Source organism: Arachis stenosperma, chromosome 3, assembly GCF_014773155.1.
Source record: "Arachis stenosperma cultivar V10309 chromosome 3, arast.V10309.gnm1.PFL2, whole genome shotgun sequence".
Taxonomy (NCBI): Eukaryota; Viridiplantae; Streptophyta; class Magnoliopsida; order Fabales; family Fabaceae; genus Arachis; species Arachis stenosperma.
The window spans coordinates 9523905-9594582 of NC_080379.1; the positions used below are offsets into that span (position 1 = coordinate 9523905).

Sequence of the window (70678 nt, forward strand, 5' to 3'; positions counted from 1 at the left end):
TTTGATTATTGGATTCAAAACAATAATTAATTTCGTTATGTTTTAATTGACAATCTAAACTTAAATTATTCATTATCTAATTTTCAACAATGAGATAACTGATGATGGAGAAGAAAGAAGAAAAGGAAGGAGGAGAAGAAATTCTAATAAAAAAAAGGAAAAAGAGGAGAAGGAAAAGGAGGTGGTGTTGGTGACGATGATAACGAAAGAGAAAAATAATAAAAAAAACGTATAGTAACGATACGAAAAAAACGTACGCATATGAATACAAATGACTTGTAAAGGCGGATATAAAAAAATAACTTCTACGTAGAGAATGATTGATTTATTTAATGAATGGCTGCTAATTCTCGTACTAATAATAAGTTGAACCACCTTCAGTTTATAATTTGACAAACCATGATCGATAGTCCCTTCTATACTGATCGAATTGACAAACTATTACAATTTCTCTAACGAAATATTATTTTAATTTAGTTAATCCAACAAGTGGCAAACATGTACAAGATAGGAAAGCGATAAAAATATTAATATATTTAACCAATTTAACGAATTCAATTTCAAGAAGTAACATGGTAGATCTTGTTATTGTTGCTGCACACATTTTTATTTTCCCATACACGAAATCTTGCTTTAAGATTTTTATTTAATTATTTCTAAATTAATATACAAATTCAGTTTTAAACTGATGCATTAAACGAATCTTAGGTTTTTTTTATTATATTTTATATCGATAGTAGTTCAGATTTAAGAAGTAGCATAAAAGTTTAAAATTTAGAATTTATTAAGATATTTTATTTTTTGTTTTTTATTTTATTTTATTTTTAATAATAAGATAAATTTCAAAAAATACTACATTTTTTACTTATTTTAAAGAGAAAAACTCATACGTAGTTGTATTCACATAAAGTTGATAATTAAAAATAGTTAAATAATTTAATATGTTTGACTAAATTATCACCTAATAATTTTTAACTATCAACTTCATATTAATACAACTATATATTAATTAATGTTTACCTTATTCAAAATACATTAGCATTCGTTTAATATACACAATTAAATATTATAATAAATATGCATAAACAAAACCTAGGTGGCTTGCAAATATGAACAATGACGTAGTGGTGGGAGAAAAACCCTTGACAAGATCTAACTTCCTTTTAACCCCCTAATTTGACTATTGCATTCAATGATGTCACTTACACTTAAAAACATTTTCTAATAATGCCATTAAAAGAAAACCTAGCACCAAAGATTTCTCAATATTTATTTTTAAGTGTTCCCACATTTATTATAACATAAATATTTTTTAGGGCGTGCTACACATCCATATAACTATGTAACTAAGTTGACTCAAGTTCAAATAGAGTCACGAGTGCAAACACGCGCCTAAAAACCCTTCGTTATTTTGCGCTCATTATGAAAAAACATTACTTCTTCCTCAACACGAAACCGCTATATGAAACCGCTCATTCTCTTCGAATCTCTCTCAAAATCACTCAAACTTCAGTCACGTTCTCTACGAAAACCACTACTGGAGAAGAATCGCGAGAAGATTTGGCAAGGAACAACCAGAAACGAACAAAAACAGCAATAGAGATTCACCTTTCTCCTCCTCCTCGTTCTCCTCCTTCTTTTTCACGTTCCTTCTTCTTCATGTATTTTCTTCTTATCTTCATTCTTTTGTTGTTATTGCTGCTGTATTTTTTTTTTTTGTCTTTTTCTCTTTCTCTCCTTGGTGAAGAAGCAGTAGAAGGTGAGGATGAAGAGTTTTGAATTGTGTAGAATAGAAATGAACCGAAATGGCCAACTCCACTAAACTGAACATCATTCATTTGCTGAATAAAAATGTCATAAACATTTAATAATTAAGAAAAATATTTCTACATGCACAATGACTCAATTGAACACACTAACAATCAAGTAAATCAAAATGAGCAACTCCGCTGAAGCGAGAAACATTCATGTGCTGAATAAAATGTCGTAAACATTCGATCATCAATAATAGCATTATTTCATGCAAAAGAAGTTAACTGAACACCTAACAATCAGGTAAATCAAAATGGTCAACATCACTAAACCGAACATCAATGATGTGCTGAATAAAACGTGATAAGCATTCAATCAGTATGAAAAATATTTCTGCATGCACAAAGACTCAACTGAATACATTAACAATCAAGTGAATCAAAATGAGCAACCCCACTTAACCGAGCAAAATGTTGGTGTTGTTGGTAATGATTATAACGAAAGAAGAAAAAGAAGAATAATCTGCGTGCACGAAGAAGAAGAAACAGAACCTACATGCACGAATTTGAAAGAAGAAGGAGGAGGAGAAAGAGGAGGAGAAATACTATTCTTGTTGATTGAAAGTTGATCACCATTTATTCATCATATGAACATTGTTCGGTTTGGTGACCTTTGTGATTTTGATTCACCAGGTGAATGTTGTTCGGTTCGGTAGCCTCCTTTTACTTTGTTCAATGTTTAAGATTATTGTGATAGCATGCAGAAATAATTTTCTAGCCGTCTCAACATAATAACCTCATTCAACTGATTTGAAGTTGAATCATTTATTGTTTCCATTCAGAAGTGTAAATCGAAGAAGAAAACGAAAAAGAAGAAGAACGACAGAGCTTATTATGTTGAATTCAATGCAGATCAATAATAAAGAATGCGACCAGAGAAGAAAAATGCGAATAGAGGAGAACAACGAATTTTATTAGGTTGAAGAAGAAGAAGAAAATGTGAGAAGAGAATAAGGTTTACGTTGAGAAAGGTTTATCACGCAGCAGAAAATTTATGTTATATATGTTATATGAGGTCGTGTATAACAAATGCGTAAGAGAGTTAGAAAGACGCGTCTGATTGAAATTACTTAAATAGTTTAGATGAAAAAATTACATGAATATAGAGTTTTTTCCATTTTTTTATTGGTCAATAGCTAGAGTTGGTCTTGCTCCCCTTCACTATGAGTATCTCATTGTATAATGCATGCTGCAAATTATTTTATAGGAAACATATTAATTAAAATGCTAAATATAATGAAGAAGATCTATAAATAATAATTTCCCTCACTGTCAATTCATTCTTGCACACTTAGTTCATGCTGCCGGATTATAACTTTATTTTAATCACTTATCATAAATGGATTTCGTGAAACTTCATGAACGAGTTATTTTTAGTTAAAATATCAAAATATATACATAATGAATTAGCAAAGGCAAAAGGGAACAAATTACAATAAATTAAATTGGTTCCACTACTCCTCAAAATAGGATATTCTTTACAGGGAAGTTAAATTTGATGATTAATTATAATAGCTAGAAGTTATTAATATACAAACTAAAATTATGTTAAAGTCACCAAAAAAAAATTTATGTTAAGATAGATTACAGGATTATCTTATTTAAGAATATTATTTATACACTAAAATCAGCTGTTAAAATGCATTTGTATTTTAATATGTATTTTATATTGATGGCTCAAAGTTAGATCATACAAACATGAAATAATTTTTGGTTGTCCACAGTTTTTCCGACAAACTAAGGACTAATCTGTTATGGATCGGAGCTCTATTTAAGGATTTGGCGCTGATTAATGGATTACTGCATATACAAAGTGAGATTTAAACCTCCAATACTTGCTTAAATAGACTAATAAGAGTTAACCACTAAACCAACCTAAATTAGTTAACATAAAACAATTTTACTATGAAAAATGCTAATATAGAACAATATTATATATAGCTTGATTTAGTAAATTTTTTTAAGAAAATGTTTGTAATTTTTAAAAGTTTAAACACATCATTTTATATTTAATAAATAAAAAAATATTATATACTTATGTGCGTACGTGCAGTTGTTAAAAATTAAAAGTGCATTTTTAAAACACTTAAAAAATACTTTTCCAAAATTAATTTGTCCTTATAAATAAAAAAGTTTAATAATATATTAATAAATATTTAAAGTTATATTTATATTTATTTGTATATATTAGAATATTTTTAAATTTAAAAATTATTTTACCAAATAATTGTCTTGTATTTATTATATTAAAAGTTATTTTTAGTTTAATTTACTAAATATAGATATAATAGACTTTTGAAACTTATCTTTTAAAAAGTAAATTTCAATAAATTATTATTGAAAAAAAAAAGTTTTACTAAGCTAGCTTTATATCTATATCCAACCTATTTCTTTTTAGGATTAAGTAAGATTAACCCAAGATTTGTCCGTTAAATTAAAGAAGCTATTTTATTTATAATAATATAGAAAATTCGAAGAAGACAGTGGCATACATATATATTTTAATATATAAATAATAATAGTAAATATAAAACTGGATTATAATAAAAAACTGGATTCATAAAAAACTGGATTCATATATATTATATAATAATAGTAAAACCGTTGTTTGGTAGAAGGAAGATGAACTGTTTCACTAATCACTAAAACATTAGTTGGAGATTTGCTTTGAATGAGAACTATGATTTTGATTACTGCCATGAAAGAATCAATTTTTTAATATGGAAAAGGAAATAATGCCAAAGTTTCTGATTGATGAGAAAATAATATCCAGATGATATACCATGATATGAATTATTAAGACGACAATGACTTTTACACCAATTATTGACAGAATGTATATATGCAGAACAAAAATACACGAATGGCCGGTAGAAACTAGTATATTTAATTTGTATATATTTTATTTAATATAATAATTAATTATCAAAATATTTTTTTAAAATATTATTTGTAACTAAAATTAACTACTAATATAAAATATATATTAAAATATAAAATATACATTAAAATAAATTAAATAATATATATATTTATACATAATATATTGTGGCTAATTTTAGTGTATATTTAATATGGTTGATTTTTTTTAAAGTAGAATAATCAAATTTTATGTAGTAGTTGATAATGATTTCACAACAAAGTAATAATTAAACTTTTTTCGAATACAAAAAATTAACTACTACTTATATCTATTATTATATTTTTTGTACTTTTATTTGTATTTATATTATAAATATATGTGAATAAATTTAAATTATATTATTTATAAAGTTTAATTATAACTGTGAATAATATTTGATGATTATGTAATTTCATACAAGTGATATGGCTCATTGAGATTAGACTTTTTTGGTATAAAAATAATGTTAGTTATTCTACAAGAAAGTATAATTAAGTAATTAATTTTTAATTAGTTAAGTTTAAATTTAATTTTATAATATAAGATTTGACATAAAGAGTTTATGATTTATAACTTAGGATCTTTCTATAATTTAAGATAAATAAAATAATTTAAAAAAGTTAACTAATATTAATTAAAAAAAATTGATTCTTTACCATTACTCTTATTTTATATTTCTATATATACAAGTGTTTATAAATTATGAAAGTACAATGAGTCAATGAGAAAACACTTTTGTTATTATGTATTTTGTTCATTGGTCGGCTCCTGAACAGGTCGGGTGGACAAAAGATGCAAAGGTGGATAGATGAGGGTGTCAGTCCTGGGTGCGCTGATCGAGGGTCTGCCGAGCTGGCGAGCACTTGAGTTGGTGAACGGACGAGGAGGGGGGGGCCACCTGCAAAGACACTCCGACGCTCAAGTCAGAAATCGTACAAGCAGGGGGAGTGGTGTAGAAAGTGACGTACCCCGGGGGAAGAGCCAATCTTCCCCTTATATACATGTCAGTAGTGGGCCCCAGGACGAGGACAGGCCCATATTTCCGAGGACGTTGTCCTGCAGCCGCGTGTGAGCCGTACAGGACGCGTGTCCGGGTCGGTTGGGGGGCACGTGACCGGGTCGGGTAGAGATCGGGTCGGGCCGACCCGTGCGATTTTTGGGCCAGGCCGTAACAGTGCCCCCACGCGCCAATGGTAGTCGTAGGAGCTACCAATGGCGTGTCATCTCGCATTTCGTCTGGTCGGCTGCTCGCGGGAGGGATGTGCCTCTAACGCGCGTCTCTTGGTTGCTCAAAGCAACCGTTTTCATCGCCTCGTTTCCTGCGTCGAGCATTAAGTGCTCATAATGGGGTAAAAAACCCCGTTTGGAAAGACCATTTTGCCCCCAGGCGTTTCGCGCTCTGGAGGCAGTTTTTAAACGAGCGGTTCTTGGTATTTCTGCACTTTTTTCGTACTCTCTATTCTCCCTTCTTTCTCCTTGCTACAAGGCTTTGCTGTGGTGCCTCCGTTCGTGTTTCTTGCATTTTCCCAGATTCAACTTCATCTTCCTTTCATCAATCTAGGTAACTTTCGAATCATCCCCTTTTTATGCATTATTTCTGTATGCTTGTTGTTTGGTTCTTCGATGTCACTGTGTAGCTTCTTAGTTGCGAGTAGACGTGTTAGGGGAAAAAGTACCATTCCAGGGTAGTAGGTTTTTCTCGCTCTTTTAGCCGTTTAGTCATGTTTGGCCTTAGTCGGGGAGTCGTGAGGGTAGTGTGTGTGTGTTCGGTTTGAGCAACCGGTCTCTTAGACTAACTGGATGGTACCCCCATGTAGGTATGGCTCGCACGGTCTCCCGGGCATCCGTCAACCCCGCGGCGTACGACCAATACGCTTGGGTCGTGTCTGACGTAAGGGATTCCCCTAACCAAATGGGTGAGGAGGAGCTCACCGAGTTCCGACAAGCCGGATATCTGTGCGGCGGGACTGACGAGGAGGCCAACTATGACGTCTTCGTCCCGGCTCCTCACGAGCGTCTGTATGAAATCAACTTCCAACCCCGCCAGGTCGCCGACTGGATTTGGTTCTATAAAGCCATGTTCACCCAAGTCGGGGTCCGCATTCCGTTCTCCGCCTTTCAGATGGCGCTCTTAAACCGAATCTCCGTGTCGCCGTCGCAGTTGCATCCGAACAGTTGGGCTTCTATCCGCTGTTTCGAGATGGTCTGTGAATATCTCGAACTGCCGGTGTCCGTGGATGTTTTTCTCTTTTTCTTCAACCTCACAAACCCTTCCAAGGAGGGAAAACATAGAAAGGGGTTCATGTCCTTCCGGGCTGCTCAGGGTCGGAAGATTTTCGGCTTGTTCGAAGATTCTTACCATGGGTTTAAGGACAAGTATTTTAAGGTCCGCCCGGCCAAAGGTCGTCATCCCTTTTGGTTGTCTCTGGAGGGGGTACGGCTCATCCCGACTTATTGGAGCTTCGGGGCGGGAGCCAATAGTTTTATTAAGGTAATTTATAAGAACATGTCGGCAGTAGATCAGCAGATTGCCGAGGTGTTAAACGCAGTTTTTGGGAAGAACCCGGTAAACCCCCATCTCCTTATGGGTGACCGGGAGTCCGGCCGTAATTATATTTGTGAGATGCTCTTCACTTTCCCCTTTATCTTTTTTCTTTTGCTGGTGTTATGTGACGACTAAACGACCTCTTTTGTTTTCCTGTAGTGGATATGTCTGCGTCGGTGACTGGTCTTCCCGACCTGTTTCAGACTTTCCTTGCCGGTGGTGATGACGAGGAGGGTGACGAGCAGCCTACCCCCGAGGGACCTGATGCTCCTCCGGAGGGCCAGGGTGCTCCCGAGCTGAGGGCCGCAACCGACGGGATCGGAACCTCGGCTCAGGGCGCCACGGCAGAAGGTGGCAAGGCGGTCCACGTTTCCCCTATCCGTGAGGTGACCGGGATTGGGGGTTCGGTGCCCACTCCGGATGATGAGGAGGAGGTGGTAGAAGTCTCCGGCCTGAAGAGAAAGAGGAAGAAAGTCTCTACGGCGTCGTCAAGCCCTGAAGGGGTCCTCACCGTCATGGAGAGGAACTTTGATGCGAGCAACTTCATAGATACCCAATTGATCCCTGGCACTGAGGAGTACTTCCACGAGTCATCCCTTGCCGGGCAGGCGAGGTGGATGTACCGAACACTCCTGCGGGGCGCCGTGATAGCCCGGAAGGCCGAGTTTGAGCTGTCCGGGATGGAGTCCCTCCGCAGGAGGTTGGAGGCCAGTGGGAAGGCCAATAATGAGTTGAAGAGTGAAGTTGAAACTCTTCGGGAGCAGCTGACTCAGTCTTCAGAGAAATTAGATGCCGCCGAGAAGAAGGTCACTGCTGCCGAGCAGAAAGCCACTGCCGCCGAACAGAAGGCTACAACCGCTGAGAAAAAGCAGAAAGAATCGGAAGCGACGGTTGAACGGTTGGTTGAGCGTGAGATGGCATTGGAGAAACAGGTTGGCGAGGCGCAGAAGCGTACGGCCGAAGTCGAGAAGGAGAAGCAGGCCGTGGAGGCCGAACTGGCAACATGGAAGGCCAAGTACAAAGATGTCGTCAAACAGGGCAAAGGCGCGATTTTGGGTACCGAGGAAGCCCTGAAGGCTCAAATAAAGATTGTTGCCCCTGAGTTCGACACGTCGGCAATTGGCGTTTTTAAGATTATCAAGGATGGCCAGGTCGTTGACGTTCCGAAGAAATGAACTCTTTGTTTCATTGTTTTTGCTTAGCCGTTTTGTTTTGGCTTGTATACAGTTGTTTTTAGCCGTTTTGGCTTGCGAATAGTTTAATCTTAGCCGTTTTGAGTTTGGCTTGTGAACAATGACTTGCTCGTGTTGTCGCGATGAAGTTTTTCCTATTTGTCCGATTATGTTATCGTTTTTGGTAACCGTTTTTGGTTTATAGTTGTTTATATCGGCGGCCCGTGGGCTTTCGTGTAGTCGTTCGTTACAACGGTAGTTGACGACCTCCCGGGGTGATCAGTCCCGGGTCAGGTGTCGTTGCTAGTCACGACAAGATGATTTATCTGAAAAAATGGAGGTGAAATAGAATGGAGAATTTGTACAAGTGTATCATATTCGGCATCCACATAAAAGACTTGAAAGTTACTATGAAGTTCAAATGACAAATTAACTACTTAGCTAGATTAGTCGGCAGGTCGCTCCGTCCTCTAGGAGTAGAATCTTCTAAGGTTGTCCGCATTCCAAGTTCTCGGGACTTCCTTGCCGTCGAGCCTTTCTAACTTAAAGGCCCCCTTTCCCATCACTTTCTTGATTCTATATGGGCCTTCCCAGTTGGCCGCTAGCTTGCCTTCTCCTGGGGTCGGCAGGCCGATATCATTTCGCCTCAGGACGAGGTCGTTTGCCCCGAATTCCCTCTTGAGCACTTTAGTGTTGTAGCGGAGTGCCACTCTTTGTTTTAGCGCCGTTTCTGTCAAGTGGGCCATTTCTCGGGCTTCCTCTATCAGGTCCTTTTCTACAGTTTTCTCTACTCCCTTCAAAAGCAATCGCGGGCTTGGTTCACCGATCTCCACGGGTATTACTGCATCCACCCCGTACGTTAGTCGGAAAGGGGTTTCCTTGGTGGAGGATTGCTCGGTTGTTCGATAAGACCAGAGGACCGATGCTAGCTCGTCGGCCCAAGCACCCTTTTTGTTGTCCAACCTCTTCTTTAGCCCTGAGAGGATAACCTTGTTGGCGGACTCCACTTGTCCGTTCGTCCGAGGGTGTTCTACCGAAGAGAACCTTTGCCTTATACCCAGGCCGTTGAGAAATTCTGTGAACTTTTTGTCAGTAAATTGTGTGCCGTTGTCCGAGATGACGACTTCTGGAATCCCGAACCGTGTTATCACCTGCCTCCACATGAATTTTCTGCAATTGGCTGAGGATATGCTAGCCAATGGTTCGGCTTCTATCCATTTGGTATAGTAATCAATTGCCACTATGAGATATTTGACCTGCCCAGGGCCGACAGGGAAGGGCCCTAAGAGGTCGATTCCCCATTGAGCGAATGGCCGGGAGGTCGTCAGCAAGCTCAACTCGTTTGCCGGTGCCTTGGCAAAGTTGGCGTTCTGTTGGCACTTTATGCACTTTTTGACAAACTCTTTGGAATCTGCCATCATCGACGGCCAGTAGTACCCAGCTCGGATCAACTTCCTTGCTAGGGCTTTTCCTCCGATGTGGTGCCCACAGCAGCCCTCGTGGACTTCCCTGAGGACGTAGTCCGTTTGGTCGGGGTGTAGGCACTTCAGTAGGGGCTGGCTGAGCCCTTTTCTGAACAGCTGTCCTTGAATGACGGCGTATTTGGCCGCTTCTCTCCTTAATTTCACCGCATCCTTTTCGTTACCAGGGACTTGGCCGTGTTCTAGGTAGTTGGTGATGGCGTCTAGCCATGAAGGACTTAGGGTTGTTATGTGTAGTGCAATTGCAGGTTCCCTTGTCATGCCTTGGATGAGAGACCGGTTTCCCTCCCCTGGCTTCGTGCTGGCTAATTTTGATAGGAGGTCTGCTCGTGTGTTTCTTTCTCTGGGTACATGCTGGACCGTGACCTCGTCGAACTTTTGGCTCAAGCTTTTGACCTTTTCCAAGTACTTCTGCAACAAGGGGTCCTTGGCTTGATAGCTGCCGTTTACTTGGGAAGTGACGACTTGGGAATCGCTGCATACTTCCAGCCTTTTTGCGCCGACCTCTGTTGCTAGGGTCAAGCCTCCTATGAGGGCTTCGTATTCTGCTTGGTTGTTCGAGATGGGGAACTCGAGTCTGACGGATTGTTCGTATACGACCCCGTTTGGACTTTCTAGGATGATCCCGGCTCCTCCGAAGGTCTGGTTGGAGGCTCCGTCCACATGGAGCTTCCACCGTGTACCCATGTCTTCGCCTGGGTCTCCTATTACTTCAACCAAAAAATCCGCCATCGCCTGCGCCTTGATGGCTTGCCGGGGTTCATACCGTATGTCATATTGAGAGAGTTCGATGGACCAAGTCATCATTCTTCCCGCCAGGTCGGGTTTTTGGAGAACTTGTCGGATCCCTTGGTCCGTTCTGACGACCACTTGGTGACTCTGGAAGTACTGTTTTAACCTTCTCGAGGAAGTTAGGAGTGCTAAGGCTAGCTTTTCCAACTTGCTATATCTTAACTCTGCTCCTTGTAGGGCCCTGCTTATGAAGTAGACTGGTTGTTGGGTCCTCCCGTCCTCCCGCACTAGTACTGCGGCCAGGGCTTCGCTTGTTATAGCGAGGTATAGGTACAGTGGTTCCCCGTCCCTTGGCTTCCCGAGAACGGGAGGTGCCGCTAGGATTTCCTTGAAGTGTTGAAAAGCTTCTTCGCACGCGGGTGTCCACTCAAACGCCATCCCCTTCTTCATGAGGTTGAAGAATGGCAGGGCCTTTGTCGCCGAGGCCCCGAGAAACCGGGAAAGCGATGTCAATCGCCCTGCCAACCTCTGGACGTCCTTGACACAGCCCGGGCTCTTCATCTGAAGTATTGCCTGGCATTTCTCCGGGTTGGCTTCTACCCCTCTCTGGGTTATCATAAATCCTAGGAACTTGCCGGCTTCCATGGCGAAGGCGCACTTGAGGGGGTTCAGCCTCATACCATGTTGACGGAGGGACGCAAACACACTTGCCAGGTCGTTTAGGAGGTCGTCAGGTCGTGTCGTTTTTGCCAGGATGTCGTCCACGTAAACTTCGACCGTTTTCCCTATGAGGTCGCGGAATATCCTGTTCATCAGCCTTTGATATGTCGCCCCTGCATTTTTCAAGCCAAACGGCATTACCTTGTAGCAGAAAGTTCCTCCTGGCGTTATGAACGCCGTTTTGTCTTCGTCTGGTCGGTGCATCGGTATCTGATTGTAACCGGAGTAGGCGTCCATGAAACTCAGATACCGGTACCCCGCCGCAGCGTCGACGAGTGCATCTATGTTGGGGAGAGGGAAGCAATCTTTGGGGCATGCTTTGTTAAGGTCAGAGTAGTCCACGCACATTCTCCATCTGCCATTGTGTTTTTTCACCAATACCACATTTGAGAGCCACGTCGAGTAGTCCACTTCTCGTATGAAGCCTGCTTCTAGGAGGCCGGCCGTTTGCTTGGCTACCTCCTCTGCTCTCTCCGCCGACATCTTTCTTCTTCGTTGAGCCACTGGGCGTGCTTCCGGCTTGACAGCTAGGTGGTGTGAAATGATTTGTGGATCAATGCCCGGCATGTCGGCTGGCGTCCATGCGAACAGGTCCTTGTTGGCCCTTATCATTTCAATTAAAGGCTCCTTCAACTCATGCGGGAGGTTCTTGTTAACGAATGTGAATCTTTTCCCTTCGTCACCGATGCTAAATTTCTCCAGGTCTCCTTCTGGTTCCGGCCTCGGGTTGTCCTCTACTCTGGCATCGAGGTCGGCTAGGAATACGCCGGATGCTTCCTTGGACTTCTTTCTGAGGGAAAGGCTGGCGTTGTCGCAGGCGACCGCCGTCTCGAGGTCTCCTCTTATGGTCCCTATGGATCCATCATCGGTGACGAACTTCATAACTAGTAGCTTGGTGTTGATTATGGCCTCAAAATCATTGATTGTCTTCCTTCCCAAGATGATATTGTAGGCTGTGGAGTCTCGGAGGATCACGAATTCGGCCATCGCCGACCTTCGGCCTTGCATCTGTCCTACCGAGGTCGGTAGGGAAATGACTCCGTCTGGTTTGATGAAGTGGTCGCCTAATCCGATAACCCCGTGCTGGTGGGTCGTCAGGTCGGCATCCTTCAGCCCCAGTGCGTCGAACACGTTTCGGAACATGATGTTTGAGTCGGCCCCAGTGTCGACAAGGATCCGTTTGACGAGGCCGGTTCCTACTCTGGCCGTGATGACCATGGGAGGGTTTTCCGGGGCGTCGCTGAACCATTGATCTTCTGGGCCGAAAGAAATGGACGGGGGTTTTTTGGTACTCTGCCCTGGTGAAGATGAGATCGCCAGTATCTTGGCGTCTTTCTTGTGTGCCGACCGGGATTTTGGTGCAGTGTTCTTTGCCGTTACCACGTTTATCACCGTGAGGCCGTGGTCTCTGTCTTCAGGCTCTTGTCGCCGCTTGACCGGGCGTGTCTTGCCTTCCTCGTCCTGGTCGCGATAACGCCTTCTCGGCTCCCTGATGAGATGGGAGAACGCTGCCAGCTTTCCTTCCCTTATCGCTTGTTCTAATGCATCCTTCAAGTCGAAACAGTCCTGCGTTTGGTGGCCATATCCCTTATGGTAATCACAATAAAGGTTCTTGTTTCCGCCTGTGCGGTCCTTGAGTGGTCGGGGCTTCGGGAGAATTCCTTTCCCCGCAATTTGTTGGTAGACTTCCATGATGGGGAGGGTGAGTGGAGTGTAGTTAGTAAATTTCCCCACTCGAGGGAACGGTCTAGGTGCTTTGTTCGGCGCCTCCTCCCTGGCCTTTTCTTTCGCCCTCTCTCCGTCGCCACCGAACTGACGAGCCTGGCCGTAACCAGACTGCCGCTTATTGGCAGCCACGACTCGGCTGACTTCTTCATCGTTTATGTATTCTTTGGCCACTGTTTGGATTTCATGCATCGTCCAAACCGATTTCGTTGTAAGGTGCTTTCGGAAGTTCTCGTTAAGGAGGCCGTTCGTCAGGCAGAGACTGGCCACCGAATCGGTTAAGCCGTCGATTTCCAAGCATTCGTCGTTGAACCGATCTAAGTACCTCCTGGTCGGCTCTCCCTGTCTTTGGGTTACCCCGAGAAGGTTGATAGGATGCTTGGCCTTTGCTATTCGCGTTGTGAATTGAGCCAGGAATGCGCGGCTGATGTCTGAGAAATTGTAGATAGAACCTTGAGGGAGGCTGTTAAACCATTTGATCGCTGGTCCTGCTAAGGTCACCGGGAAGGCACGGCATCTCACTTCGTCGCCTACTCCCTCTAGATTCATCCTGGCCTCGAAGGCCGTCAGGTGTTCTAGAGGGTCTTGAGTTCCGTCGTACCTCATGTCCGTTGGCTTGTCGAAGTGTTTCGGCAGCCGGACCTCGAGGATAGATCGGTGGAACGGGGTGGCGCCCATTATCACAGGTTGTCGTGTTCTTCCGTCTTCGCGACCTCTTGTCGCCCGATGGGTCGGTCTGCCTCGGGAGTAGATGATCGTGTCATTTCGTCTCCTCATTATGGGTGACTCCTCCCGCGAACTCTCTGCCTCCGTCCGCGGGCGGCTTCGGTAAGAGTCTTCCTCCTCGCTTCCGGGAGACGGGGTATAGCTCGGATCGGTAGAACGTCTGTCCCGCTCCCTGTCGGCAAGCTGCCGCTCCAGGTTCTGGACTCGGTGGCGCAGCTCTTGCATTATTATGGCGCTATCGCCGCCTGTTCCTCCGAATGGTCGTGTCCCCGTGCGTCGATGGGGGGACCTTCGCCGCCCCCCTTGCGAGGCGACGGAGGCTGCCCCCTCCGCTCCGGCAGCCCGGCCTTGGTCGCCAAGACCCAGTACAGCTTCCATTTAGACGTCCCCACAGACGGCGCCAATGTTCATTGGTCGGCTCCTGAACAGGTCGGGTGGACAAAAGATGCAAAGGTGGATAGATGAGGGTGTCAGTCCTGGGTGCGCTGATCGAGGGTCTGCCGAGCTGGCGAGCACTTGAGTTGGTGAACGGACGAGGAGGGGGGGGGCACCTGCAAAGACACTCCGACGCTCAAGTCAGAAATCGTACAAGCAGGGGGAGTGGTGTAGAAAGTGACGTACCCCGGGGGAAGAGCCAATCTTCCCCTTATATACATGTCAGTAGTGGGCCCCAGGACGAGGACAGGCCCATATTTCCGAGGACGTTGTCCTGCAGCCGCGTGTGAGCCGTACAGGACGCGTGTCCGGGTCGGTTGGGGGGCACGTGACCGGGTCGGGTAGAGATCGGGTCGGGCCGACCCGTGCGATTTTTGGGCCAGGCCGTAACATATTCCTATATATAATGAAAATTAATTTTTGGTAACTGTCAATTTTTTTTATTATATATCTATTACCATAGTTATTAAATTCGATTGATTGAATGCGAGCAAACTGATTGAGTTCAGTCAGTTAAAACGTACCTATATATAATTCTTTAGAAGAAATTCTAAAATAATTATAATACGGAATCGACCTTTGATACCTTCAAACTATATAAATTACTTAATTTTTAACTGTTAGACTATGATTAATTTAATTCTTTTTATAATACTAAAATATATATATTTATATTTAAAACTATAGTGTTTTTTTTTTCTCTTTTTCCGCTCTTGTTAGAATTAAAGTGGCATAATGTTCTTGTGAAAGATTAATTAGTTCAGAAGTTAAAGGAACCGGTCAAATTATTACAAAAGGTAATTTATTTTTTTTTAATAAACACTGTGGAGAAAACAATAATATAAAGTTACCTAAATATAGAAAGGTTTTGGGGGTCTTCATCAATGGATAAATTAAAGAATCTATTATTATTGTATGGGTCTTCATCAATGGATTAATCCATTGCCAATTCAGGGTTGACCTTGGCCACCATATATCTTATGATTACTATATTATTTATTACTAATATACGCAAACGTAAACATCTTCACTTACTAGTTACTACCAAACACTATTGACAGAAATGGCTACTAGGTATTCATACACGTATATACCTAGCAATGGGTTCTCTTACTAATTAGTTACTTAAGATGGATAACTACATATTAATAACGTATATATGTATATCATCATATATATTATTAATTATGATTATGAATTAGTTAGGAATGTGGTAGGGCTTAATTATTAGTGGTGGCGCCAGCAGAAACAGATCTGTTATTATTATATATGTTAGCGTGATTTGTTTGATACGGAACATATGATGAAACTAAAAGGAAAGAAATGGCTGCTATCCCCTTCACCTTGTATTATAAGTTTCTCATCATTAACGATATAACTTTATGTGATTTTTGTAAGTATGACTCAATCTTTGTCTTTTGAGTTATTTTTTTGGGTGTTGTTCGTATTAAAAATATAATGTTTATATTATTTTTTTTATTGGTTTAAATTTTTGGCAAAAGTTGTTTTATAATATGATATTAGAATTTTATATTCGAAAAATCTAAAGTTTGATCCCTGATAAATTAAAAAAAATTGAAAAAATAACATAAGATAAATAAAAGAAATTCCTATGCAAAAATTGCATAAATCCAAAAGAAGCTCAAAATTAAACAAATTTAAAAGATACTTTTATTTAAAGAAAAATGTTAGAAATATAACCATTCAAGTTGTATCTTCCTATTAGTTTAAGATTTTGAAAAAAGTGATTTTATGACAGTTGGATCAACTTAATTTAAATATAATTATTTGTGATGTTATGAGATAAGACTTATAAATTCGACACATGACTCTAATTTTATAAATCGCTTCTTTAAATATTTTTTAGAGTTGAGCTAAACAGTTTAATTTTAATAAAAAAATTAGTGCTAAATACATGCTTATGAGAATTGAAACAACATTTATAAACTACAGTAGAAGCGAAAAGTAGCGGCAGGGGAATAACAGTCGTGACCATAATCGCCGCAGATTGAAAAGATCGTGGCAGAAGTAAGTGGCGGTCTGGTAAAAGCCACAAAACTCTCCTGGATAGCGGCTGGGGAGTGAACATTGCTACCAAATTAGGCTTTATATCTTTAGACTTCCTCGTTTTACACTATCTTCCTGGCGCGAACAAAGCGGGAGCAGAGGCGCCAAACAAAACCACCCCCTTGTGAGTTTCAAATCATTGTTTCAATTCCCCCCATTATCTTAGAACTCGAAATTACTTCCCCCCAATTGTGCAGAAACCCGCGAGTTGAGTTTGGTAGCGCGCCAACCAAGAGCGGGAGCACAGTCGAGAAATATCAAGAAAGAACCCACCCAAGTGAGGATCTTATCATAATTCAACTTGTCCATTCCCCTTTTTCATTTTACAACCATTAATCGAGAATCTCAATTTTGCAGAAACCTCCAATTTTTCGATTCACCTTACTTTTAATTATTGTTACAGATCTACCTTGCTATGTTTCTAGACATTTTCAACTAAATATTAATTTAGAGACAGTTGGGGTAGAATTTAAATGATTCAATTTCACTTATCCTTTATTTCTTTTTATAGTGGTTGACATCCTATGAAACAGATACTCTATTTTAGTTGTTTTATGTTGTTATCTGTTGCGCCCCAATTTTTATCGTAACATTTGTGTCTGTTTTACTGTGATAAAAGTGATATAATTAATATTCCTGTTTGGCGTGTTCTTGACATAAGATGGACCTATCCACAACATGATCATATTTGCTAATTTGTGACTGTAAGAAAGAATTGAGGAAATTGAGTAAGAGGATGCGTCTGCTAGAGTGTTGTCTCAAAATAATTCCATTGCTCGGATTTTCGAAAAAGAGAAACTGGGAAGAGTGCGTAGTGTTGGTTTTGGACCGACTCCTAGTCAACTTTTCGGTCCGAACTCACATGCGCTGGGCAACGGAGTCCAGCTAAAGGAGACCCAGAGGAAGCTTCTTGAACTGCAGGTAGAGCTGAAAGGTGAGAAGTTGAAGAGGAAGGCGATGGAGGATGACGCAGCAGCAGATAAGAAAAAGATGAAGGCGATGGAGAGTATTCTGATTTATCTGTTTCAATGACAGGGTGAGGAGCTGCCACTAGACATCGTTGCAGGAATGAGTTTCGTGGAATGATAGAGTGCAAAATAGAATATTAGGATTGGAGATATTTTGCATTAAAGCAAACTTTTTATTGAATTAGACTGAGCACCTCATTGAAAGAGATTTATTATCTTCGTATTTTGATGGATATATTATTTCGTTTTGCTTATATTTTAATTTTGTTTTTGCTACAAGTTTAGATTTTAAGGTTGAAAATATTCACTCTTAAAACAATAAAAAATATTAAAAAATTAAAAAAATAATTCAATAACATTTTAAATAAATTATGCGTGTTTTTTTTTTAAAAACGCAAATTTCCTTTTTTTTATTTTTCCTAAATAAGCGGCGGTTTGCAACCGCTAGTAAATTTGAGCGAAACTATAGTACACCGCCGCTAAACGTGCGGGAACTTAGACATATCGAGATAAATTGCGGCGGTTTAAAAATCGCCGATAAATATGAAGCAAATCGTGTCAGTCTTATTTGGCGGCGGTTTTTTATTGGTGTGTCGCGAAATTTTGATTTAGCGGCGGTTATACCAGCGGTTGCCAAAAACCGCCGCTAAATGCAATTTCGGCGCCTATATCCATGGTGGTCTGGTTAACCGCCGACATTTGATTTTGTGGCAGTTTAAAACCGCCGCTAATCAAGAAAAAAAACGCCGCCAATTCACGCCTCCCTTGTAGAATTAATTCGACCAAATTAATTGAGAATTAACCATTAGACTAGTCTAGTCAAAACTAAAAATTAACTGTAAGTAAATTGGTAAAAAATTTAAAAAATTATTAAAAAAATCAGTTAACTAGTTAAATTAACTTTTTTAATAATAATTAATTTGTTTAAAATAATAAAATCTAATTTTTGTTTAAAAAATTATATATTTCTTATATAAATATTATATTTTATTTAATTTCGATTCAACTTTTAAACATTTAGTTTTATCAGTTTACCTAATTAGGTTTTTAGAACTTAATAAAGCATTCAAATATAAAAATACAATGCATGTTTTCCACACTCGAATAATATAAAAGTTTAATAATCTTTTGATCTCCGGGCCATAAATAATATTAACTATATATATTACGTGTACATTAAAATTAACCATTAAAATTAATTATTAGTATAAAATATATATTAAAATATAAATATATCACATTAAAAATAAATTAAATTACACATATATTTATATATAAATATATTAGTAATTAATTTTAGTAATTAATTTTAGTATACAAATAACATTTTTTAATATTAAAAATACATAAATCTAACTATAAACCCTAACCCCGACAAGCAACAACAACATATTCGATATTTTCATAGGAAGAGAGGTTTCTTCTCCAAATGGGCCATGAAAAGCGAGCTTAAGAGTCTATAAATGCTTGCCACGTGGAAACCTAACCCTTGTTGGTTGTTTAAGTTTGTTGCTGATGATGTGTTATCTCTTAGCCTTTGCCAACTTGGTGTAAAGTAGTATAGAGAGAAGGTGGCTATGGCTATACGTATATGTACCTATTTTTGTGCCTTTTCCTTGTTGGACAAGCCAAGATCAGGTTGAAAATTTCCATCTACACCATTAGAAATTCATAATCTCTTAATCCAATAATTAATAATTATTTTTATTCATAGTTTCTGTATATGATGATTATTATGTGGTGAAGCTAACAACTTAAAATTGACCTAGGTATAATAAGTTCATACTTGTCATGGGAAATTTGAACGTATAACACAATGAAATTCAAGTAAAGACAAACTAGAAAGGTACAAAAGAGAAAAGGTAGAGAAGCTATTTATAAGCTTGTTTTGTCAACTTTTAGATAACATCGAATCATCTTTAATTTATGCACGCGCCACATATTATTGTTGTTCTAGCAACTTCAATGCTAAGAAATAGAGTTCCTCTTCTGACATATGGGGACTCAAGTACCATTGGAGTGAAAAGGAAAGGAGGACTCTTCACGTGGATCAAGGTTGAGAGTCTCTCTAAATAGGGACTTGCAACAACCAATAAAATCATGCCATGTGATAAGTTAATAAAAAAAATAAAAAATATATTAAATATATATTAAATAATTAAATTATAATTAATTTATTAATAATTATAATAATTTATTATATTAAATATTTATATATCTATTTAATTAATTATTTATATTAATTATTTAATAATTAGTTATATTAAATTATAATTAATATAAATAATTATGTTAAATCAATATCAAATATTATTTATATTGTTATATTAAATTATAATTAATTAAATTTATTTTACATAAAAAATAAATTTAATTTTTACATATTATAAAATAATTTTTAGTTGGATTATTTATTTTTATTTATAAAATTTAAAATACTAATCAAATTTAAGTTATTTATTTTAATATTTTATAATATTAAATTATTTTAAATTTATAAATTTAAATAATATTATTATAAAAAATAATAATTATATTAATTTTAATTACTTTAATTAATTAATTATGTGGGACCACAATAGGAACTAAAGTTAGTTTCTTCTAATGGAGGAGAGAGAGATTTTTTGAGTTCCTATTTACTGGTAATGATGCAAAAGCTGATGTGGAGTTACTTTTTATGACAGGTGGGCCATAAATAGGAACTAGAATGAGTTCCCTACTGAAGATGGTCTTAGCACATTAAATTCTCCACATTTATTCTCCACATTAAATGTATTGATGTATACTAGGCAAAATGGTAAATGGTAATACCACCTTCAAGAAGTAGAGAGTATAGGGCTATTTTGTCCTTTTATTTAATTTGGGATTCAGCTATTTTGTATCTATAAGAAATATTTTAATAGTATATATAACATAATAAAGAAGTTTAGGTTTTGATATATTTAATCTATTAAAAAGATTAAAAAATATTTTTTAATAACTTTTAGTAAGACTCCTCTTTTTTTATAATATTTCCAGAAAAATGGTTAACATAATAATATAAGTTATTCTTTTAAATTTAAACTATTAATATAAAATATAATAAATAAAGAATTAAAATATATTTAATTTACAAAAAATAAGTACAACATTCCTTGATACAGCACAACTAAGTAAAAAGTGAAACTTAGCCTTTACTCATTCCAATGATGCCTATTAAGATCCATTTAAGTGAGTGCAAGAAACAAGAAACACATCTTTAGATTTAATTTCTCATAGTTTTTCTATCTTATATTTAAAATATAAAATCAGTCTCTCTAAAAATCAGTATATTCAAATGTAAAATAAAACACAATCTAAACAAAAATAATAAAATCAAAAGTCTAAACTCTTAAAATCAATACATTTAATTTAAAACAAAATTCTAAATTTTAAATCACAAATCTAAAATTCTAAATTCTAAATTCTAAACTCAAATCCTAATTAAAACTTGGTAAAATACTAACTTGGTCCCCTACGTTTGGGCGTAATTCTGTTTTGGTCCTTAAAGTTTAAAGTGTCCTATTTGAATCCAAAAAAGTTTCATTTAGCTTCAATTTAGTCCCACCGTGAGGTCAAAGTTAAATAATTAATAAAATATCCTACATGACAGCAGTACAAGAACAAGGTCGATAATTTGGAGAACAAGTACAAGCTCCAAAGGTACAAAATCAACCGTGGATACATCAATACATTTATTTATCATTCTCCTTAGTTATATAGAAAATATTTTATTTAAATTGTAAGAAAAATGATAAATAAATGTATTGATGCATCCATCGTTGATTTTATGCCTTTGGAACTTGTATTTGTTCTCCAGATTATCGATCTTTCTTATACTGTTGTCATATAGGACATTCCGTTAATTATTTAACTTTGACCTCACGGTGAGACTATATTGAAACTAAATAAAACTTTTTTGAATTCAAATAAGACACTTTAAACCTTAAGAACCAAAATAGAATTACACCTAAACGTAACAGACCAATTTAGTACTTTATCATTAAAACTTAAACTCTAGCTATATTTTTATTTTCATCATTTTACTTTTAATAATTAGTGGTTGAATAATAATAATAATAATAATAATAATAATAATAATAATAATAATAATAATAATTATTATTATTATTATTATTATTATTATTATTATTATTATTATTATTGATGCTATGAAATGTTAATTAACAATACTACTAGTCTACTATTTATATCATTAATTAATTTTAGGTATATTTGGTGAGGGAGAGAGATTTTAGTTTTAAGAATGAAGATCAAATTTAATTTGATTTAGAGATTAGTAAAGTTTTCTAAAATGTTTGATAGTAAATATATAAAAAATGTATATAATTAATATTTTTAGATCTAAAGGCTAATTAAAAGCCGACGAGAAGTTTTCTGTAGAATTCTCATCTTCTTTTGTATGATGGTGTTATTCATAAAACTACACAAATATGAATTTAATCGTAAAATTATAAAGTCAAATTGAGAATTCAAACTTATAGATTCTCAAGTATTTAAATAGTACTATTCAATGTGAAGTTTAGTAATCCAAATTATGTGTACGAAATTATAAATTAACGGATAATGCTAGAGAGGCAAAAAAAAATAGTCAGAATTTGACTTATTTAGCATTTATTAATTGTCGCAATAATTAATAATGCTAAATAAGGTAAGTTATGATTGTTTTTTGTTGATTTTCTTTGACTACCAAATATTTCCGATAAACTAAATAGGTTTCACTTTCCATTTTGGTCAACTGCTCATTAAAAAAGTAATTTAGATCGTTTGCTAATTATGAATTATGAATTATCTTTCTACTTCTACAGTACCCTTTGAAAATGAAAACATTGTAAACGTTGTTTGTTAGTCTAATGAGAGTAGTGTCTTTCAGTGTCGTTATCATTCATCTACGTGCACATATATTAAGAACAAAACTTGCATTGGAATTTTTCATCATAAAATTAAATTATTAATAATTATATTCAAAGTTCAAACATATACATCACCACCCTATATATACTAACTTAGCTTGTGTCTTTGATAAATATCAAAGTTCCAACATACACTACTACTCTATTCTCTAATTACTCTATAACCTTTCTTCTCCACTTCACAACATTCTTAACAAGGTTTGGATTCTTCATTATATTCTCCTTTCTTATTGTTATGAATGAATCAATGTACTTGAGTAAACCACGAATAGGTTCTTGATTTTTTTTGAAGGTTTTCGCCTAATAAAAAATACAAAAAATATTTTTCATTTTTTAAAATGTAAAACATCTAAGTCTTTTTAGAGGATTAATCTATCTTTATATATTTTAGACAGAAAAAAATTTAAATGTCTTATATTTTAAAAAATCAAAAATATTTTTATATTTTCAATTAATCTTTAAATACAAAAGTTAAGAATTTATTTATTTTTTTCTCTAATTCTTATATATACTAAATGTTTTTTTTTTTTTGTAGTGTGAAAATGGGGAGATCACGAAGTGGTTATGATGAGAGTGGGTTGAAGAAAGGTCCATGGACAGCGGAAGAGGATAGAATATTGGTGGATTACATAAACAAAAACGGCCATGGAAGTAATTGGCGAGCGCTTCCTAAGATTGCAGGTTTAAACAGATGTGGAAAGAGTTGCAGGCTGAGGTGGACTAACTACCTCAGGCCTGATATCAAGAGAGGAAAATTCTCTCAAGAAGAAGAGAAACTCATCATCAACTTACATCAACTTCTTGGCAATAAGTAATTATTAACCTAATAATATTTTATTTGTTTTTTAATTTATTTTTTACTCTTTTGATAAAAATCTATATTTATTTTTTACTCTTTTGATAAAAATCTATATTTTCACTTGATAGATATAGTTTTGACACGTGTTCATAAAAAAAATAAAAAAATTAATTAATAAATCGTTTATAAATTATCTTTAACAAATAAATTGTATTAATTTATGTGTGTAAATTATATATTTTTTGTGTATAAATTTTTTATAAATATAAGTATAAATTATTATTAATTAAGTATTGATAAAAAATATAATATTTATTAATTATGTAATAATATTACTCAAAACAAATGGATAGAATATTTTTTTATTTAAATCAGATTTGGTTGTGTGTGATTATAGGTGGTCAGCAATAGCAAGTCATCTACCAGGAAGAACTGACAATGAAATCAAGAATTTCTGGAACACTAATCTTAGAAAGAAGCTTCTAAGAATGGGGTTAGATCCAGTGACTCATCGTCCAAGATTAGATCATAATCATAATCATAATCAACTTCTTTCCAATCTTCAACACTTGCTTCTTGTTGCAAACATTCTCAACAATAACAACAACAATAATAATGCTCTATTAAGTACTCTTCTTATTAACTCTGATCATGCCAAACTCCAAATCCTCCAAAACATGCTTCAAATCCTTGCTGCTACTACTACTACTAATAATAATAATCTTGCACTAAACTTGGAGCCAATACTTAATCATCAACAATTTGGTCCATTAACCTCATCATCATCATCATCATCAGTTCCAAATGGTTTTTATGAATCTTTAGGGTTGAATGAATCTATGCTCCAAAACCTTATTTGCAGTAATGATTCTTTTCCTTGTCAAAATCAGCCCAATTTCCAAAACTTTGAAGTTCCTCCTCATGATGATAATGTTAATAATAATAATGAGAAAGTTGTTGTTGATGGCACAAATTCTTCTTCTCCTACAACACCATTGAATTGTTATTCATCACTTCCAAATCTGGTTTCAGCCTCATCACCTCATCATGAATGTTCCAACAAAGTAAATAATAATAATAATAATAATAATAATAATTCTCCAACTTCAACCAACAACTTTGAAATGTGGGCAGATTTCATGTATGAGGAAGCAAGTGATGCTTATTGGAAACACATCATAGAGTAAGTAATCTTATTCTTTTTCTCTTTTTAATTAACTTCACTTATTTTATTATAATAAGGCATCAAATCAACACATATACTCATTTTGTTGCTTTTTTTTCTTCTAATATTTGCAGTCAAGAATCTAACCAGCCATAGTCAACACTCAACAATCAAGGTTCATCACAACAATAATGGGATTTTTTTTTAATTATCATTGTTGGTTGTCTCTAGCTTAGGATCAACATACTGTTTTGTGAGGATGGATTGATTGATATAAGATTTATATATTGTATATAGAAGATTAGACTTATAGTACAACATATGGACATTATTGTAATTTTCACTTTACAAAATGCAAGCCATTATTATTGCATGTGTTTCATGTTCAATTCATGTGCGTGCATAAATTGCAGCTCTCAACTCACTCAAAAATATACAGGCAGTTCAATATATTTCTTAAAATAAACTGTATATTATATAAACTTCATAATTTATCTTACGCTAAATTACTATTTTGGGCCAAATCTTAATTAAGTTTTGGTTTTTAATATTTTAAATATTTTATTTCTATCTCAAAAAATTTTAAATAGGTTCAATGTGGTCCTATCATTAGAATTGACACTATAATAGAATAAGTGACGTGAATATTAATAATATTACTAGTTAAGTCATATCTTTTTCATATATTAGAAAGATATAACTAAAACCTTTTTGTATGTAATACTTTTTTTCATCATTTTTTTTTTATAAAAGCCTCCAAATTCTAACAATCAATCACCAACACTTCAAAATCAAAAGAAAAATTTTTATATTAGTAATCGTTATTAGTGGATCAATTTTATTTATACATTAAAATCAAATGTTATTCGCTCTTTAATATACAAATTATTTGTGTCAAATTTAATGGTAAAGTAGCATTAAATTTGCTTAAATTTTTTTAGGATTAAAATAGGATGATTGTAAATTTTTAAGACTGAAATAGAATATTTGAAACATTAAGAACCAAATTAAAATAATTCAATCTAAATATTAGAGACTAAAATAATATTTCATTTTTTATCTTTAATTAGGACCTAAGATTTGTGTGGTTGAAAATTATACAAGTTGGAAATCTATATACTATATGTCACTTGTTATTTGCTTCTTACTACCTGAAATTAATTAATTAACTATAATATAATATATAGTCAATTGTTAAGCTCCCATAATATATAATCAGGAGAGGAAAATATTACTATTAAATTGAATGAAGACTTTATTAGTAGCTTGAAGAAGAAGGGGCAGCAACGATGAGTTCCGAAAAAGAAGTTTCTATTTACTACTAATCATAATGTAAAGCAGGAAAACAAAGTCAAACTATACTCAGAACATACATGAACCAAAAACTTTACTCAAACACGCATTTGAATAATTAATTACTTTTGAGAAAAAATTCTCTTGAAAATGAGACTTAGAAAGCATAAATGTTATATTTAATTAAGTCAAAAGGTGAAGTTAGTATGATATGGTGTCTAGCATTTGGTAAAAAGACAAGTTTTTGGTTGTCCGTTTGGTGAGACAATTACTATTGATTTTTGGTCTAACAAGCAAAGAAAGACAACTCATAAGTAGCATTACTTCCTCCATTGAAGCAATTGAAGGAATCCAAAATACATGACATCAATTTACTATTGTTTATAATAATAATATTATTATTTTGATTTAATTATTCTATCAATCTTTATAGTTTTATCGAATTTATTTTTAATTAAATTTTTATATTTTTTTAAAATTAAATTCTTATACTATATTACATGTTATAATTAAGTCTTTACTGTAATAAAAATGTTAAAATTAACGGAATATTCTGTTAAAATTAATGAAATATTTTGTTAAAATTAACAAAACATTCCATTCATTCTAATATTTTTATTATGTTAGGAATTTAATTACAAAATCTAATATGATATAAAGATTCAATTAAAAAAATATAAAAATTTAATTAAAAACTTTATAAAATTATAAAGGCTGAAAAAATAATTAAATCTATTATTTTGTATATATATGAACCAAAAATTTGGTTAAAGTGAAGACTACACATCTTTTCAATGTGTAGCAAAACAAGTCTTAAAAGTTTTTTTTTTTCATTTTGGAACTTATTAAATCACTTTAAACACATTTAAACCCACTACAACTATATTTTATATTAAGTTTTGTTGAATTTTTTATTGACATAAACGTTAGAGTATCTTTTATAAGTATCTACCTATCTAATATTCTTTCGAAAGAAAAGTTGTTAGTGTAAAAGAAAAGGAAAAAAAAAAAGATTATCGTCTTATATACTTGTATATATGTTAAATTTAGTAGTCTTAATACTGTTCTTAAAACTAAACACCATTAATAAGTGAAATTTATATATATATGCACCATTAATTCTTAATTTTTCCATTTTTATTTGAATGTAAATAGAAATAAATTGATTAAATAACATACATATAATGACCCATGAATATAAAAAAATTTAAATGTATTTTATGGTGCTAATTTTTTAACTATTTGATAGAAAAATAAAAGATGAGATCTATTTTTATTTTTCTTAATTTTTAGACAAATTAGACATCTATGTATTAAGCACCATAGAATTTTTTAAAAATTTAATGCATATAGATAGTCGGTTTGATTATATTTTTCCATCAAGCATGTTTGAAAGGGTGAAGGGAGGAGATGCACAAAAATAATTGTAAAGAGAAAGCATGTAATACATAAAAGAGGATCGGATACGTAGAGATCAGAATTAACTTTAGTTAGTCAACATTAATTATTTTAAGAGTTTAAATTTATAATTTATAATTTAAAGTTAAGAATTTATAATTTTAATTATAGAATTTAAGATAAATAAAATAATTTTTAAATAATTGACTAGTTGAAAAAAAAATTAATTTCCTAAATATTACTCTATGTAATAAATAAATAACAACTTAAGGAAATATAACAACTTAATTAATTTGGGTTGATTTAGTGATTAGTTTACTAGTCTGTTTAAGTAAGTATCGGAGGTTCGAATCTGCTATCTACATTCACGGACTAACGACAAAACCCTTAAGTAAAGTTCAAATTCACGACAAATTATTTATTGGCTAATCGAATTGGGGATATCATATAAAAAAAGAAATATAACAACTTTAATAACCTTTATTGATATTTTGTTGTAGTTAATGACAAATCAGTTTAGGTTATCATTTTTTTTTTAAAAAAAGTGTAGACTGTAGAATATTATTGTAATTGAATATGGTTGTTTATTTTGTCGTTTTCACTTTGTCATATGTAAAATTTCATGCCAAAATTCTTACACTCTGCAACTACAAGGGGTGTCCTTATTCAAGGCGACAAACAAAAAGGTACAAAGCATAAAGCAGATAGATAAAGAATTAAAGACCCAAAAAAAATAGAAAGAAAGAAAGGAAAAGATAGATATTCGGTGCACAACAGCACAAGTTATTTTTTTAAATAAAGAATTATATCTGCATTATTTTATTTCATTTTGGAAAATGGTCTTTAAATCCTATTGGGCCCAACAACTAAAGGCACTTCATTAGAATTTTAGACAAATTTTAAAATGCAAAACAATAATTAAAAAAAATTGAATGATTAAATCTCATAAGTAGTTGATAGCACAACTTTTTTTTACCATGTCCAAATAATACTCTTCCATAGAAGATTCAAGTAAACTTTCTTAAGATAGTATTTGTTTTTAGATACTAGAACTAAAGTTGAGATATTGAAATTTAGTAGTGTTTGAATATCAGAAATTAAAATTAAAATTTTAGTTTCGAAATACAAAATTTTAATACTTCTAAAAAGTAAGAATATAAAGAAATGAAATTTCTAAAGACAAAAACTAAATTTAATTTTTTCTTTACTTAGCTAAATATATTTTAATAAATATTCTTATTTCTTATTCATATTTATTTTGAACCAAATAAAATACTAAAATATAACTTAATTCTGTATATTTTATATCAAACATAATAATATAATACATAGACTTAACTCATAAAAAAAAATAATAATAATACATAGACTTAATTTAATCTCAATATATAATACCAAACTTAATTTAATCTCAGTTTTTTAGTTTCTGCCTCGTTTCCAAATGCAGCCTTAAAGGAAACTCATTAATGTTTAGTAGAACTTTAGTGTTCTAACTTAAGTTCATATTTGTTGAAAACAGGAAAAGTTCATTTGCTACACAGATGCCAAAATCTATTGGCAACTCAAATGGAGAAACAGTCAAATAGTAAAGTTGAATGTAAGTGTTTCCTAAAGTGAACTTTGTACATAATATGAGAATGTAATATACATATTAGCCTTAAATAATTTAAAAAATTATAATTATGAATTATACTTTGAATTATCTGAATGCATTGTGGCTCACTTAATGGATCACTATACATCAAAGGACATTGAACTTCTATCCAGAATTTGATTTGAATTGGGATCACATAAGAATACAATTAAACTCGCCACTTCTTTCATCAAATCTAGTAAGGAGGGCAAGGTGCAAAGTAGAGGGAGAGAAAAAAAAAATAGTCTCATCAATCACATACATTTTCCTGCTAACATGGAGAACCACAATCAAAATGAGAGGGAAAAAAAAGAAAAGAAGAAAATCCTAAACAATATTACACATCATTCCTTTAGAAATCTAATTTGTGGGAGAAAAAAAAAAATCATAATCAAACACATGCAAACCAAGTGAATGTTCAATATACCTCCCAAAGTTGCAACATTGTTCTATTTCTGGTTGCTTGAACCCTTTTTCTTGAGCAGGCTTCCAAACTTGCCAAGCAAAGGCTTCTTCTTTTTCTTCAACTGTTGTTGCTGCTTGGAAGGAGAGGTCCCGCCATCGTCATTGTTCTCGGCTATGGATGAACCGTTTATGTTATCAAAGCTCTCGCCGGCTTCTGCCTTGGAATCGGCTTCTTCTTCAAAGGACTCGGGCTCTGGATCCCTCTCTGGCGACAACTCCTTTTTCTCTATCTTGCAGCTCTCCCACATTTTATGTTCAACTTCTACTGAATTATCATTTTCCTTACTAGCATAATCTTCCTTCAGTTTTCCATTCCCATTCTCATGTTTGGGAGATTCTATCTTTTCAGCCTTATCATTCACAGGAATAGTCTCTTCTTGAAAGCCTTGTTTGAGCACTTCTTGATTTGCTGAATCTTCTACCTTCAATACGTCTTCTCCTCCATGCCCATTCTCTTCGGAAAATTCAACCACCTTAGGAAGCAAATCATAATCCTTCTCACTGTCTGTGAGATCCCCGTTTTCCTCAGTGTGGTTTCTGGCTGTTATTTCTTCCAGTAGCTTAGATAACTCCTCCACCTTCTTAATAGATTCAGCTTCCTTAGTGCGGAGTTCATCATTTTCTTGAATAATACTCTGCAATTCATTTTCTTTATCCAATAAATTCTCCTTCAATTTCACGTTCTCGGCCGTTGCTTCTTTAAGAGCTTCCTGCAAGTTAATTGCCTCAGCCTCAACTTCCTTCAGATTTTCCTTCAACTGAGCTTCTTCCTCCCTGCTGGCACTAGCTTCATCCTCGGTATCTTTGAGCAAGAGAGCCAATCTATTTATTTCTTTTCCCAAGGACGAATTCTCTTCTTCGGTTTTCTTTAAGCAGCCGACTAGTTGATGTTCTCTCTCTTTCCACTCGGCTCTGGAGTTCTCAAAGTCATTCTTAGAATTTTCGACATTACAAGTAAGAACATCAATCTCACGCCGTGCATCATCAAGCATGGATTCATATTTTTCATTGGTAGCTTTTAAAACTGACTTTAAATCTTCAAGCTGGGTCTCGTAACTTTCATGTTCCGCTTGGCTGCTCAATAGCTTCTCTTTGGCTTCTCTAGCCTCTGCAGATACTTCATGTAATGCAGAAGTTAAGCTTTCCATTGCCTTTTTGCACTTTTCTTCTTCATCCCTAGAATTCTCCAAATCATTGATAAGTTGATTTTTCTCTTCAAGTAGGGTCTGCACGCTAGCAGCTGCAAGCTTTTCATTGTTCAAAGCCTGAATCTTCTCTTCCTTAACTGTCTCAAGTTCGGATTTGAGAGCTTCAACCTTGTGTGTCATTTCAAGACTTTCTTCCTTGGCCACATTAATCCGATGCTCTGAATCCTCAAGATCTGCCTTTTGTCTCCCAACAGTCATTTCTAACAATCCTACCTTCTCTTTAAGAGCCGCAACTTCAGATTCTGCTTCATGCAACAAATCATTGCTTCCTTCTAGCTGTTTCATGACATTTTCCAAAGATTCCGATGCAGATTTTTCCAACTTATTTGCTTCTTGAACCCTCATCTCTAGTTCCTCAACCTTCTTCGTCCACTCCTCCAACACACTATGAGCATATGATTCAGCCATCCTTGCGGCCTCAAGCTCTACATTGAGCTGTTCGATAGTAGTTTCTTTCTCTGCCAACTTCTCATCATAATCCTCGGCCTTTGCAAGTTCTTGCTTAAGAGCTTCTACCTCTGCTTTCAGCTTCAATATAGTATTACTCTCACTGGCCTCTGTTTCCTGTTTCAAATCAAGTAATGCCTTCAACCGAGTCAGTTCAGCTGAAAGAATCTCTGCCTTCTCGGCATGAATCTCAGCAATCTTAGTTGCATCATCAGCATGGTTCAGTGCCTGGTTCTTTGCATCACAAGTCATGGCGAGTTCTTGCTTAACACGCTGGAGCTCCTCGGTGGTGGAGAGAAGAGCAGCAACATCCAAAGCATGCTGGCTCTTTACATTTTCAATCTCTTTCTGCCATTCTTCTTCCTTCTTCTGGGCAGATTCAATTCCAGCCTGCTCCAATTCAACAGCTCGGAACTTCTCAATCTCAGATTCCTCCTCAGCCCGCTTTTGAGCCACCAATGCTTCCCTGAGTTTCTCATTTGCTTCCTCAGCTAATCTCTGTGCTTCTTTCAACTCATTAATTACTTTAAGCTTCTCTTTCTCAGCGTGAATGAGCTGCTCCTTCGCTTTCTTTAGATCCTCCTGAACAAGATTCAACTGGTTCTGCAATTCTGAACCCTTTGCAGCTCTTGTTGGTTGTTTCTGAAAAACAAGGGAACACACAATCGGAGATCAGACTACATATACGTATAATCTCTAACGGAAAGCACAATTAAATAAAGTAGTTTGCCAAATCAACTATGAAGAATAATGAAAGAAACATCTCTGGCAGTTTCCTAAAAAATGCTAGACATCTCAGAATCACAGTTAAAAAGTCATGCATTATCTATAATTTCAATTCTTATACAAAAATGTCGAATAATTAGCACTAATTGGAAGACTATAATATTCTTAAACATCTCAAACGGTTCCTTGTAACATTAGTTAAAAGACTTGGTCACTTAGTCACAATCTGAAAGAAAGATAGGATACTTAAATGCATTCTACAACTTACATCAGGTGGGTTGGAGGCAGGCTTTGGTGATTTCCGATCAGGAGTAGCAGCAGGCTTTGAATTCACAGATCGCGGCGATCGTTCAATGGAATGGCGCAGATTTTGCAAGGGTGATGGTGATTCGGATTCCGATTTGGACACTCCTCTGCTAAGTTTGCTGCCTCTTGGAGTTGCTAGTGATGTTTTGTTGGGAGTTTCAGACAAATTGGATCTACCATAAGAAAGTATTGTAATGCCAATAACAGATCAATAATTCATTTTACAAAACAGAACATGACAACATAAGAAACAAAAAGACACAAAATGACATAGTTATATACACTCCAACTAATGGATCTAAACAAAAAAGGAAAGTGACCCTAATCCAAAATTCAGCATCCAGAATCTTTGGCAAGCCAAAAATAAATGAGAATCGAAGTGAAAATGACAGTGATATAACAATCAGTTAATGCAAAAGGCCCTAAGCTAACATGAACACAGAAAACTCAAGCTGAAACTGTAATCAAACATGAGAAAAAGAAGAAACTGAGAAACACAATACAACTTACAAAAAAGTTACAAAATTTAGGTAAAAATTCCACAATAGCACATCAGAACTACTGGATCAAACCCTATAAAGCAGAACCCAACCATCCAAACAGATCAAAAAAGAAAAAGAAAGGAACCAAATTTCAGATCTTCACATGAAACTCATAGAAGCATAACCACGAACACCAAGCAAGCATGCTTCAAATGCTTCTGCACTTACTTAGTAGCTTTTGAAGCCATGGTTGGGGGTGGTGGAGGAAGTAGTCCCAACAAGAACAAAAGTAGAAAAGTTGAAAACTTTGGAGAAAAGGGTCAGTGACTGCACTGAGAATGCTAGAGTTCTGACATTGCAAGAGGAAGAAACAGAGAAACTGAACAAGGAATTTGTTTCTTTTTTTGGGGGGGATCAGAGAGAGTTTGAAGTTAAATGAAATGATTTTGTTGTTGCTGCTGGAAATTATTGGAATGAGAAAGAAAGAAAGAAAGAAAGAAAGAAGATGATTATGATGATGGGGTTTGAATACAGAGAGAGAGAGAACAGAAAAAAGTTAATAATTTGAGGCGGTTTTCTTTGTCTCCAGAGTGGCCACACACAGAGCAATGGTGTCTCTGTCTTTTTCTCATTCTTCAATATCTCTCTCTCTCAACCGTTTTTTTTTTGGGTGGAGTGGTGGGTATATTTTGAGGTGCAATAAGATGAATCATGAATTGTGAATTGACAAAAGTAACCCTAATTATGTGTGGATTCTTCTCTTTTTCCTTTATCCCAATCTGTCAAAAAAGCAACTGACTAACTGAGTAACTTTTTCAGAAGCAAAGCTAAGAAAGGACCTGTTAGTGTGTGACTCTCTCTGTGTAACATAATTTTCTATTATAAGCCATGCATTGGCTAATTTATTTATTTTAATATTTTTTTTTTACATTCAACATTCTCATATAGTTTATTATTTTTGGATAATTTACATAGATAAATTAAACAAAAAAAATATACAAATGTTTTAAATTGAATTTAGTTACATATATGTTTCGTTTGATTTTTTATATAAATTAAATTAAATTTATTTAATTTACTGTGTATATATTGTACTAATAATAATTCGAATTAATTTAATTTATATAAAAAATCAAACAAAATATACATATAACTAAATTCAATTTAAAATATCTGTATAATTTTGTTTTTATTTAATTTATCTTTGTATGAGAATTAAAATTTTCTTTTTTTTCATTCTTTATCTATCTTTAATTTTTTATCTCTTTTTTTCTTTATTTTTTAAATTTAATAAGATAAAATCACTGAATTGAATAAGATTTTTTAACTCCACAAAATATATAAAATGTCTCAATTATTAATCACCATCAGCATAATTCAGTCTATTATGGATCAGAAATTTTGCCACATACATCAGATAAGCATGGTGAAAAATAATAATTTAAGTTCTCCATTTTTAAATATAGTGATGCCTTAACTAACTAAAGCATTATATATATCAAATCAAATCCTTTCCACCTGCCCATAATTTTTCTGGTTTATTATTAAAATGATTATGGTAGTCATCACTGGATTTCCTGTTGAATAACTAAAACAACTAGCTGATTTGTGTGATATTAAACAGTTTAATAAACGAATTTAATTTAATTTAGTTTAAATTACTCAAAGTGGAGCTTATATATCAACTTTGGTATGGTGGGAAGCTGACTAGTAACCAACACTTCAATTCCTTTATCTTATGGCAAAATTGATTGCAAATAGTATGATTACTACGCTAAAATCATTAGGTAGATTTGAATGTGAATCTATATATAATTATATATATATATATATAAAGTTTAAGTGTACCGAAAGTACCGATATTTAATTATTTTAACCGTTAATTTTAATTAATATATATTATATATATTTTTTATAATTCAAATGAACGGTTAAAATAATTAGAACACCACGTTCTCAATATACTTAATTAAAACTCTTCCTATAATATAAGTGGTGCCACCTTCACTTCAAGAATATATGGACAGCATAACAAATATATAATATATGTTGATTGTGAGTGTTAACCTTTGTTATAAATTTGAATGTGTGTTTTAACCGTTTAATTTTAATTAGTATCATTCATTATTCTTTTCTAAGTTATCTCAAAGTCAAAAGCATTTGATGACTATAAAACGGTCTTGAAGTCAAAATCAATGTGTTGGAGTTGAAGTTAATTTTATCATCAAGTTAAGTAAATAATGTCTTACTTTAATTTGATATAATCAACTATATGTGTTGAAAACTTGAAATTAATTATTATCCTTTACTACAAGTGTCGATCCGTTTAGACACGATTGACATTTTCATATATTTTTTACGGGAATTTTATTTTATTTTATTTAAATAAGATGTATCAAGTACAAACATTAACATGTACTTGCTAGTTGCTATATTATTAATGACAGTAATTATTCATTTTTCCTATTACGTTCGAATTATTACTATACTATATATATAATCTATAATCTAATCTGTCGTTGACTTTTGACTCAAAGTTGATTTGTATCAATTTGACAATGAGTATAGGGACGACCCTAAAATAGTCACCAAACAAAATACAGACCCTAAAATTAAATATACTCATTTATGAGTATATATATAGGAGAGGATGTGTAGACTTTTAATCTATATATTCATTTAATGATTAAGCTAATTATTGAAAATAATTGAGATTGTACATTAGTTGTTTCTTTCTTCTTCCCCCCCCCCCCCCCCCCCCTGAAATTAGCAGAATACTCAATAATTATAACTTGGAATTACTACTACTACTATTATTATTATTATTATTATTATTATTATTATTATTATTATTATTATTATTATTATTATTATCGAAGTAGCATGTACTTAAATACGTATATAAAATAATGTCTATACTTACGTTAAAAAAAAAGGCAAAGATACATTTTCCTTCAAATTGTAAGAATGAGTTTTTAGGTACAAGCGAAGTAGTTGGGAACAGAAATATCAAGCCCTTCAATTTGATCTTATTTATTTGTTGAACGTGCACATGCATGTACACGTATGTATGTATTAATACATAATCACAATTTCCATGTGACACAAAAGTTTATTGCGACAAGTTGAGTTCTTTTGCTTTTTTTTTTAATAAAAATATATCTAATTAAAGTAGAATTACAGAAGAGCCAATATTAGTTATTTCATAATCGCACCAACTTGAATTAATCGAATGGTTAGCTTATTCATTGGCATAAACAAGTGTCGGGATTTGAATTCCACTTTGTACATGCAGCAATCTATTGGCCAGTAGCAAACTCTTAAATAAAACTTCTATCCACGACAGATTAGTCATTGACCTGTCAGGTTGAAAAATACCGTGGACAACAAAAAAAAGTTATTTCATAACCTAATTAATATTCTCTAATCAGGAAAAGATGAAATAATATTTGCTGAAAATGTTGGTAATTGGTTTCTATTTTCTAGACATGAACAAATTAAGCGAGTGAGTTTGTCTCAAGTAACAATCCAATTCAAAAACATATATAAATTTGTGAAGCTGCTCTTAATAAGCATAGTTTAATCCGTTCAATGTCTTGCCACAATTGCACAAACAAATTACAGTCTAATAAACATACTCTTTCTAGATATAATCATTTTATGGATCATTATCCTGATAACATCCTCTAGGTAGTTAGTTAGAAACATGAGTTATGAGAGGTTAATGTCATATTTATAAATAATAAAAAACGGTGTCACATTTGATAAAATATAAAGCTAACGAATTTTATACGAATTAATTTAAAAATAATTTTTTTAAAATATTATTATTATTATTATTATTATTATTATTATTATTATTATTATTATTATTATTATTATTATTATTATCTACAAATATTTAAAAAAATATATAAAGGCATCTAATTTGGTTCCATTGAAAATTAAATATGATAAAATGGCAGGATCTAGTAACAAACCTATATAAAAACAAGACACCTAAAAAAAACTATATAAAAACAGTTCCCCATTTTCTATCATTAATTATTTCTTATGGCAATAAGCTCAACAACCTGAGTTGTTCAGATTTATATATTTTCCAAAACAACACATGATGATTTAGTAATGCAAATAGTACTAATGTCAAAATGGATAATAGATATTAGGTTAGGTTAGAAGTCATTGTTTACAAAACCATGCACATGACCACACACATGTCATGCCCCAAAAACCAATAATGCTTATTTGCATTATGTAGTAACTTCTCATCATCTCTTCCTTGCTACCAACTTGACCTCATAAAAAATAAGACCAATAAAAGGCATATGCAATTTATTATCATAAAAAAGATACCTAGACATAAGTGTGAAAATTACAAGACCTTACACTAATGTCATAAATTAGGATAGTAAATCTAGTAACACGTCATTTATATGCACAAATATATGGTTGTGCAAGCAAGGTAGTTTTATACAACTGGCATGCACATGGGATCAAAATTAAAATAAAAAAAGAGCTGAAAATAGTGAGATTTTCAGATTCAGATTTGAGGAAAGGACAGATAGTGCACAAGTAAACAATAAACATAATTCTGAGATGGGAAGCATGTTGTGTTGCATTATTTTGTTTTTCAGATTTTGATGAGCCTCTCTTATCTTCTTGAAACTCTTTTCAACAATCCTAAATTAATATTCCCCCTTTTTTTAATTTCTTTTTTTCTTTTGCAGCAGTTTCTTCATTAACAAGCTGCCAAAGGATTTTACCACATCCATTCCACATGTCAAACCTTCTTGTTATATTCCTTTTGCTTATATCAATATACACCTACTTGGATTTTTGTACATTCTTTCACTTCTTGATTTTCTTCTATTATTTATTTTTTTTCAATATTGTTTTGGATAAACTTAGCCGATCAAATTTTCATGTTAAATGTGGGACCATAACAGCTAAGGTGTAACAATGACATCTTTTCTTTCCAATTTGACTGTGAAACTACTTTAATATAAAAACATTGATATTCGGCTATTCATTTGAGATTGAGTAAATTTGAACCAAAAATTCTTATTTAAGTAACACTTCAAGTTTTTCTTTTTTAATTAATCAAGAAAATCTTGCTGATGACTGACTTCTATATGTATGTAAATGTTACTCAGGTCATTTGCTTTTTAAACAAATACAAACTATACACAAACTTTGTAAAGTCAAATAATTAGAACTTAAATGATAGATGCATGAATTCTCAAAGAAACGATCTTATGAATACAGATATTAATATTAAATTTGAAATGCTAATCTTGTTTCTACTGGAGTGTGTTTATAATATACATAAAAGAATCAGATTGATGCTATTTAAAATTTCAGTATATGGAGAAAGTAAAACAAGTACTAGTTTATTTTTGGGAAAAAATATTTCTTTAATCATATGATCTATGATCATAATCCTGTGAGAAACATTATGGGAATATATTAAGTGTGGAAAACTCCACCCACTCAAATTTAATCTACCATTAGATGAGGTGAAAATGTCTGTTTTAATGATATCACTTGTCTCAAAAATTTAAATAAATAAAAAAAATACATAAATGGTTATATTTCTAACACATTCCCTCAAATAAAAATCTCTTTTGAGTATGCTGAAATTCTTTCGTTTCAGATAAATAATAATCGAACTCTATACTTTTTGGTCATAAAAACTATGGTAATATGTTATGAAACTACTTATTCTAAAAGCTTAATCTGACAGGAGAGTATTCATTAATAGTTATATACTTATATCTCTTTACACACAACTTCGGAATAATGACTAGAGGAATAAACAAAACATTTTGATCAGACATTCAGATTGTGCAAGAGTAACAGAGGTGAGTTTGGAAATCATATCATATACCACGAATTGTGGGAGTGAGTAATGGGATGTGAAAGAGAGATTAGCAAATATACACATCAATCATCATCATAAGAGACATGAAAGTTGGTGGTGCAGCCAGAAGCCTCAGGGTCCTCAGCCCCACAGCAGTCATAGAATTTGGCAGCATATGGTGGATCATTGGGTCCCAATTCATAGTACCTTCATAAGTAAGAAACAACAAACTAATTGACCATTTTACATAGCATGCATCATATGAACCCAAATTTCAGCTAAATGAACAAAAGAACTTTCAAGTTTATTAGCCTGATAAGGTGAAGCTTAGCTAACCCTAAGATCAAGCCAGGTCAACATTTACCTAAACTTGTATTAGCAATGATCCCAAATGTGAAATATAATTGCATGGCTTGACACAATCATATTCCTAGAAATAGAAAAAACAAGCAGCAGGGTGTGTATCCACTCTTGAAACCAAGGAACAACAAAAACCATGTAATACATGGATACACATCCAAATCCGAAGTCCGAACCGAGTTTGCTCGGGTTAACCCAATGGACCGAACCAATCTTGTCTGAATGGGTTGGATTGGTTCGGGTCATCAGATTATCCAGCAACTCGGGTATTCTTGAACAGCCCTATCTATAATCTACTACTCCTATAGGCTATAGGTCTATAGCTTTCCATGCTTAAAATTGACTCTTATGCTTTAAGGCCTTAACATGAACTAAATCACTCACATAGAAACATTGTCATGAATGCCATGCTCCATAATTGGGACAAAACACAAATACAAATACAAAGACACACCACATACAAAAATGTTGTACAAATGTCTTGTCTCGACTACTAAACACAACACAGAAAAATGGTGATTGGCTATATAGCATATGAAATTCTAGCAAGTAGAGTAAGCAGAAGAAGTGTGTTTTGCAAATAACTAAGAATTGAAGGTAGTTAGGGGAAATTTGAGGCAATAGTGGGGAAATTACTGAAACACCTTAAAGAATTAGAGGTATGAAAATGGAAGGAAAAAGGGGGTACCTTTTCTGGTCGTCGTGACGGCGACAGACGAAGAAAGAAGGGTGGAAGCGGCAAGAAGAAGAGGTGTTGGAAGATGGATCATAAGTTTCCTTGCATCTCTTGCATATCTTCCATGATTCCTTCTTCTCCATTCTCTCTCTTTCTCGGATCCAAACCCTAATAATTAATCTCTTCACTTCGCTTTTAGGCAACCAGTATGCATCCCCACTTTACACTTTTTTATAAAAAGTTATGAAAGTCAAGTTTTAAATATGCAAAATAAAATATTTATTTTTTAATAAAAATTCATATACAATTATCTTCGAAATTGATAGTATTCAACTTACTTGTTTCATGGATTCGTTGAAGTGTCATATTGTAATATGTAACGTGTGAAGGGGTGTAGAGAACTAAAATAATAAGTGAAATTGCAATTCCAAAAATTAAAAGGCTAATTTTAAAATATCAGTAACTACAATAATCATGCTTACAAAATCAAACCAAAATAAGTTTATTATTATTATTATGTGTATATAATATAAATTGAAAAACAATAATATTTTTATCTTATATTTGTCTTGCATTTAAACTAATATTAACTAATTTCTAATTTTTTTAACTAAAGTATTAACTCTTAATATTTTTCTAAAAAATAATAAAGAAGTTAAATTTTGACAATTTTCTTTGTATGCAGCACCATTGTAATTTGTAAGTGCGATAACTTTTATGTAGCAACAATTCTCAATAGCATCAAGCTACACAAATAAAGCAAGTCCTATAAACTTCTAAGTTCTAAACTTGTATTTCAGTTTCATTTGGTTCACAGTATATATGCTCCTACACCTACACTACTGTATTTGGGGGTGGAAGGAATTGAGAAAATGGAATATTCACAACGTTGAATTGGAACTCATGGCATGGCCATGGAGAGGTTTCTTCAGTTTCACATGTAAGTTATGTCATCTTCATCATATTCAGCTGTGACTTCTCCCTTTCCTGATATGATTTTGATCAGGCTCTTTGTGGCTCGCCCGACCGCTCTCGACGTCTTCCTTGCAGCTCCAGCAACAGCAGGTTGCAAAGATATTATGGGCAAGCTTGCCCTTTCTTGAATCATTGCTGTATCACACCAAACCATAGAATCTAGTTGGTATTTATGAATGAGATTGAATGTTATTGCATAATTTGAGATTGTGGAATTCTTAACATGTTCCTAGCAGAAAGAGTGCAAAAGATGATATAGAGTTTTACTCATCCATTGGAGGAACAATTTAGACTTAAGTATCATTTGTCCTTTGAAATATGAACACACAAATATTTCTGAGTTTTCTTTTCCATTTCCAGTTTTCTCTTATTCCTATGTTCAAGTTTGTGTAGATAAGTAAGAGAGCTGCTAAATGTGGTAGTCAAAACTAATCATAAAAGAAATATAAAGGATTATCGGCATAATACATACACATGGTTTGCTGTTGTGCTATTGAACCAATGTTCCGAATTCCAGCTTCTGCGGCTTGCAAAGCTTGAGTTGACTTGTTTATTCCCTCTGTTATTTCCTGGCTAATTTCCAAACACCAAATGATTTTAGATCCACATATGCAACATCATTTTAAGTTATGGCTTTGAAAGAATTTATATAAATGGGGGCTTCTGCTTTTCAAACTAGCAGCTAGTAAATGTTTGAAGTTTTCATTTAACAGCCGACAATTAAATATACAAAATTCAGTACAAGGATTGCACTCCAGACAGTTCAAGTGTTCAACTTCAGTGGGGAAGCCAACCACAAGAACTGTAAAGAACTTATCAGCTTTAAGTGTTGCATGTAAAAAAATAGAAAATGAGAAAAAAGAAGAAATAAACGGAATCAGGTAACAAAAAGTCTTCCTCAAGAATTCAAATCCTCAAAATTAAGTACAGATATCCACCATCTGGAGCTACTTCAAGGAAACCGTTTAAGGAACAATATTTATAACAGGTCTAGAAGCTTTCATCTTAGGCCCTATTTCATTACAATTCACAAGTCTTTCATGGCTAAAAATATGAAGCACCAGGGTCAATGGATTACCAAAGAAAACCACATTCAAGTCCTGTGAATAATGCCAAATAGGAAACTAGGATGAAAGTAAGCGAGACCCACTTCAGGTAAATATATTAACTATATTATGTTATCGTTGATGTAAGAATGGGTAGCATAAAGTTTCTTAGAACAATGTACAAAATCAGTAAAACCACATAAAATATCTATCTCAGTTCTAAAAGAAGTGATTCAGAGGCAATGTATTCAGTGTCACCTTAGATCACTCAGTTCTAGTGTCAGATCACTAATTTCCATCCCCGAAAGCCTAACAGCAGCCATGGTACTCGGGAGTTCCTCTCTAGCAGTATCTGCTAGCTTCGAAAGGGATATCGCAGCATTTCTCATTGCCTGGTGAAACATGTGGAAGAGTTTATATGCAATATATTTGGAGAGTTTGTTTGGCTTAAACAATTATCCAAATAGTGGATGACATAATGGTATGCCTAAAGCTGAAAGTAAAATTTAAAAGCACAACATAACAAATGTTACAACCATTTACACCATTGTTAAGCCAAATTCATACAGAACCAAATAAAAGATCAAAGTATTGAACCCTAAACAAATATTAAAAAAAAAAAAAATTAAACCTTCACTACATCATTAAGCTTTACAGAATTAAAAGGAAGCATCAGTATCAAATATTGCAACCTAGATTCTTATATTTGTGACTAGTTGTATTCAATATTCATAACAACTTGAAAAGTTTAGATAATTATATGTAAGCATTATCATATAAAACTTACAACTAGAGTGGGAACAGCAGCAAAAACAAGGCTAGTGAATGCCACAGAGGTCTGCAGAAACCAAAAAAACAGAAAAGAATCAAAACATCAATTAGGATCAACAAACAAAACCGAACTCAAATCTAGAATGGAAAAACAAAAAATTAAGACTTCAAAAGTGAATCCAAAAGAGTTAGGTTAGCTTGTTATCAGGTGAAAACAAAAAGGGGCTATACCGTGCAGGCAATGAATGCGAGGAGAAAGAAAGCTTGGTCACTCAAACTGAACTTGGGAACTGGAGAAGAAAAGGAGGGAACTTTGGGGGTACCCACTTGGGTGTGAAATTGAAAGGTATCATTCTGAATAACAATGGGTTCGGATCCATTATTTGTTGAAGAACATGCAAAGAAGTGCGGTGACCTGAATTTGGTTGAGATGAGAAGGATATGGCGCGAAGTGGAAAAAGTGGGTTGTCTGATTTTGAGGCAAAGATTGAAACTTTGGTGTGTGGTTAAGATGAGAGAGTTTATGGACATGGTGATTCAAATTGGAGTTGCAGGAATGCCACACCCCCTAACCTCACATCACCGCTCTCTTCTATTCTTTCTGCTACTTTGATTTTTCAGCTTGCAAATACAGCCACAACTATTAATTAAAAAATATATTTATAACACAAAAATGAATGAATGGGTTCAATACTTCAATTATTTTACTTAATTGAATAAACTGGTTAATAATTTAGAAACCAAAGCTATAAAATAAAATCAATATAAAATTCCTTTTCTGGGTTATAAAATCAAATTGTCCAATAGTTTCACATGTTCGATATTTACTAACAGTTTATTTACCGGCTTTGAGAGCCTTGTTTGGCAATAAAAATTAAAAAATAATGTGCCCAATAAAAGTTAGTTAATAAAGTAGTTATATATTTATGTATATACATATATTATTTATTTTATATATTTTTAATGTGTATTCATATTCTATATGCATTTTATACGAGTGATTGATCTTTTATGTATATGACATAGTTGCTTACAATAGGTGCAACCCCCCAATCTATTTTTTATTTAATTTTAGTTCTTAAGCACACAAAAATCTCTAACCTTGCTCTTATTAGTCCACACAGGAGAACCTTCATAATCCAACATACGAGGAACAAAAGAGCGTAATCTGTATAACTTAATTTAGTTCTGGATTCATAAGTACGGAAGATATAAATACAATACAGGTCTGATGCAATTTTTTCTTCATCAATAAATGCTGAAGAAATCATAATCATCTTAAATTCTTAACCACATGCTGAAACAACTACAAATGTGGCTAAAAATTACAAAAAAAAAGCAGCATAAATACAGTAATTGAAAGCAAAAAAACTACATTGTCGGCCAATAATTTCAAATCACAAGATGAAAGCTTTCCTAAGTTACCGGTATCACTATCATTCAGTACAAATCCAATGATTCAAGGACCCTACGAGCTTGGATTTGCAGAGCAGTTAGCCTCTGCTCAGGATCCAGCGTCGAGCCGAACTGACTAGCTGCCCATATCAAGGAGGCTGATTTCTCCCCAAGTAGATGCCTTGTATCTTCATGTATAGTTGCCAAAGGAGGAGCATCTCTTCCATTGACATGTCCAATGAGCAGCAACAGAAACTCTCCACATTTTAACCTGAATAATGCCACTTTCTTCATTATTCTACTTTGTTATCTCAAGATAGTGGAACAAGTCTCTGCATAATCTCTCGAAGGAATGAAAAGTTAAGCTACAACAATGTTACTAGAACTACAAAACACGGCCTGCGAAAATATAGAACCTATAGAATTAACATCAAAATTCAAAAAGAGGCAAATGAAGATCCATTGCAGACAAGTATATCGGCTATAATACAAACGAGACTGGAGATAAAAAGCAGTACCTGAGATTCTCATCCACTTGTTTGTCCCTGATAAGGTCAGCAACTTCCATAATACCACTACATTTCTCAAAATCCTAAAAAATTATGATCAGAAGAGATAAATTTTCAAAAACGGAACAGCAAATAAAATGTTCTCTGGCAAGAAAAAATAGTTAGTAAATCTAAGCCAAGAAACAACAAATATTGAAGAAAGAACAATGTCAAATTATTGGTAACACATCTGGATAAAGAAAGAATCATGATGATCAAACTAGAAAAATAGAACAACTAAGCTACATGTAAACAACAGTTAGGGTACCATTTGATTAGATGATGAATCCACCATCAATGAGATTAGAGCATCTAAGCATGCACCTTGCTCAAGTACTCCGCGAGTGGATAATATATTCATTAAAACCTGCAAAGAAGATAGCAACAATATTACATATTGGTATCCAATAGTTTCATTTTTGCAAGTTTCAAGGCTTTGGTAGTGCAGAGGCACATGCACATCACCTAATGAAGGTGTTTACTAATTTGCCAATATTTGTGGCATTGATTAATTGGAGTGCAATTCTCATACTTTTATGGATAAACATCTTTGTTGGCCATTGATATGAACAAAATATGTTTCTTGGCTTAGTAGACATTTCAGTAATCACTAGGTGTCTAGCATTGAATGCTCAAAGAAACTCGAGGGTACATTGTTCTTATCTTAATTGAAGAAGAGGAAAGGGTTACAATATACTCAGGAACTGTAATGTTTGCCACAAGGTTGAAGCGTCTTCCACATGAAGTCATAAACCCATTGGAATACACCAAGACAAAGTAGCAACAGTTGCTGTAGCTTATGTTAATGTTATGTGCTGATGGTAACTTGGTAAGAACTAATCAGCACAAGACCGTCCATAAGCACAAGAGAAAGCAACAGTTTATTTGTCATGTAAATTTCGCTGTCTCCTATTCGGATTGTTCATGCCACTGTTCTTTTAAATCTATTACTCTCTTTGATACAAATTACTTTTAGCATGTTGCAAATTTCACTCTCAATGAAGAATAAGCATAGATGAAAACCTATTTCATGAAACCCGGAACAACAGCAAAGACTCTACGAATCACAGTGGAAAGAATCCATTCTCATAGGTGCAATAAGGTAAATGAAACATGCTTCCAGATAAGGTTATTAAACTCTCGAGTATAGCTTAGGTCTCAAAATCGAGTTTACGATCTTACAAATAATCTCTTTCAAGTTTACAATCCGAGCTATAAGATTCAAGTTCACCTAGGCTCGTGGAGATGACGTAAACTCGAGTTTGATCCCTTTACTACCAAATCTTCCTCCTTCTCCCAACATAGACTCAGACACAGACACACACATGGATAGAAAAATGAACGATTACCGGAATAGCATTGTGTTGGTGTGCAAGCGCTGTACTCTGCGGATGAAGCAAGCAACAACCTTCCAATACCCTCAGTGCAAGTGCAACTTCAGCATCAGTAGCTGGACTCGTCAGCTTCAGAGGCTCAACACCAAATATATGATTCAAATCTCTCACCCTATTCTCATTCTCATAATCCCCTGTCTCTCTCAAACAATGCTCAAACAAAACCGGAACCACTGCACAAACACCACGCACCATTCACCATCATCTAAGAATCAATACAACACAAATTCAACAAAATTGAATGTTAAATGCACACACGTACTCACAGTGGCAAATTCACAAACAGGTACCTTGCAATTGGGGAATGGATTGTGTTCTATTGAAGAGGTCAATGGTGGAATCAGATTCAGCGACGGATCGGAGGAACTTGAGGATGTTACGGAGGCCACGCACACGGAGGAACGAGAACTCAGCACGCGCGTCTCTGAGTCCTGTTCGAAGAGCCAATGTAACTTCTCTGTACACTCTCTGCTGCTGCAACGAATCCACCAGCTCCTCCACGGCGCCGCCGCGATCCGCCGTCGCCGTCGTCGTCGTCTTAGCATCCGGTTCGGGTTTCCCTTGGCTCCACAAGGGCTTCTTCAAGTACATCATCGTATATGAGATCGAATGGAATCGATTCAACTCGATCGTGTCAGAGAAAAATCAGATCGTGATTATTACTTCAGTGCTGTGGTGGCAATTTCATCGTTGGAAGGAAAACGAAGGTTCGAAATCGATTCACGTGGCGGAAGATGATTGAGAAAGGAGGAAAAAAGTGTCACTGCGTGATTGAGTGATTCTGCTTCCGAGAGTTCGACCCAAATCCGACCCGAACTTCTGAATTCGGTTTGTTATATGAAAAACCAAAAAATGTCTTTTAAAATTTAGTTAATTGTAAAAAAATGGTTTTAATATGTGTCCAAAAATTTAAAATTCATTTTAAAAATAGTTTCGTATTAAGATATATAGAAATAACATATAAGAGTTCCATAACATTTTTTAAGTATAAAAAAAGAGTTCTGTACTTCTATAACATTCCTGTCATTCCAATAAATAAATAAACTCTTAATGAGTTAATCCGATGTTACTTGTGAGAGGATAAAACGCAACACGTATTGCTAGTCTCCACCAGTAGTCCAATACCAAATAATAGTAATAGCAATAAATTTAGATCTTCTAAATTTTAAATTTGTACTTTAAAGAATAAAATATAATTTTTTATTTTTAAATAGTTTTTTTTTCATATTTATTTTTAGTTCCATCTAAATAAATAATAAAAATTCACACTTTATTCTCTAAAATAAAATTCAAACTTTAGAGAATTCAAATCCAATAACAATACTCTATTACTCTTGAAAGTTTTATTTCAATAATAATTTGTCAAATACCGAATCGGAATAGGTAAAATTTTTTACCAAATATTCTTCGCTTTAAATTTGTTACTGCTTAGTTTTCTTAAACAGTAACCCGCCGTCGATAGAGAAAGAATGATAGACATTTTTATTTTTTTAATGCGAATATAATTACTCCCATTTACAAAATACCAGTTTTCAGCCAAAGAAATATTTTTTAAAAAAATAAAAAATTTCCTATTTTATGATTTAGTTAAAAATAAGAAAAACCACAATTTTGCATATTATTTTTTAATTTTACCAAAATTAGTAAATAAGGACTTTTTATCTTTTAAACATTAAAAAAAAAAAACAGAAATATAGGTTCGTTTTTGGTGGCTGTAAGAAGAATTTGTTCTAGAATTTGTTTCCAGAAAGAGTGGGACCAAGGGTAAATACGTAATTTCAGTGTCCTACTTCCTTATCTAGTTAGTATTTTTCGTGTCTTCCATTTGCGTTGGCTGAGCAACAATCAAAAGAGGGCAACGCTGTTTCTTCTTCTTCTTCTTCTTCTTCTCTGTGTCTCTGTTAACAGACACAGAGACATACAAATACTTTCACATTTTCGTTCCTTACATTGGAATTTCCAATAACATGTCTCTGTCTCTGCGTTTATCTTCTTCTTTTCTTCCCCAAATTCCAACTCCTCCTTCTTTCTTATGTTTTGTTCCTCCCAAGTTCCAAAATGGCCATTTCCTTATCTGCCGCTACAGGCGCAGACAACCCTCCCCTTTAACCCTACGTTGCTTTTCCACCTCTAAAGAAGAACATGATAATCAACGAATGAAGGGTCCTCAAATGGATGATGAAGAAGAGGAAGAAGACAAAGCTATTGCTTCGTTGGTTTTGCCTGAAAGATGGGATGTTTTGGGACTTGGTCAAGCCATGGTGATTCCTTCTTTTCTTCCGTTCTTTCTTTGTTTATTTTAAGTTTATCATTTTGCATTGCTCATTGATATGAATTGAAGAGTAGGGATAGAAATAGATTTGTGTATTCGAAACACTCACATTCATTTAAGTACCTTTAGATATTTTAAAATGGAACCATGCTAAATATACACAAAAAAATCAGTCGGCAAATCATTCACCAGTATAAAATACATATGAAGTACGAGTTAAACAATACCTGTATTTATACATAATGGTGTCTAATTTAGTAGCTGATTTTTGGTATGCACATAGTATTTTTTGGAGAGCTCGGTGTAGGTATGACAAATCAATACATGGCATATATAATATCACTTAACTTAGGGAGCTAAGCATAATTTACCATTGAAATTCTTATGAATTATGATGCTTTGAGAATAGGAGGGAGTGAAGGTTAATGTGTTTATTGTTGTTGCTGGGATTTGTTCTTCTAGGTAGACTTCTCGGGTATAGTAGATGACGAGTTCCTTAACAAGTTGGGATTGGAGAAGGGAACGCGCAAGGTTGTGAATCACGAGGAAAGGGGTAGAGTCTTGCAGGCTATGGATGGTTGCACCTATAAAGCAGCTGCTGGTGGATCTCTTTCTAATAGCTTGGTTGCCCTCGCCAGGCTTGGAAGTCGTTCCGCCAGGACTCCTGCCATAAACGTGGCAATGGCTGGCAGTGTAGGAAGTGATGTCTTGGGTGGCTTCTACAGGTTGGCCTTCTTCATTGCTGAGCTCTTTTTGTCAGTTGTTTGATCAAATTGTGCTAGTTTACTTAGGATGTAGCTGATCTAGTTTCGCAAAAAGAGATTGATTAATTTGAAACTTAGTACTCTCATCAATTTGCAATGATATTTTTGTACATTTAAAAGATAGGATAACAATAGAGTACGAGGGGAAGACAATGCTAAGAGGGAAAAAATGACGAAAATTTTTTTGTTGCTTTGGAGCTCAATCATGTTATGATGTCGCAATTCACAATTTCACATATTCTATCTACTGTGATCTACATTTTGTTGCTCGATTATTTGGAAAAGTATAGTTCAGATTGTGTTAATATCTGTATTCAAGTGTTTACCTAAAGAATATCAAGTGTCACATTTCTCCCACTATACTGCTTACTCTTTGGATATAGGTTCTTGTGACAATGATTCTATCTGCTTTGTTCTGGGCACATGAAATTTCTTCCTGTTCCTTTGTTGTTTGCTTACATTCTATTTCAAACTTTCTTATAGGGAAAAATTACGGCGAGCAAATGTGCAATTTCTTTCTGAGCCTATCAAGGATGGAACTACCGGAACGGTTATAGTTCTCACAACACCAGATGCTCAACGCACAATGCTTGCATATCAGGTTCAGTAATTGCAGAAGAGTTTGTAGATTCTTTGTTAACTGATAATCTGTTTCTAAGTATATGTGGATTAGTTTGTATAGTTTTGATCCTCTCTGTTTTTATGTATATCCATACATTGAGAAGAGCATTGAGACATCTAAATGGCATGTTGAATAGTTCAGCTATGCGAGTTGCCCAAAGTTTCATGAGTTTTGTTTTGGAGTTGAATTGTTCACTTTGTATTCCATTTTGTACATTGAAGGAGAAAAAGACTTAGCAGTTACTCTTTCACGCACTATTATTTATTTCTACTTTTAAGCATCAATCTAGGAGTGGAAAATGGTTATCTGGCTTTCTACTAGTTTTCTCTTCCAACTTGTTTATTTTCTGTCACCATATCAATATGGTGAAGATGCTAATATTTGTAATCTGGGGGCAGGGTACATCATCAACTGTTAACTATGACAAAATCTTGGCTAATGCGGTTACCAAGACCAACATACTTGTTGTTGAAGGGTATCTATTTGAACTACCCGATACTATTAGAGCAATAACAGAAGCATGTCAGAAAGCTCGCAGTAACGGTGCCTTAGTTGCAGTAACAGCTTCAGATGTCTCCTGCATTGAGAGACACTTTGATGATTTCTGGTAAGATTATTATTACTTGACATTATTCTCCATAGATTTATGCAGATCTAGAGTTCATTCCTTTCCATGCTGCATTTTCTTCTTTCATCAGGGAAATTATCGGGAATCATGCGGATTTAATCTTCGCAAACAGTGATGAGGCCAGAGCGCTCTGCAATTTCGACACAAAGGAAAGCTCTGCTTCGGTTACAAGGTATCTGAGCCACTTTGTTCCGCTAGTATCGGTAACTGACGGTCATAGAGGCTCCTACATCAGTCTAAAGGGTGAAGCCGTATACATTCCCCCGTCTCCATGTGTTCCAGTAGATACCTGTGGTGCTGGAGATGCATATGCATGCGGCATACTTTATGGTGTTCTAAGAGGCATATCTGATTTGAAAAGCATAGGTTCAATAGCAGCTAAGGTTGCAGCCACTGTTGTAGGTCAACAAGGAACAAGGCTTAGAGTTTCAGATGCAGTGAAATTGGCTGAATCTTTCACATTTCATACATCTACTATTGGATCAGATATTGGCACTGATCACATTTCTAGTGTCTAATCAGATTGCTCTTTGCATTTGATTATGAAGAAGAAGAAAAAATATATATTCTTTGATTTAGATATATGTAGTTTCCTTTTGTTTAGCATATTTCAAAGTTATGTACATACTCTAGTTGTAAAAATAGGCATGCTTTCAATGGAATTACTTAGGCTTCAATTAAGTCTTCCATTTTCAGCATAGCCATTTCTGGTTCATGTACATTCTTTATTCTCGTAATATGAAATTTGGAAAATTAAAAAGAAGATTCAATCTATATATCATTGTAACCATGGATGGCATCCAATGTAAGAACTATATATTTTATGATTCTGGCTCAAAATGAGATCAGAATATTTGTTAACAGTTATGAATTACATTAAAGGCCTTTGCTCTTTGCAAAATCAATTGATATAAATCAACTATCCTAAAGCCAGAGCAATTTTTAATATGCTCTTGATCTGACATAATCAAACATAATAAAAATACATCTAGCATCACTGTTGAATCTTGTTAACATAGTACAGAGTGCTGTGTTTGTGAATTTCTACCGAACAACTGAATCTGGAGGAGCTTCTTCAGGAATCTGAGATTTGAATAAAAATTAATTAAAATAGAAGACCATTTTGTTTACCAACATTAACAGCTAGAACACGGTGTAAGATGATGATTACCTCTCCAGGATTCCATTTCTCTTTTAACCAAATACTGAGATCTGTTGAAACATTCTCTCCCTGGGACATGCTTCTGCAGAAATAGAAAACAAGAATACATGCCATGTAATTTGTAACTTACATATGAAGCCATTTACATTTTGAAATTCCACAAAGATAACCTCAAAAAGCTTCTGTATTAAACAAAATTTGACGTTTCCACCCAGGTTTAATACTAATGTAAATAGGAGCCTTTCTACTCTATAAACTGTAAGTAGATGGCTAAACAAAATACATTTCATCTATGAGATAATACGAGATGTGACTTGCAACATAAATTTTAATGCTATGCCTCTTTTCATCAAAAGGTCCATAAGGTAGCGTTTGGTTGAGAGACAGATACTGAAAGACTGAGACTGAGAGACTGAGACTGAAATAAGTTTTAGTATTCTGTTTGGTGTCAAATGAGAGACAAAAATTGAAACAAGAATAAAACTCTAATTTAATTTGCACAAAGATAAAATTGGAATTAATTAATTAAAATGAGAGTATTTTAGGTATAAAATGTTATTAAAGTTTCGGTCTCTATTTCTAAAAATATCAGTCCCCTGTGTCCCTACATTTTGGAGGCACTGAAATACTGAAATTTTGGAGACAGAGACAGAAATTTTAGTACCAGTCTCTGAGCCAACAAACATGATACTGTGTCTCAATCTCTCAGTCTCTGTTCCAGTACTGCAAAACAAACGCTACCTAATAGAACAGTTAAAAGGGGATTATCTATGCCCTATTTGTATATGGCCAGGCAATAATACACAGAAAAGTTGAGCTAATTTTGGGTGAACAGTGACATTAAAAATAGTTAAATTGTGGTAACTAGTTCTGAATTAATTAACATAATGCAACCAAGGACTTACGAAGATTGAACATCTGGTGTAGTCTGAAACATTGGAGTGGAGCTCAAGTCATTGAAGCTAAAGGATGACTGCTGAGAAGTTGAACTCGGGAACATTGTTGACTCCGCTGGGGTAGAGAAGGGGCTGCTTGGAGCACCTGAGAAGCCTCTGCCACTTATGTTTGCAGTGTTGGGTGTAAAAGTGTTTCCTAGTAGTTATTATAACATTTCATAATTAAACACACACAAATGGGGAAGATATGCACCTGAAAAGTGAAAACTGTAGTTGTGGTACACTAGATAAGTAAATATATACCTCCACTTCCGAAGAAACTAGACTGTGGCGGAGTGTTCGGTGCTTGTGCAGAGGGCCTAGCAAGAATGTTATGAACAGATTACTATAGGCGAAGGCAGGCATAAAAGGAAAAAAATACATCAAAAGAGAAAATTACAGGAAGAAGGACAAAGTCATTGAATGGAAAGCAATGACAGCAAACTTTCGTTTTAATCACTCTAGTAACACCATACTTTGAACCACCAAGGCCAGATAGTATAAAATGCTAGAAAAGCTATGCATGTAGAGGTATAATACAATAACCTAATAAACCCGGGCACAAACTATTAAATACCTTTGAACACCCCCCCCCCCCCCAAAAAAAAAAAAAAAAAAAAAACTCATCGCGGGAAAAATTATGAGCAGGTCATTACCTATCAAATCCCGTGTTCAATGAAGCACCCAGTTGGCTAAAGCTTGAGACTGACACAGGACCATTGTTTTGTGTAGTTATTGAAAATGGATTTGCATTATGCTGGCCATTATTTTGCATAGGCATTGAAAACGGATTTGCATTCTGATGATTTTGACTGTTAACAGCAGGATTAAATGGCATTCTGTAGGGTTCAGAAAGTAGTTTCTCGAACTCAGCCAACTTGGAATTCAGTGTATTTCTCTCTCTCTCAACCTGCAAAGAATATTTTCAAGTTAGAAATAATAAAATTGTATGAATGTCACCTAATAGTTTGAAACATCAGCACCAAAAGAAATAATTGTAAAGAGTTTTTATTTTTTAATCGAAAATGAGTTTTTATTACAGAAAAATAAGCAATTACTGTCATGGAGTGGATAAGATTTCATTCAAGAACAAGGAGAGGGGGGAGAGGTGGGAGCCGCAAAAAAGAAAACAGAAACAATGGAAAAAAGAAAAGCGTAAGATATCCAGTCTCACTGGGTATCGTAAATTGGAAATCCATTTAAACTGTAGGAATACTACATCCGTTCTTACAATTGATTGCAAGTTCATCCCTCGCTTCGCATCCTCATAAGCTGCTGCCCTCAGTTCTTCATAGCTAATATCACCAACTATGTCACAAGGTGCACTGCATGCATTGAAAGAGGCATTAATATATCACAGTTCTTAACTTTCTTAGAAGTGCAGCGTTGAGTTAATTCATCTTCAAACTTTGATGGGCTGCATAGTAGGTGAATGGTTGATAAACTTTAGCCAATTGGACGAATTAGTATCTTACTCTACATGATCTACTGTCTGCGTTAAGATTTTCAAACCATTATATGTCCAAGAAATATATATACCCTTTAGAATGACCATAGCATGTAAGTATCCAGAGTGGCCTCTCTTGCTTGAAATCTTCAGCAATCTGGCGCTTGCAGACCTCAGGATCTGTACATCTTCAATTGCATCAACAAACATTTAGTAAAGTATATCACTTAACTAAAACAAAGCAAACCCAATGCAAAACACAGACATTCAAAACACATGATCTGTAGAGGCATTGATATGGACCATACAATGCAGCAATGATAAGGTATCCTCCAAAAGAGAAGCCATAAAACTTATTGGAGTAAACATTAAGAAACCAAATTAATCTTCAAAATAGGTCAAAGGCTTTCAAGTTTCAACCAAAGATTACAGAATTTATTTCAACATAATTAGACATATTTCTCTATGTTTTATGCACATCGTAGACGTTTAGGCCTAGACCTATATGCGGGACAATGTGCCATCCTAGATTCCCAAATTGATTTGATACGACATCACACGAATGTGAATGCATTAAGAGAAGGGAACAGGGGATTGAAACACTTACTCATGATTCGCCGGTAGGGGGTTGTTATCAGATTGCCGCGAAGCGCCACCCCGAGTCCATTTGTTTTCAAAAGGCTGATTCAAATTAGAAAAGCACACCATCAAGACCAACATTAAACAAAAGCATCTTTTACTAACAATAGTTAATCAGATTAACTGAAACCACATAGATCAACAAGAACTCCTCAAGAAAAAACACTCCCTTTTAACTCCATATGCACAAGGGAAAGAGTAACAAGTAAGTAACAACCTTAAATTGGTTCTGTTGAGGGGTCCCTTTGAATTGTGAGTTGTTGATGTTGTTGTTCTGCACCCCAAAGCCAAAAGGATTGGTCTTTTGCTGCTGTTGGTGTGGTTGTGAAGCAGATTTAGACCCAAATCCAAAAGGATTAACATTTTGCTGTTGCTGTTGCTGTTGGTAAAAACTATTCTGTCCCCCAAAACCATGAAAACTATTATTAGGCTTCCCTTGTTGTTGTGCCACAGCATGTATAAATTTACACCTATCTCCGTATTGACAGCTGAAAAAAAAAATAATAAACAGATGCAATAATCAGAATTCAGAAACACTGTATTCTCAGAACGTTAGGATCCTATGAACAAAAAAAGGAACACTTTTATGAATAAAATTAGCTTAAAAGTAAAACAAATAGGGTAATTTGAAGAAAAAAGAGGAAGAAGAAGAACCTGCCACGCTGGAAGTTTCTGCAAAGGTCTCTCATTGAGATTTGGGGTTTTACGTCTGAAACAATGCGTAATTTCTACTACCCGCGTTAACTTCCTGAATCAAAATTAAAATCTATCCTCAGATACACTCTTTCTCCGAACCGATTTTAAATTCAACATTTACAAAAACCAACCTTCCCAGTATTTATCTTATCTTATAAACAGTTTTTTTTTTCTTCTTTCCTTGACTTTGGACATGTTGGAATGATTTTTACGAAAAGAAAATGTTTTAAGTGACTCTCTTTTTTTTAATTTAAAAAAAATAATTTTATGCCTGAATATTTTATATAAAAATATTTTTTTACATAATTTAAAAAAAATATAAATTGTAATTTGTAAAAGATATATTTTTTAGTGTTTTTATTTTTATTATTAAAATTTTATCAAATATACTAAAAAATAAAAACACTCATTAAACATATCTTTTTTAATAAATTAATGATACCGAAATAAACACTTTAAAAAGATAAAATAAGAATCTTTTGGATTAAGAATTTTTTTTATAAATAAAATAAAATTTTTATTTGCCATATTCATGTAATCTTTAGATTATTTACAACTTTAAAATTTGAAGCACCAAATAGATCAAATCACAAATTTCTTATGTATTTGAAATGTATATATATTTATAAATGATGCTATATGTATAATTTGAAGCACTAAATAAGTCTTTTTAACAATATTAAGTTAATTTATTAATAATAAAAGATATTTTTAAAACAACACAAGTGCACATGTTCTCCATTAGTACACAATTAGAGCGCATTTTGCATTTTTCGTATTTTCTGTAATACACAATTTTTTATTAGAGAGTACACAAATTTTAAAGCACCGTATATATAATTTTTTACATAACATAAATTTATTAATATAATACATAATTTTTTGCACATAGTATATAAATTTTTAAAATATAGCACACAAATTTTCAAAATATAATACACAAAGACGAATTTAAAATATTACCATGGGTCAATAATATGTATAATATTAAAGTAAAATTTATACAAATAAATTATATCATATAAAATGCTTTATAGAAAATATACAGATAAAAAATATATTTTAAAGTACAAATTAACCAAGTTTAACCAAATTATTTAAAAATAAATCATCGTTACTTCTTCTTTTTCTTATGTTTCTTCTTCCTTCTTCAACATCGTTATCGCCACTGCCATCACGACACCATCATCGTCATTGTCGCTATCACCATCTTCTTTTTCTTCCTCTTTTATGTCATTATTATTGTCTTCACTTCTTTTTTTTTCTCTTATAAATGTTTAGAAAATTAGATCACAGAAATTTTAATGCATGATACATAAATTTTGACATACAGCACAAAAAAATTTTAAGGACCACATGGCCAAAACATAAATACCCAACCAATAAAATACATACAACACATAAATTTTTGTAAGCAACACAAAAATTTTGTGTGCATAGCATATTGTTTTTTACGTGCAGCATAGAAATTTTTGGAGGGCTACATATCTAAAACATTGACTCATTTAACTAACAAAGAAAAATTTGTGCTATATATAAAGATTTGTGTGTTATGTGAAAAAAAAATATGTGTTATGCGTAAAAATATGTGTGTTATATCTATAAATTGTGTTATGTGCAAAATTCTGTGTTATGTTTCAAAAATTTATGTGCTATACTAATAAGTTCTTATGCTCTCCAATAAAAATTTGTGTGAAGCAAAAAACGCAAAAAAAATTAATAGTAACGTATGCATGTATTTTTTTCACTAGACTTTATGTAAATAATAAATAGTTAGTTAGCGAATAAATTAATTATCAATCAAAGTGATTAGAAAATAAAATTTTTATAGTTTAATGAGATAGAGAAAATTAAAACAAAAATTTTGACATCAATTTTAAAGGATTTGGCCCAAAATTAGGCCAAACTGGGGTGAACCGGGCTCGTATTGGCCCAAGCCCAACCCATCACACTAAATCAAATAAGCTTCAGCTCCTCCTTCCCCTTACCACAATGAAACACGTTGAAAAACTGAATTGGGGAAAGGGAAGGATAGTTCTATGAAGGAGTGTACCTTTCCACATTCCCCACACCCTCATCATGATAAGAGAGGGAACTTCTGTCCTCAACTTGCCATCCGAATACATTTTCAAGTTAATGAGCAAGCGGGATCGCACCCAAATCATACCCTCTCGACCATTCCGGCCATACACACATCTCGACCATTCCGCCCACACACACATCTCGACCATTCTGACCACACATAGTCATCCCCAATCTCATCATTAACACCTTAGTTCAGTTACTCTAGACCTTCCTTTACTTCCAAGTAACCCTCCTTCTCATAGCTTAATCTTATCATTTTCAACCTTTACTTCATCTCCAAGTTTCCTTAATTTCCTATCTTCATCCTAAGACTAGGCTTATTGACAATATTTAGGCCAAAGGAACGAAAATTAGAAGTCTAGAGGTTCGAGTTTGAACTTTAAAATTTAAAATCTGTTTTTGCTGAAACAGGGGCCACGAGTACGCGTGATCGATACGTGTTTAGGCCAAGACGTGTACGCATCCCCTGATTACGCGTACGCATGCAAACTAGGCAGTAGCGTTTGTCCGCGAAGGGGTATATGCGTACGCAAAAATTCCATGTCATGCGTACGCGTGGACATGCGTTTCTCCAAAAATTTCACTAACTTTCAAAAGCTGCAGAATTTTAATTTCTAACCTCAAACTTTCGACACGCATAACTTTTTTGTTTTAAATCATTTTTCATCTGTTCTTCGAACAGTTTAAGCTTCACGGACCCAATTTTCACATAAAAAAATTTTGAAACCATTTGGGGTCCAGAAGCCAAGTTATGACTTGCCGAAGTTCGGCCAAAAACCAACTTTTCACAAAAAGCTCAAACCTCAATTTTCACAAAGACTAAACTCAATCCCACTTCCTTTACTCATATTCAACACAACCACACACCATTTAAAAATGCCAAGACCTCCACACCTTACCTCAAACAAATATACCTCAATATACACATATTCTCATATCAAACATCCATTTCTTAATCAACAAGAAACATCAATAAACCACTACAAACTCATATTCATTTTTCTAATTCATCATTCATAAAACTATTTTCACCATCCACAATCACATTCACATCATGCTTTAATTCCACCCAATACATACCCTAAGTTCCTCACTTCCACCAACAAAATAATCAACATTCTATCATACATATAATCAATGACTTCAACTTATCAAACAATAATCAAACACCTAATAGCATATAGTCCCACTCTAACCATGATCACCAACACATACTTAAATTATATCATCAGTAATACTAAGCATCCAACACACATAATCATTCCAGCTTATCCTATGGTTCTCTAGCCTAAATTTTCACAAAACCTTACATATTAAATACGAGAAAGCAAAACCATACCTTAGCCGGTTTCTCCTTAAACCAACGACACTTAAAATTTCCCCCATTCCACAAGCTTCAAGCTCCAATGCTGGAACTTCCTCCCACACCACCCATTGAGCTCCAAATTAACAATAAACACAATCTAATCCACGTAATATCACAATAATCAACATAGGGTTCACTAGTTTAATAATTCATTAGGGTTCAACAAATTCTCACCTCACCCACGAGTTAAACGGGCAAAATCCAGTAATTACCCACTGCTAGAGTTCACCTAAACCATCAAAATCATATAATTCTTCAATACCCAAAATCCCAAAAATCGAAACTGAATGGAGAAGGTCTGGGTGAGAAAATGCAAAGTCCTTGCCAAATTTCTCACTGGATTTTGTAGAGAATTTAGAAACGAACGCGTGACTGCTGACGGCTCGTCAATCGGAGCTCTGAATCAAAAGTTATTTGGAATTGAAATTTGGGCAAGGGTTAGGTTTTGTTCTTCTTTGCATCTCCTTCATCTTCAGCGTGAATGGGGTATTGAAAGAGGAAGAAGGCTGGGTTGGCTTATTTATATGATGGGCCCTGGGCCTAATTTTGGCCCGGTCCAATCAGTTTGATCCGTTCGTTCTAATCTTAGGCCAAATTCTTTAAAATTAGTGTCAAAATTCTTATTTTAATTAATTCCATCTTATTAAACTATAAAATTCATATTTTTAATTTTTTTAATTAATTATTAATTTATTGACTAATTACTTATTAATTTTACGAATTTTATAGAATACGTCTCTAATGATACTTAGGAAGTTATGTTTGCTTTTAGCTCTAGTCTCTTTGACTTTCTTCTTCTTTGATTGAATTGGTAAACCACTTTTAGTTTCTTGATTTTGTCCTAGCACAAAGCTTTTTTTTTCTTTCTTTTCTTCTAAGAAATCACGTGGGGTTGAAAGAAAAAGAAGAGAGAGAAGGGAGAATTTGGTTTCAGTGGTGTGAAATGATTTGTTCAAATGAAATGGAACTTGAATCACTTAGTTACCATCTAAGTGAATGAATGGGTTTGGACGTAGATCACTATTTGGGCTTGTGTTTGGATATGGACTAGTTTGCTTGCTTCCTTTCTTTCTTATAATTCAGCCACTCGCAGCTGAGGCTTGGCACAGATGGAGGATTTCTACACCTCTCATCAAGCTGCACCCGGGTTCAAATCCCAGCTGAGGCTGGATGTTGCAAGAACCCATAGTACCCATGCAGTGTGTGAGTGTGTTGTGTGGGTGTGTAAAACATGGGGTTAATGCCTAGGATTGGGGGCTGTCCAATCCACTTGACCAAAAAAAAAAAGCCACTCAAACTTTAGATCAAAAGAGAGATGTTATGAGTACTTTGTTTAAGCTGAAATATTCTTGGCTAATAACCCAATAATGTTTAGTCTTTATCTTAACAATATTTTAGTTTTTTAAACTCAACACACAACTTTTTAATTCGATTCAAAACTTAATTGTTCTCCACGCTCACCGCACTATGAAAAAAATCTCATGTCCTAAGCTATTCAAACTATGATATTATTGGTTTGATGAACTAGAAGAAAGAGAAAAATTGAAAGTTGAAAGAGGAAGAAAAATTAATTCTTTTTATTTTAAAAAATTCAAATGAATAAAAATAGAAAATTAAAAAATATTTTATGATTAACCTTATGTACTCCTTATGTATTTTTATTATAATTAATTACCATTAACATTAAACTAATAAAAAAATAATTTAGATAACAAAATCTTAAAAGTTTGTTACTAGCAACGGATTTACTTTTTTAAATACTATAGTTTTCGGCATTGAGTATTACTAGTTCTATAGCTCACTTCTATCATTGATGAAACTAACAAAAATTATGTTCAATTATTTAGTTATTTCTTCGTACATAGGACAATGAAGATGGTTTGATGAGACTATGCTAGACTGTTGCGAATTCTTTAAAAATGTGAAAAAGAAAGAGATTACAGATAATGTAAATTTGTCTATTCTGCCTAATTTGCTGGAGCTAAGGTTCAACCATTTTATGCAAGCAGCACCATTATTGAAAATTTAGAAGACATGTTATTAATATGATTTTATCATATCATCATTCTGCGCTCAATCAGGTACATAGATTTATTAATTACAAGTATTGTATTACCCTAAAAAAATATCTATGCTTAATACTAATATATCATTTAAAATTTAATTACAGTCTGTATTTGGTCATTTTTTCCGATTGGATTGAAGGATACCACATTAAATAAGATATGATCTTGATTTTAGATGTTGCACGATTTTAAAACTCCCCCAATAGGAGTCTTCTAAAAATGTTTGGAAAGACATGAACACAATTAATGACGCAACAAACAAATAAGGGGGGTAATTTCTCATATATTTATATGCCTTAATTTTTGTCTGCATCTATTGTATATTGTACTCTTACTTAATTAATAGTTGCTCTAAAATATGTTTTTCATTTGTTTTTGAAAACTAAATTTACAGAGAGTGATGACACACAGTTGGATTAAAAATTAGTAGTATTTAGAATTTTGTGTGTGATTTACTGTTATACCTAAAAAATTTGTTAGTACAACTAAATCATATTAATTGTGTACTTAGATTATTTTTTATTAGATTAATATTGATGATAATTAATTACAAGAGTACATAAAAAATTACATAAATAATGGTAATTAATGTACTCTTTATATATTCTTATTATAATTAATTACCGTCAATATTAAATTAATATAAAAAATAATTTAGATAAAAAATATTAACTTATCATATCAAATTAACATTTCCATATTCTAAACTTAAGATTTTCTCAAGAAATGTTAAAAAGATAAGCTAGATAATTTTTGGTATGCACTCAACACTTATTAAATACATATTACAATTTTAGCTCTTTCTTAAACTTTATTTGTTAAAGTGATTTTTATTACCACTGCCGTGATTAAATAGATTATATTTTTCAATAGTTAAAAATGATTACTAATTTATTTTATAAAATAATAAAATATATTTTCTTAAGAAATGTCAAGAGGATAAGTTAGATGAAGATTTTGGCACATCTTTTACTTAGTGATTAATTTTGTTGGTAACTCTTAGTGATTAATTTGGTGATTAATTTTTAATATGTACTCAATACTTATTAAATACATATTGCAATTTAGCTCTTTATTATACTTTATTTGTTAAAGAAATTTTTATTACCACTATGATTAAATGGATAATATCCTTCAATAGTTAAAAGTGACTAGTAATTTCTTTTAATTAACTATGGTAATTAATGTACTCTATATGTACTCCTATTATAATTAATTATTATCAATATTAAACTAATAAAAAAATAATCTATATAACAAAATCTTCAATGATAATTACTAGCAACAGATTCACTTTTTCAAATACTATATAGTTTTTAGTATTGAGTATTGCTAGTTCTATATCCCACTTCTATCATTGATGAAACTAAAAAAATTATGCTCGATTATTTAGTTCTATATCCCACTCCTCAATTGATAATACAGTTACAAAAGTGGGACAGTAGACAAATAATTTATAGCAGTAGATAGAGGATTACAAATAAGAGATTGTGATGGGCTATCTTCTTTACTTCTCTTTTTCTCAGGTGCTTGTAGTAAGTTGGATACTTCACCTGACTTGTTAATTCACTATACTTTCTCAACCTGTTTCTGTTATTTATTCCTTTATGAATTTATTAATTTTTTGAATTGTTATTTTTACTATTTCACTGTAATTGCTTGCACTTCTCATATAATTTGTTATAGTTTATTTTTTTGTTAGTTTAATATTGATAGTAATTAATTATAGTAAGAATATATAAAAAATACATCACAAAATATTTTTTAGTTTTAGTTTAACATTGATGGTAATTAATTATAATAAGAGTACATAAAGTTAACTATAAAATATTTTATTTAGTTTTCTATTTTCATTCATTTGAAAATTTTAAAATAAATGAAAATCGAAAACTGAAAAAAATATTGTAATTAACTTAATTTATTCTTTATGTACTTTTACTATAATTAATTATCATTAATATTAAACTAATAAAAAAATAATTTAAGTAACATCATTTATATTACAAATTTTTTTTATATATACAAATATTTTCAATCCATCACTTACCATGAACACAGGGATTGATTTCACTTCTCAGCATGGCATGGTAAGTGCTTCTTCATCATTTCATTATACTTTCTTATACGTGTAGTTTCATTTTGGTTATCACATTATTTTATATTATGACCATTACTTTAGTGTTTGATTGAATGTTAGGAACTTTTTCATGAAATTATTTTAGAATTCATACCTCAGTTTGAGAAATATTAAAAAAAAGAACAAAATTAATTGTGAGGTCTATATATATTTTTTCTTATGTATAGAGTACGTAATCTTATATTCTAATTCAATTTATCCAAATTTAATAATCACTCTTATATTCTTTAGTTCTCACTTCTTTCTGCTATCATTTTCTTTTTACTCTGTAAAACTTTTTTTATGAGTTTTCTTTTGTAACCTTTACATACGAGGAGCAACGGCATGAATTGAGCTCCTCAATTGATAATGCAGTTACAAAAGTGGGATAAGAGACAAATAATTTATAGCAGTAGAGAGAGGATTACAAATAAAAGATTGCGGTGGACTACCTTCTTTACTTCCCTTTTTTTCAGGTGCTTGTAGCAAGTTGGATAATTCACCTGATTTGCCAATTCGCCATGCTTCTACAACCTGTCTCTGTTATTTATTCTTTTATGGATTTATTAAATTTTTGAATTGTTATTTTCATTGTTTCATTGTAATTGGCTGCACTTCTCATATAATTTGTTATATTGTTTATTTTTTTGTTAGTTAAATATTGATGGTAATTAATTAAAATAGAAGTATGTAAGGAATATATAAGATTAATCATAAAATATTTTATTTTAGTTTTAATTTAACGTTGATGGTAATTAAATTATAACAAGAGTACATTAGGAGTACATAAAGTTAACTATAAAATATTTTATTTAATTTTCTATTTTCATTCATTTGAAAATATCAAAATAAATAAAAACAAAAATTAAAAAAATACTGTAATTAACCTTATTTACTCCTTATGTACTTCTTATTTATTCTTACTATAATTAATTATCATTAATATTAAACTAATAAAAAATAGAGTTATTCTACAAGCGTTTTTCCATACAAGTCATGCAAGTCATTTATATACGCGTTTTTACGTTTTTCTCTGTGCCTCTTCTTCTTTTTCTTTTCTCTCCGTGCCTCCTCCTCTTCTTCTTCTTTCTCCGTGCCTCTTCTTCTTCTTTTTCGTAATTTTTCTCTCTCGTTATCGTCGTCATCAATACCACCTCTTCCTTCTTCTTTTTTTATTAGAATTTCTTCTTCTCTTTTCTTTTTCTCTTTCTCCTCCATCATCAGTTATCTCCTTGTTGAAAATAACAAATAATTTATATTCAGATTGTCAATTGAACCAGAACAAAATTGATTATTATTTTTAATCCAATCAAGTGGCTAAGATGTGATTCAATTCAGAAGAAAAAATATAGCATTAGAGAAAATATTTTTCTGCAATAAATTTGGGTATAGCACGAAGATATTTGGACATAACACGAAGATATTTGGGTGTATTTTAAGAATTTTTGGGTGTATTTTTATTCTGATAAGTTCTGCATAATTCAAAACTCTTCCTCTTCGTCCTCCTCATCTTCTACTCTTTTTTTATCATCATCTTCTTCTTCTTCTTTTTTTTCTTATTCATCTTTTTTTATTTTCCCTTCTCAAGTTTCTTCTTGTTTTACTCTCTTAAAAAAAATAAAAACAAAAAAATCAAATAAAAAAGAAGAAGAAACACTTAATGCTACAAAATAACTTAGAATAGGATGAACTTACATTCATTTAACTAAAAGAAAGAAAGAAATAAGGAAAAGAAGAAGAAAAAAATGCAGCATTAGAGAAAATATTTTTTGTATTTGCAGTAAATTTAGGTGTAGCACGAAGATATTTAGGTGTAACACGAAGATATTTAGGTGTATTTTAAGAATTTTTGAGTGTATTCTTATTCTGATAAATTCTGCATAATTCAAAACTCTTCCTCTTCTTTTTCTTCATCTTCTACTCTTTTTTTCATCATCATCACCATCTTCTTCTTTTTTTCTTATTCATCTTTTTTTTTATTTTACCTTCTCAAGTTTTTTCTCGTTTTATTCTCTTAACAAGAATAAAAACAAAAAAAATTAAATAAAAAAGAAGAAGAAACACATAATGTTGCAAAATTACTTAGAATAGGATGAACTTACATTCATTTAACTAAAAGAAAGAAAGAAATAAGGAAAAGAAGAAGAAGAAAAAAATACAGCATCAGAGAATGCAGCAAATTTGGGTATAACACGAAAATATTTGGGTGTATTTTAAGAATTTTTGGGTGTATTTTTATTCTAATAAGTTTTGCATAATTCAAAACTCTTCCTCTTCCTCCTCTTCATCTTCTACTGCTTCTTCTTCCTCATCTTCTTATTTCGTTTTCTTATAATTCTTCTTGGAAAAAAAATCAAACAAAGAAGAAAAAAAATACATAATGTTACAAAATCAATAGAAAGAAGAGGAGGAAAAAAATGCAGCAACAACAATAGTAATAAAAAAATAACGATGAAAATAAAATACACGAAGAAAAAGGAGGAGAAACGCAAAGAAGAATGAGAAGAAGAAGAAGAAGGAAGAGGAGGAGGACAAAGAGGAACGTGAAGAAGAATAAGCGTCTTCCATAATGGTGAGTGAGAGCGCACTTTGGAAACAATTGAGTGACACGTGTGTTATCACGCTCCAATGGGTGAATGTAGTTTTTGTTAGACTTGGCCCAACTTGTAAGACTTGTAAACCAAAAAGACTTGTATGTGTAGCATAACTCTAAAACATAATCTAAGTAACACAATTTATATTACAAATTTTTTTAGGAAACGGTGCGGAGGCGGGCTCCAATTCACCTTCGCGCGTTGGGTCTCCCGGACTGTTATGAAGAGGAAGAGGTTGGGGTATGAGATCCCACCCCCACCGAGTTGGCAATTCGAGGCGGAGGAGGGCCAAATTGGCAATTCAAGGTAGAGAAGGGGTCACCTGCAAAAGGACTCCGACGCTTAAGTCAGTGTGTGTATAAAGGCGGCAGTTAGGGTAAAGGGTAGGTGACGTACCTGAGAGGGGTAGGGCCTTCCGCTTATATAATATATACTAGGGAGGGCCCCACATGAACAAACCCACCTTCCTTCTTGGCTGTCAGATGCCTCGTGAAAGGGGAGGTGACATTCGGGTCGCCTCCCGGTTCGGGCCGCGTGAGGCTGTCGGATCGGTCGGCCGGCCATTCGTGCATAAAATCATGCTGTTCCTCCTCCAACATTTATATCTCGCGTTCTTCCTCTTTTTACTCCTTTTTTTTCTTCTCCTTCTTCTTTGTGTTCTTCCTTCTTTTTCTTCACGTTCCTTCTTCTTTTACTTCTTCTTCTTCTTATTGTTGCTGCATTTTTTTCCTCCTTCTCTTTCTATTGGTTTTGTAACATTATGCATTTTTTTCTTTGTTTAATTTTTTTCTCCCAAAAAGAATTATGAGAAAATAAAATAAGAAGATGAAGAAGAATAAACATTTGAAGATGTTGAGGAAGAAGAGGAAGAATTTTGAATTATGTAAAATTTATCGGTATAAATATACTAAAAATTCTTAACAATACACATAAATATTTTGGTTTTACACCAAAATTTACTATAAATACACAAAAATATTTTTCTATAATATTGCATTTTCTTCTTCTTCTTCTTTTCTTATTTCTTTCTTTTTTTAAATTGAATGAATGTAGGTTCATCCTCTTTGAAGTAAATTTTGAACTATTATGTGTTTTTTCTTCTTTTTTGTTTGATTTTTTTGTTTTTATTCTTGTTAAGAGAGTAAAACAAAAGAAACTTAAAAGGTAAAATAAGAAAGAAAAGATGAATAAGAAAAAAAGAAGAAGTAGATGATGCTGATAAATAAAGATGAAGAAGAAGCAGCAGAAGATGAGGAGGAGGAGGAAAGAAAGAGTTTTAAATTATGCAAAACTTATTAGTACACATACATAAAAAATTCTTAAACAATACATATAAATATCTTAGTTTTACACCGAAATTGGCTGCAAATACACAAAAATATTTTTTTAATGCTGTATTTCTTTCTCCTTCTTCTTTTTTCTTATTTCTTTCTTTCTTTTAGTTGAATGAATATAAATTCATCATCTTCCAAGTAATTTTGCAGCATTATGTGTTTCTTTTTTTTTCTTTGTTTGATTTTTTTGTTTTTATTATTATTAAGAGAGTAAAACAAGAAGAAACTTGAGAAGGTAAAACAAGAAAGAAAAGATGATGAATAAAAAAAAGAATAAGAAGATGGTGATGATGATGAAAAAGAAAAAAGAAGAAGAAGTAGCAGAAGACAAGGGAGAGGAAGAGGAAGAGTTTTGAATTATGCAGAACTTATCAGTACAAAAACACTGAAAATTCTTAAACAATATACATAAATATCTTAGTTTTATGCCGAAATTGGTTGTAAATACACAAAAATATTTTCTTTAATGTTGCATTTTTTTTCTTTTAGTTGAATGAATATAAGTTCATCATCTTTCAAGTAATTTTGCAGCATCAAATATTTTTTCTTTTTCTTTGTTTGATTTTTTGTTTCTATTTTTGTTAAAAGAGTAAAACAAAAAAGAATAAGAAGGTAAATCAAAAAGAAAAAGATGAATAAGAAAACAAAAAAGAAGAAAATGTGGATGATGATGAAAAAAAAAAGCTGTAGAAAATGAGGATGAGAAAGAAGAAGAATTTTGAATTATGCAAAATTAATTAGTACACATACACCGAAAGTTTTTAAACAATGTCCATAAATATCTTAGTTTTACACTAAAATTAGCTGTAAATACACAAAAATATTTTCTTTTAAAATTGTATTTTTTTTCTTCGTTTTCTTATTTATTTCTTTTTTTTTGTTGAATAAATGTAAATTTATTCTTTTTTAAGTAATTTTGTAGTAATGTAGTATTATGTGTTTTTTGTTTTTTTTGTTTAATTTTTTTGTTTTATTTTTATTAAAAGAGTAAAATAAAAATAATTAAAAAAAATGAATAAAAAATAAATAGTTTAATATCTTTAAAAGTTAAAATTAAATATGCAGATAAAAAAGATAATTTTCATTGATTATTAACATGTATTATACAATATAAAATAATAAAAAATAAAATAAAATCTCCAAAATCAATAAATAACTACGAGAACGAGAGTTTTGTTAGTCCACCAAATCTTATATTTAGTAATGCGCAAAATGAGTCCATATTTCAGCAATATTACGCACAAAATAAAGAATCAGATAAGGGTGTATACGATGTGGTTCAATTCGAAGATTCGGTCTAAATTTAAATATTTTGGAGATTAATTTAGTAAAATTTTATTGGATCTAAAGTTAAATAAAAATTTCACAAATAGATTCGATTATTATTTAGATTTGGATCTAAGTTGAGATTAATTCGACTTTACTTGATTCATGTATATTTTAAGAAGATTAAAAAATATATATTTTAAATTAATTATAATATTATGTTATATTAATTATAAATTTATTATTTTATTTTTAATAATTTACTCACATTTGATAAATTAAAAAATAAATTAAAAAACATAAAATTAAAATTTATAAATAAATTTAAGTTTAAATATGGATATTAATTTTATAATAACAAATATATATTTTTTTCTTTATAAATAAATACATTATAATTTTTTATATAAATTTATTAAGATCTAGACTTTTTTGATCTAGACCTGATTTTAGTGTAATTTAAAAATAATATAATTTTATTAAGTTTAGAATTGAATAAATATCTAAAAAATAGACCTAACTATTATTAAAAGCTAAGTCTAGATCAAGATAAATTTGACTTCCTCTCCTGACTTATGTACATTTCTAAAATCGGATATAAACAAATTAAAGAATCAATGATAAATTTATCTTTTAATAAAAAATATTTAAATTCAAGAAAAATATGTGATGAAATATAATAAACCTAGTTAGGAATAAAAATAAAATAAATAATTACAAAATATAGTCAACAACAAAAAAACTTACAAAATATAGAATAATATGCTTTTATAGCAATCAAGATATAGAATTAAGGAACATAAATCAAAGTAATAAATGAATCAATAAATTAATAAATAAATTTCATAAAATTGATAATACAATAAGAAACTTTTTCGGAGGTATAGATGAAACTAAATTAAAGAGCAAGAAAATATTTGTCTTGTTTATCTACATAAATCCTTATAAATTAAAGAGGTTTCGTCTAAATGTAGAAGGAAAATAAAAAATATTTAAAATAAAAAGTTGAAAACCAAAGAGGCATCTTCAATTTGATAATTGTCATTATCCTTTTTATTTCGTATTTTAAGAATTTAAATGTGTATTAATATATCAATTATCTAATTAACTATCATATTGGAATATTGTATTTAGTGTATAAAAAAACTAATTATATTGCTGTAAAAAGATTATTATTGTTCTGTCTGGAGTGAGCTTTCGAGATGTGGTCGGCAACGCGGCACGTGATAAGCTCGGAAACGTTATCTTGAGAACCGTCGACCTCGGCGTGGAACCTGCAAAAAGGACTCCGACGCTCAAGTCAGCTTATGAACTTAAAAACCAGAAAGGACAAGATAAAGTAAAGTAAGGGGAAGAGTAGCCTGAGTAGAGGGTGGAAAAAGGATCCTTTTGAGTTAATGACTGTTCGTTCTCTTTTTTCTCTGCCTTCTTGAGTTGTAGTTCGTTTGTTTAAATAGAGCCTGTCAGTTGAGTAATGCTCGGTATTTGTTAGAGTTTGTTGATAGGATTGAGATTCACAATTCCGTTAGAACGAGAATCTCGGTATGAGTGAAGTGATGGACTTGTTATTCGTTCTGTTTGCCGAGGATATTGGAAGGTTTGGCCGAGGATATGGAATGTTTGGCCGAGGATATCGGAAAGGTACACAGCCCCCCAAGCTCGGCATGAGGAACGTGTTGAGCTTTTTGCTGTATCCTCGACCCTTATTGTTTTTGATTTGTTGGTGTGGTTTTATTGCCTAGGGAGCCCCTAAGCTCAACGTGTTTCCGTTGCCCAACTTGTGTTCTAATGGGCTTTGTTAAGTGGGCTTGGTGTCATATATTATGTTTTTTTTTTTTTGTGTGGCGGGAAACGGGGCTGCCGCTTGTAGTTAATGGGAAGTGGAGGGGTTACGTGGGATGTTGTGTCGGAGTAACTTCTTGTCTGTTAGGCTCCTTATGCTTTTGGATTTGGTTTTTCTCGAGTTGCAAAAAATGAGTAAGAAAGGTAACTATTTTCACTTTCTTTTAGTTTCTTGTTGCTGTTTCTTTTTCGCTTTCATGGGTAGGAAAGGAGTTATTGTAGATGAGGGTGACCCTTATGGCTGGGTGGATAGTGATGTGAGGTCTCGGGTTTCTGTGTTTAGCAGTGTTGAGATGCTGTCGCAGTTGAATGAAACTAGGTGGGTGAGGGGTAGTGATAATTTGAAGGTTAGTTTTTACCGTGCGATAAGGATGATAGAGTTTGTGAGAAACGTGGTGACTGGTCGTACTTCTATGTGTATACCTGTATGTTGACCGAGTTGGGTGTACGATTTCCCTTTACGGACTTCCAGTGTGGTGTGTTGTCACTGCTAAATTGTGCTCCTACGCAGCTTCACCCAAATTCGTGGGCATTTGTTCGAGCTTTCGAGTGTCTCATGGAGTATTTGGATTGTTATCCTTCATTGGGTGTTTTCTTCTCGTTATTTCAGGCGAAGGGAGTTTGGAAAGGTGGCTGGGTGAACTTGAGCAGTCACCCAGGTCGTGCCATCTTTAGCCTGTATGAGTCTTCTTTTAAAGACTTTAAGGAAATGTTTGTGAAGGTTCAGGTTGGTGAGGAGTGTTATCCCTTTTTTCTTTATGCTTTATTAGAGGAGAGGTTTCCTGTGTTTTGGTCTGCTGAACCTCGTCAGGTCTTGGAATGTGAGGATAGGGTTAAGAGTGAAGACTATATACTTGGGTTTCTTATGTCGGCAATGTCGTCTTCTGACCTTCTGTTTATTCCTGCATTGTTGAAGCTTGAAGGGGATAGGGAAGCGTTAGAGGAATACCTAGGTATTTTTTATTTATTTGGTTTGTTAGTGGTGTGATGTGTTATAGATTTCTGATTGTTTTGTGGTTTTTTCTAGGTGAGAAGGTGTCGACCCTAACTACTGCAAATTTGAAGGCTTTCGTCTCTAAGGCTAGGAAGAAGGAGAAAGAGGGTTTTTCGACTAATGTGGCGAAGGAGGGGGGTGGGTCTGGTGGTCAAGAAATTCCTCTTAAGAGGAAAAGATGTGGGGGGAATTTGAGGGTGGTGGATTTGACTGGTGTGAAGGATGATAATGCTGTTTTTACAGCGGAGGAGATTGATGCAGCTTTTCAGAGTCAGGTTGGGCTTCACGGCTACAAGGAGGGGCCGAGTAATTCGATATGGTCGGCTTCTTTTCCTTTCATGGCCGTGGCTGATGAGTTTGCCCAAGTCGATGCTGACGTCAAGACGATCCATGAGGCTGGAAAGATAGGGGTGGCTCGCTATTTGCAGGTTATTTATGTAATTTGTATTGTTTTTTGCTTAGTGGTTGTAATACTGAACGGTATGGTGTTTGTTTAGGTGATTGGAGCTCGTTTGTTGTCGATTGGTCGGACTTCAGAGCTGGATGTGATATTGGATGCTGATAATGTTGTTGCTGTGAAGAAGCTGAAGGAATCGTTGCAAGAGAGGGATTTGAGAATTGATAAGCTGAGGTCTGAGGTTAAAGCTCTTAAGAAAGCTTCGGAGAC

At 33.4% G+C, this 70678-nt stretch overlaps 8 protein-coding genes across 8 annotated transcripts; 2 read left to right on the forward strand and 6 right to left on the reverse strand.

Moving 5' to 3' along the window:
• Positions 1-8900: 8900 nt before the first annotated feature.
• On the reverse strand, positions 8901-10643 carry LOC130965470 (uncharacterized). Its single transcript, XM_057890229.1, has 2 exons — positions 9687-10643; positions 8901-9581 (listed from the first exon to the last, which is right to left on the reverse strand). The coding sequence occupies exons 1-2, from the start codon at positions 10641-10643 to the stop codon at positions 8901-8903; spliced, it is 1638 nt and encodes a 545-aa protein (XP_057746212.1).
• An 11726-nt stretch (positions 10644-22369) lies between these two features.
• Positions 22370-24553, forward strand: LOC130969441 (transcription factor MYB53-like). The gene is made up of 4 exons (XM_057895162.1): positions 22370-22434; positions 22772-23047; positions 23433-24218; positions 24335-24553. Exons 2-4 carry the CDS (start codon positions 22779-22781, stop codon positions 24354-24356), a joined length of 1077 nt encoding a protein of 358 aa, XP_057751145.1. The 5' UTR covers positions 22370-22434; positions 22772-22778; the 3' UTR covers positions 24357-24553.
• A 4003-nt stretch (positions 24554-28556) lies between these two features.
• On the reverse strand, positions 28557-32825 carry LOC130968736 (WEB family protein At3g02930, chloroplastic-like). Its single transcript, XM_057894172.1, has 3 exons — positions 32387-32825; positions 31639-31849; positions 28557-31286 (listed from the first exon to the last, which is right to left on the reverse strand). The coding sequence occupies exons 1-3, from the start codon at positions 32404-32406 to the stop codon at positions 28974-28976; spliced, it is 2544 nt and encodes an 847-aa protein (XP_057750155.1). The 5' UTR covers positions 32407-32825; the 3' UTR covers positions 28557-28973.
• Positions 32826-37895: 5070 nt separating this feature from the next.
• On the reverse strand, positions 37896-39299 carry LOC130970466 (uncharacterized). The gene is made up of 2 exons (XM_057896558.1): positions 39067-39299; positions 37896-38225 (listed from the first exon to the last, which is right to left on the reverse strand). The coding sequence occupies exons 1-2, from the start codon at positions 39195-39197 to the stop codon at positions 38102-38104; spliced, it is 255 nt and encodes an 84-aa protein (XP_057752541.1). The 5' UTR covers positions 39198-39299; the 3' UTR covers positions 37896-38101.
• Positions 39300-39722: 423 nt separating this feature from the next.
• LOC130970465 (uncharacterized) lies at positions 39723-42469 on the reverse strand. Its single transcript, XM_057896557.1, has 5 exons — positions 42078-42469; positions 41863-41913; positions 41334-41467; positions 40502-40602; positions 39723-40164 (listed from the first exon to the last, which is right to left on the reverse strand). The coding sequence occupies exons 1-5, from the start codon at positions 42375-42377 to the stop codon at positions 39989-39991; spliced, it is 762 nt and encodes a 253-aa protein (XP_057752540.1). The 5' UTR covers positions 42378-42469; the 3' UTR covers positions 39723-39988.
• A 546-nt stretch (positions 42470-43015) lies between these two features.
• On the reverse strand, positions 43016-46023 carry LOC130965369 (uncharacterized). The gene is made up of 5 exons (XM_057890136.1): positions 45474-46023; positions 45139-45356; positions 44058-44156; positions 43760-43833; positions 43016-43512 (listed from the first exon to the last, which is right to left on the reverse strand). The coding sequence occupies exons 1-5, from the start codon at positions 45775-45777 to the stop codon at positions 43287-43289; spliced, it is 921 nt and encodes a 306-aa protein (XP_057746119.1). The 5' UTR covers positions 45778-46023; the 3' UTR covers positions 43016-43286.
• Positions 46024-47000: 977 nt separating this feature from the next.
• On the forward strand, positions 47001-50350 carry LOC130968762 (uncharacterized). Its single transcript, XM_057894213.1, has 5 exons — positions 47001-47444; positions 47918-48180; positions 48703-48820; positions 49240-49448; positions 49540-50350. The coding sequence occupies exons 1-5, from the start codon at positions 47151-47153 to the stop codon at positions 49985-49987; spliced, it is 1332 nt and encodes a 443-aa protein (XP_057750196.1). The 5' UTR covers positions 47001-47150; the 3' UTR covers positions 49988-50350.
• LOC130968763 (zinc finger CCCH domain-containing protein 16) lies at positions 50264-54495 on the reverse strand. The gene is made up of 10 exons (XM_057894214.1): positions 54307-54495; positions 53870-54140; positions 53621-53694; positions 53106-53201; positions 52798-52891; positions 52223-52476; positions 51831-51886; positions 51537-51723; positions 50641-50713; positions 50264-50552 (listed from the first exon to the last, which is right to left on the reverse strand). Exons 1-10 carry the CDS (start codon positions 54339-54341, stop codon positions 50514-50516), a joined length of 1179 nt encoding a protein of 392 aa, XP_057750197.1. The 5' UTR covers positions 54342-54495; the 3' UTR covers positions 50264-50513.
• Positions 54496-70678: the final 16183 nt, after the last annotated feature.

Bases quoted from the DNA above. Each gene is read 5' to 3' on its own strand.
- LOC130965470 (XM_057890229.1), bottom strand. From the start codon at position 10,643: ATGGCGGATTTTTTGGTTGAAGTAATAGGAGACCCAGGCGAAGACATG. The intron at 9,582-9,686 runs GTCAAATATCTC...ATGTGGAGGCAG, and splicing joins TCCCTGTCGGCCCTGGGCAG to GTGATAACACGGTTCGGGAT.
- LOC130968736 (XM_057894172.1), bottom strand. From the start codon at position 32,406: ATGGCTTCAAAAGCTACTAA. The intron at 31,850-32,386 runs GTAAGTGCAGAA...TTCTTATGGTAG, and splicing joins ATGGCTTCAAAAGCTACTAA to ATCCAATTTGTCTGAAACTC. The intron at 31,287-31,638 runs GTAAGTTGTAGA...CTTGTTTTTCAG, and splicing joins CTGCCTCCAACCCACCTGAT to AAACAACCAACAAGAGCTGC.
- LOC130970466 (XM_057896558.1), bottom strand. From the start codon at position 39,197: ATGGAGAAGAAGGAATCATGGAAGATATGCAAGAGATGCAAGGAAACT. The intron at 38,226-39,066 runs GTACCCCCTTTT...TTACTTATGAAG, and splicing joins CGTCACGACGACCAGAAAAG to GTACTATGAATTGGGACCCA.
- LOC130968763 (XM_057894214.1), bottom strand. From the start codon at position 54,341: ATGAGAGACCTTTGCAGAAACTTCCAGCGTGGCAG. The intron at 51,887-52,222 runs GTAATGACCTGC...CATTCTTGCTAG, and splicing joins TTGAACACGGGATTTGATAG to GCCCTCTGCACAAGCACCGA. The intron at 50,714-51,536 runs GTAAGTCCTTGG...CTATTTCTGCAG, and splicing joins ACACCAGATGTTCAATCTTC to AAGCATGTCCCAGGGAGAGA.
- LOC130968762 (XM_057894213.1), top strand. From the start codon at position 47,151: ATGTCTCTGTCTCTGCGTTTATCTTCTTCTTTTCTTCCCCAAATTCCA. The intron at 47,445-47,917 runs GTGATTCCTTCT...TTGTTCTTCTAG, and splicing joins TGGGACTTGGTCAAGCCATG to GTAGACTTCTCGGGTATAGT. The intron at 49,449-49,539 runs GTAAGATTATTA...TTCTTTCATCAG, and splicing joins AGACACTTTGATGATTTCTG to GGAAATTATCGGGAATCATG.
- LOC130970465 (XM_057896557.1), bottom strand. From the start codon at position 42,377: ATGTCCATAAACTCTCTCATCTTAACCACACACCAAAGTTTCAATCTT. The intron at 41,914-42,077 runs GTATAGCCCCTT...TGGTTTCTGCAG, and splicing joins TCGCATTCATTGCCTGCACG to ACCTCTGTGGCATTCACTAG. The intron at 41,468-41,862 runs GTAAGTTTTATA...ATGTTTCACCAG, and splicing joins CTGCTGTTCCCACTCTAGTT to GCAATGAGAAATGCTGCGAT.
- LOC130969441 (XM_057895162.1), top strand. From the start codon at position 22,779: ATGGGGAGATCACGAAGTGGTTATGATGAGAGTGGGTTGAAGAAAGGT. The intron at 23,048-23,432 runs GTAATTATTAAC...GTGTGATTATAG, and splicing joins CATCAACTTCTTGGCAATAA to GTGGTCAGCAATAGCAAGTC. The intron at 24,219-24,334 runs GTAAGTAATCTT...TAATATTTGCAG, and splicing joins TATTGGAAACACATCATAGA to TCAAGAATCTAACCAGCCAT.
- LOC130965369 (XM_057890136.1), bottom strand. From the start codon at position 45,777: ATGATGTACTTGAAGAAGCCCTTGTGGAGCCAAGGGAAACCCGAACCG. The intron at 45,357-45,473 runs GTACCTGTTTGT...GTGTTTGTGCAG, and splicing joins ATCCATTCCCCAATTGCAAG to TGGTTCCGGTTTTGTTTGAG. The intron at 43,834-44,057 runs GTACCCTAACTG...ATAATTTTTTAG, and splicing joins ATTCATCATCTAATCAAATG to GATTTTGAGAAATGTAGTGG.